Here is a 72,089-nt window from a genome sequence, read left to right as displayed (position 1 = left end):
TAAGAATGTGATACCAGTATTGCTTTAGTCAGCACATTTCATACCAAGGCCACCTTTGTTTGGATTGTCAGGGTACTAGCATACAGATGTACTCAGTCCTTATCAGGTTAGCTGTCTCAGCACAAAATCCTAAAATTAGAAAAGTGAAGAATGGTAGAGTAGTACACTACATGACCAAGGAACAGGAAGTACATTACATGACCAAGGAACAGGAAGTACACTACATGACCAAGGAACAGGAAGTACACTACATGACCAATGAACAGGAAGTACACTGCATGACCAATGAACAGGAAGTACACTACATGACCAAGGAACAGGAAGTACACTACATGACCAATGAACAGGAAGTACACTGCATGACCAATGAACAGGAAGTACACTACATGACCAAGGAACAGGAAGTACACTACATGACCAATTAACAGGAAGTACAATACATGGTGCCTAGTCACCATACCCCTATACTTACACTACAAAAGTATGTGGACAGCTGCTTGTCGAACATCTCATTCCAAAATCATGGGGAATAATACGGAGTTGGTCCCCTCTTTGCTGCTGTAACAGCCTCCACTCTTCTGGGAAGTCATTAATATGGAGTTGGTCCCCTCTTTGCTGCTGTAACAGCCTCCACTCTTCTGGGAAGGCTTTCCACTAGAGGAGGACGAGAGAGAGAGAGCTGTGGTGACTGAACATTGCTGCGGTGACTTGCTTCCATTCGCTGCAAGAGCATTAGTGAGGTCAGACACTGATGTTTGGCGATTAGGCCTGGCTCGCAGTCAGCATTCCAATTCAAACCAAAGGTGTTCATGCTGAAACAGGAAAGCGCCTTCCCCAAACTGTTGCCACAAAGTTGGAAGCACAGAATCGTCTAGAATGTCATTGTATGCTGTAGCATTAAGATTTACCTTCACTGGAACTAAGGGGCCAAACCATGAAAAACAGCTCCAGACCATTATTCCTCCTCCACCAAACTTTACAGTCGGCACTATGCATTCGAGCAGGTAGCGTTCTCCTGGCATCCGCCAACCCATATTCGTCCATCAGACTGCCAATGATGGCAAGCTTTATACCAATCCAGCCAACATTTAGTATTGCAAATTGTGATCTTAGGCTTGTGTGCGGCTGTTCGGCCATGGAAAGAGCTCCCGACGAACAGTTCTTGTGCTGACGTTGCTTCCAGAGGCAGTTTGGAACTCGGCAGTGCTGCAACCGAGGACAGACTATTTTTTTACACACTACACACGCTTCATCACTCAGCAGTCCCGTTCTGTGAGCTGGTGTGGCCTACCACTTCGCGGCTGAGCCGTTGTTACTCCTAGATGTTTACACTTCACAATAACAGCACTTACAGTTGACCGGGGCAGCTCTAACAGGGCAGACATTTGGCGAACTGACTTGTTGGAAAGGTGGTATCCTATGACGGTGCCACGTTAAAAGTCACTGAGCTCTTCAGTATGGGCCATTCTACTGCCAATGTTTGTCTGTGGAGATTGCATGGCTGTGTGTTCAATCTTATACACCTGTCAGCAATGGGTGTGGCTGAAATAGCAGAATCCACTAATTTGAAGAGGAATCCACTCTTTTGAAGGGGAATCCACTAATACTTTTGGCCACGTAGTGGTATGTATTCTAATCTAAATATGTACTTTAGGAGGAAAATGTCCATCATACGCTGAGCAAGGAAGTTAAACAACAACTGCTCCCAGACGTGGATGTCGATTAAGGCAGCCCCCTTGCACCTCTCTGATTCCGAGGGGTTGGGTTAAATGCGGAAGACACATTTCAGTTGAATGCATTCAGTTGTGCAACTGACTAGGTATCCCTTTCCCTGTATACAAGTGCATTCAGTTGTGCTAGGTAACCCCCCTTCCTAGGGCTGTTACGGTGACCGTATTACGGCCACACCGGCAGTCACAAGTCATGAAGGCAGTCAAATTCCACGTGTCCGTTTAGTCACCGTAATTAAACTTCTCCAAGCTCTGATGCTGATGCTGGTCATTAGTAGCCTACCAAACTTGCTAACTGCCTGGTACTCAGCACTCTATTGTCCCTCTAATCACTCTAACATGAATGAAAACGTTATCGATAATCGAATCAAACACTTCATGAGAGCCCATGAGCTCATTTCTAAAGGCTATGCAATTGAGCGATAAAATAGAGTGATGGCCTCTAATAAAAAGAGGAGAATTCCATCCGCTTTCTATAGGCTAGGCCTACTATATATATTTCTGAACTTTCCTAATCTTAAGCACATTTCTTATCTTTACAACAGGAGTATAGCCTACCTGGCTGGCATGAAAATGAACCAGGGGAAAGCGTCATCCGTTTGGGGCGGCAGGGTAGCCTAGTGGTTAGAGTGTTGGACTAGTAATCACAAGATTGCATGATCAAATCCCTGAGCTGACAAGGTAAAAAATCTATCGTTCTGCCCCTGAACAAGTTAACCCACTATTCCTAGGCCGTCATTGGAAATAAGAATTTGTTATTAACTGACTTGCCTAGTTAAATGAAGGAAAAATAAATAAATTAGCTATTTAAGTGCAAAGATGACATGTGTTTTTCCCCGCTGCTCCTGTTTCAAGACAGGTGCATGATAATGGTCCATTCTAAATGAAAACACATTTCACACACATATTATTTAGTATATGTAAAGACAAGATTAAATCAAGAATAGTCTGATGGGTGACAATATTAGCCTATCACTTGTGATTGATGTATTATCACTTATGCCCTGCGGTAAGGCAAGAAACGATGCCTTTTTTTTGCGACTTTTTCTAATCGTAGTCGCACACCTCATATAGCCTAGCCCATAGTCCTATATGTTTTGATAAGGTTAGTATCACACCTCATGTAGCCTAGCCCATAGTCCTATATGTTTTAATAAGGTTTGTATCACAACTAAAGAGGCCAAATAACGTCTTAAAATGAAGCACAATAATCTGCTTTACAAGGAGTGTAGAGCCTAACTGGCAGACATAAGCAGCACGTGAGTTTCACGTTTGGGGAGAGATAATTTTCACCATAAAAATGCACCTTTATAATAAAAGCATTACATGCATAATTTGCGGTCACTTTTGAGAACTGGTGTTTTCCTGCTAATGGAACATTTGCGCTTAATGACATGCCACTGGCTTTGAGTAAAACCAGAGTGTCTATGTATACGGATGACTCAACACTATACACATCAGCTACTACAGCGACTGAAATGACTGCAACACTTAACAAAGAGCTGCAGTTAGTTTCAGAATGGTTGGCAAGGAATAAGTTAGTCCTAAATATGTCCAAAACTAAAAGCATTGTATTTGGGACAAATCATTCACTAAACCCTAAATCTCAACTAAATCTTGTAATAAATAATGTGGAAATTGAACAAGTTGAGGTGACTAAACTGCTTGGAGTAACCCTGGATTGTAAACTGTCCTGGTCAAAACATATTGATACAACAGTAGCTAAGATGGAGAGAAGTCTGTCCATAATAAAGCGCTGCTCTGCCTTCTTAACAACACTATCAACAAGGCAGGTCCTACAGGCCCTAGTTTCTACCTTCTCAACAACACTATCAACAAGGCAGGTCCTACAGGCCCTAGTTTCTACCTTCTTAACAACACTATCAACAAGGCAGGTCCTACAGGCCCTAGTTTCTACCTTCTTAACAACACTATCAACAAGGCAGGTCCTACAGGCCCTAGTTTCTACCTTCTTAACAACACTATCAACGAGGCAGGTCCTACAGGCCCTAGTTTCTACCTTCTTAACAACACTATCAACAAGGTAGGTCCTACAGGCCCTAGTTTCTACCTTCTTAACAACACTATCAACAAGGCAGGTCCTACAGGCCCTAGTTTCTACCTTCTTAACAACACTATCAACAAGGCAGGTCCTACAGGCCCTAGTTTTGTCACACCTTGACTACTGTTCAGTCATGTGGTCAGGTGCCACAAAAAGGGACTTAGGAAAATTGCAATTGGCTCAGAACAGGGCAGCACGGCTGGCCCTTAAATATACACAGAGAGCTAATATTAATAATATGCATGTAAATCTCTCCTGGCTCAAAGTGGAGGAGAGATTGACTTAATCACTATTTAAAAAAAAAAAATAAAAAAAAAAATTGAGTATTCGAAACATACAATATACTTGCAGTGAAGCCGCTCAACAACTACATCATACCAGTCATCCAACAGATTCCCATTCAGAGAGACACACAGAAGCATCCAGGGTCAATGCCCTGCTCAAGGGCATGTTGACCGATCTACAACCAGGCCAAAAAACGTGAACCCAAACCCTCCAAGATCCCCAATAGCTGTCCCTCAACCATTCAAGACTCCTCCCACAGTCTAAAAAACCCTGGAAGAAAACTAAAATATACAATTAATTCCATTCCCCAAGAACCCCCCAATGCACCAACAACCAAGAGAATGAACTAAAGAGAAAAAAGGAAAAGACAGAAGAAACCAGCAAAAAATGTAAAATAAAACTAAATAATAAATTTAAAACAAAGGACATCAAGGACAACTAAAATAATAACAGCAATGCCAACTGTATATGTTTGTGTGCATGTCTGGCACTATTACATGTCTATGTGTGTGTGTGTGTTCTTGTATGTGTTCATTTGAATGAGAGTGTGTGTGCATGTGTACAAACACCTGCACGGCATCAGCCTCAGGCAAACCGGCATTAGTTGTAAAAACACTGCCACTTAGTGTCATTCAAATGTACTTTTTATTATGTTTTATTTTGACTTTCTTTTTTTAAACTTTTATCTTTGACCATCATTCTATCTCTCTCAGAAGCAACTCTACTCCCACTTGTCTCCAATTCCACATACCAACCCTCAGCTTCCCTCAGCCCATCCCAACTATCTCTGCTGGCCACCCACTTCGGGTTTCAACTCAACACATATCTTTCAACTGTGCTGTGATGTTTAACGTACAATTTCAATCTATCTAATCGAATAGAATCCACAGATTGCGAGTTGAAGGTAAATACTTTTACTAAGAGTATTAGTATATTAGTAATTGACTGACCCGGTCTCTCCAGATCTCCTAACAGTACTATTTCTAGGGTCAATTTTAGATCAATGCTATGCATTTTCAGCCATTCCTGAACCTGAGACCAGAAACAGGCTACCTGAGGGCAATACCAAAATAAATGGTCTATTGATTCTGTATCCTCACAACAACATCTGCAGAGCTTCGATGATTTTATGCCCCAAATATTCAAAATTTTGTTGGTGGCAAGAATTCTATATAATAATTTTATCTGAAAAGCACGAAGTCTTGAATCTTGTGTTGTTTTATATACCAACTCATACACCCTGTACCATGGAATTGGTACATCAAAAATCTCTTTCCAACTATTTTGCAATCTGTATGGCACAGTTGTCAACATCCTGGTCCTCAAATGAAATTGGTATACTTTCCTATTTATGCTATTTTTATTCCTCCGCCAGTTTTGATCCTTTATATTGGGCAGACAGACCAGTTCCCTACCTCCTCCCGCCTCCTCCATTTTTGGGGCAATGCTGTAATCAATTGGTTGTACTCTTGGATTGAGCAGACCTTCCCGTACAATTCTGATAACTCCTTGAAGGACATAACTCTACCATTCAAATTAACAATATAATTTAAGAACAAAATACCCTTTTCAAACATTTTCCATAAATACAGGTATTTTATCAACCAGCACATTTGAGTTCCGCCATAATATTTGTTGTAATATTTGTTATATCTTTTCAGGGGGATGAAATTGAAATTGTAGCCAGCTCTGCAATGCTTGTTTGAAGAAGACAGATACTTTGAAAAAAGTATCATTTTCAATTCATCGAAAATGAGACATGGCAATCTGCACAAAGGCAAAAAGGCAATTTTTAAACAATGGATGAGCTGTTCTTATTAATCTACTTGAGAACCATTTAGGGTTCAAATAAAACTTTTGAATGAGTGAAGCTTTTAGAGAGAGGCTTAGTGCTTTTATATTTAATAATCTCAACCCACCAAATTCATATTCATTATGTAGATTTTGTCTGGTTTAGCGTCCCAGATAAAGCTAAATATTTTTTGCTCATATGATTTGAAAAACTAATCATCAGGAGTAGGCAGCGCCATAAGTAAGTGAGTAAACTGAGATATGACTAAGGAGTCAATCAGGGCAATTTTTCCATAAATAGACAGGTATTTACCTCTCTATGGTTGCAGGATCTTGTCTATATTTTACAAGTTTTCTATTGAAATTCATTGTGGAGAGCTCATTTATATATTTTGTGATATGAATACCGAGTATGTCTACTTCAACATCAGCCCATTTTATAGGTAAACTGCAGGGTAATGTAAAAGTTGTATTTTTTAAGGATCCAATACATAATATTGTACACTTATCATAATTAGGCTTTAGTCCAGAGAGTACATAAAAGTTATCTAGATCTTCAATGAGACATTGCAGGATCTAGCTTGCGGACTTAATATAAAACTTGAGTCATTGGCATACATGGACACCTTTGTTTTTAAGCCTTGGATTTCTAATCCTCTAATGTTGTTATTGGATCTGATTTTAATAGCTAGCATTTCGATGGCCATAACGAATATATATGGTGACAGCGGACACCCTTGTTTAACTCCTCTTGACAATTCAAAACTCTCTGAGAAGTAGCCGTTATTTACTATTTTACACCTGGGGTTGCTATACATTATTTTTACCCATTTTATAAGAGAATTACCAAAATTGAAAAAATCCAGGCATTTATAAATAAAATCCAGTCTTACTTTATCAAATGGCTTTTCAAAATCCGCTATAAATGCCATTCCAGGCTTCTTATATGTTTCATGATGTTCTAGTTGTCGTATATTATTTCCAATGTATCGTTCATTTAAAAAACCTGTCTGATCAGGATGAACAATACCTGGTAAAACCCTTTTAATTCTGAGTGCTATGCATTTTGCTAGTATTTTTGCATCACAACATTGAAGTGTAAGGGGCCTCCAGTTTTTTAGATAGACTGGGTCTTTATATTTGCCATCTGGGTCTTGTTTTAATAATAGAGAAATCAGACCTTCCTGCTGAGTACCTGACAGACTACCATTTCTATAGGAGTAGTTAAAACAATCTAACAATGGAGCTTTTAGTATATCAAAAATACTTCATATACCTCTACCGGTATGCCATCAAGCCCTGGGATTTTTCCAGACTAAAAGGATTTAATAGCCTCAAAAAGTTCTTCCTTTGTAAATTGGCCTTCGCACTGATCTTTCTGTACATTTGTTAATTTACAATTTTTTATATTATTTGAAAAGAATTCCTTACCGTAATCTTCATTCAGTGGGAAAGGATGAGATGGAAAAGAGAACATCTGCCTAAAATAATTAGCTTCCTCTTTTAAAATATCATTCGGAGAATCATAGATAACTCCGTCTTCAGTAACGAGTTTCTGCAAATTCTTTTTGTTAGCGTTCCTGTATTGGAGATTCAGGAAAAATGTTGTGCATTTTTCTCCATATTCCATCCAGTTTGCTTTATTTTTGTTATAGATTACATTAGATCGTTCTTTTTGTTTTTCCTCTAACTTGTTTTGTATCTCTGTAGTATCGTTTTTATTGCTATCTACCTGTACTATTAGTTCATGGATTTCCCTTGTTAGTCTTGTCTCTTTAGCCAGAAACTGCTTTTTAATTATTGATGAATATTGAATTGAATGAACCCTGAAGGTACATTTAAAGGTATCCAAAACAATAAGGGGGTTTGCTGAACCTATTATTATACTGGAGAAATTCGGTTATAATTTTGTTTGTCTTAGTTAAAAACAAGTTGTCCTCCAGTAAACTTTGATTAAATGTCCAATATCCCCGTCCACGTGGAAAATCTATAAGAGTTATGTGAATGCCAATTAGATGATGATCCGATCGCATTCTGTCTCCTATTAAAACTTTTTTAATCTTTGATGCAAGAGAGAAAGAGACAAGAAAGTAGTCAAGACGACTAGCTTGATTAAGTCTCCTCCATGTATATCTCACTAGGTCAGGGTTTTTTAGTCTCCAAATATCCACTATTTCTAATGTGTCCATAATATTTGTGATTTCCTTAACAGTGATGATAGTTTGTAAAGTGGTTACCTTTACGGTCCATTGAGGTATTTAACACTGTGTTATAGTCTCCTACCATAATGATTACATCATTTGTTGCCTGTAAGTTCAATAAATTGGTATAAATGTTTTCGAAGAAGTGTGGATCATCTTGATTTGGATCATATAGATTAATGAGCCAAATCTCTTTTTCGTCCACTTTCATATTCAAAAGGATCCACCTTCCTTGCGAATCATTCCTGAGTATTTGCACATTCAGATCAAAATTGTTTTTAATTAATAATCATCACACTTCATCACTACTTGTTTTTGTAAGAAGTGTTGACAAGCTGAATGTACTACTAGCAAACACACAGCTCAGACATCCACCCCACAAGACATGCCACCAGAGGTCACAATCCCCCATGTCCAGAACAGACTATGGGAGGCGCACAGTACTACATAGACCCATGACTACATGGAACTCTATTCCACATCAGGTAACTGATGCAATCAGTACAATTTAAATTAAAAAACAGATAAAAATACACCTTACGGAACAGCGGGGACTGTGAAGAGACACACACAGGTACAGGAATACACACACAATCACTAGCACTCACACTCTACCCACTCTACACACGCATACATTGTAATATTGTTGTATTGTGGTATTACACATTTTGTATTGTAGATAGTTAGTGGTGTAATAATGTTATATGATGTACTGTTCTTTCTTTTGTTTTATATGTAATGTAAGTGCCTTAATGTGTTTGGACCCCAGGAAGAGTAGCTGCTGAGGCTCACAAATAAATACAAATACTGTCATGTGAGAATTGGTGTTTTCCTGCTAATTGATAGCATTTTGGAACATTCGCGCTGATAGCCTACTGCAGTGTGCACATTGCTGCACTTAGAATGTGAAGAAATAGCCTAATAGTTTATCAACATTTTAAGCTAAACATTCTGCAAATATTTTTATTTTTTTATTCTAATAGTTGTACTAATTTGGGATCTATCGCATTCACAGGAGGTTGGTGGCACCTTAATTGGGGAGGACGGGCTGGTAGTAAGTGGAATGGTACATTAAACACATGGTTTCCATGTTTGATGCCATTCCATTTGCTCCGTTCCAGCCGTTATTAGCCGTTCTCCCCCCAGCAGCCTCCACTGATTGCATCCCACAACTGTCCCAGACTAAGTTTGGAATATTTATTTATCGCACAGAATAGAATAGGTCAACTTTTGTACTATGGGGGATAGTAGATTGACATATGCTACTGCTTTTTCTGTTTGTTAGGCCTACTCATCTTGTTGGCTGATGAAAAGTAAATGTGGACAGTTCTTCCAATATCTTCAATGTGCTCCTCGGAATTGGATAAGGACGTACGCAGCGTCCCCGATGTGTCTGTCTTCACTTGTAGCCTGTGAGAAAGACCCGATCATGTGAACCATGGGAGTGAGAGGTGCTTCGGAGCAGGCAGCTCTCAGTGTGAACGACCCAACGCAGCACTCGGGGAGAAGGGCCCATCGGCCACTGGCCGCAAAAGCCATGGATTTTTTTTTAGGGTGCATTATGGCCACACAAAGGTGATGCCGCCGGGAAATTCGAGGCATTAGCAAGTGCTTGTCAAATTGTGAATGAGAGACTGATGAAGTGTGTACAGCCTGGGCAAAAAACAACAAAGCCGAGTTCACACCTTTCAAGCGACTTTTTTACAATCATCATCAGAGTCCCATCATGCAGCTTTACAATGTATTAAATCAACACATATAGCCTAACGGCTGTAGAACTACATTCACATTAACAGCTCTAAATTAAGCATACAGGAATACCTGTTTCTTTGTTAACCGCTCAACACAGAATATCCGCACTCCCTCAAATCGTTTGGAGAAAATACCCTTTCTATTTTATTCAGCTTTGTTCAATTGTATTCTTCATACTATAAAATAATGCCACGGAATTCTAAGCAAATCCTGCCTGCTAAATGAACTAGTGTAGTCCACAGCCATATGGCATAGTAGCCAGATCAGGACCTGCTAAATGAACTAGTGTAGTCCACAGCCATATGGCACAGCCAGATCAGGACCTGCTAAATGAACTAGTGTAGCCCACAGCCATATGGCACAGCCACATCAGGACCTGCTAAATGAACTAGTGTAGTCCACAGCGATATGGCACAGCCAGATCAAGACCTGCTAAATGAACTAGTGTAGTCCACAGCCATATGGCACAGCCAGATCAGGACCTGCTAAATGAACTAGTGTAGTCCACAGCCATATGGCACAGCCAGATCAAGACCTGCTAAATGAACTAGTGTAGTCCACAGCCATATGGCACAGCCACATCAGGACCTGCTAAATGAACTAGTGTAGTCCACAGCCATATGGCACAGCCAGATCAGGACCTGCTAAATGAACTAGTGTAGTCCACAGCCATATGGCACAGCCAGATCAGGACCTGCTAAATGAACTAGTGTAGCCCACAGCCATATGGCACAGCCAGATCAGGACCTGCTAAATGAACTAGTGTAGCCCACAGCCATATGGCACAGCCAGATCAGGACCTAACGTCAGGACAACTCAGTATGCTATTCTGTTCTTCTGAAATAGACCACATTTTCTTTATATCATATTTCTTTAGACCTGTCTAAAATAAATAATGGATTTATTGTGAAAGTCTAGGATATATTAAATGGATTTATTAGACTTTTTAAAATGTAGATGTTCCAAAGGTCTGCATCAGTGGCTTGTAGGAAAGCCAGGAGATGCTAAATGTGTTTATGTTAATTAATGGTCAATTACCGTGAGACCGACAGTTATTTGCTTGACAGTCACCGGCTGCCAAAATGTCGTGACCCCCCCAAAGCCCTACCCCTTCCCTAACCCTAGTGTTGTGACAAATATAACTTTTTTTTTTTTTTTACATTCTGTTAATGAATGCCAGTTCGTTGTTCATCTGCAGTGGTATTTCTCTAACCTGAAAAGCTCAAACCCTTTTACACCGTACATACAATCCAACAGTATCACCGTTGTGTTTCATTTTGTAGTAAAGCAAAAGTTCTTCACAGCAGCAAATTTAAAACTGTTGAAGAAATGGTATTTCTGTTGGAAGTTCAAATCAAAAGCATATCAAACTTTATTTGTCACATGCGCCGAATACAACAAGTGTAGACCTTACCGTGAAATGCTTACTTACAAGCACCAATATGGTTCCGTAGGTCCTCTACTGTTGAAAAAAATGGTATTTCTGTTGGAAGCAGGCACCATGGTCCAGTAGGTCATCTACTGTTGAATAAATGGTATTTCTGTTGGAAGCAGGCACCATGGTCCAGTAGGTCCTCTACTGTTGAATAAATGGTATTTCTGTTGGAAGCAGGCACCATGGTCCAGTAGGTCCTCTACTGTTGAAAAAAATGGTATTTCTGTTGGAAGCAGGCACCATGGTCCAGTAGGTCATCTACTGTTGAATAAATGGTATTTCTGTTGGAAGCAGGCACCATGGTCCAGTAGGTCCTCTACTGTTGAATAAATGGTATTTCTGTTGGAAGCAGGCACCATGGTCCAGTAGGTCCTCTACTGTTGAATAAATTGTATTTCTGTTGGAAGCAGGCACCATGGTCCAGTAGGTCCTCTACTGTTGAAGAAATGGTATTTCTGTTGGAAGCAGGCACCATGGTCCCGTAGGTCATCTATGAGGCCTTATTCAGTAGTGATGATAAATCAAACACCAGGGTCTAAGCTTGTTAGAAATAGACTACCGTAGGGTTAAATATAGGTCAACTAAGTACTCAGTAGGTAAGGATTGTAGCAAGTGGAGGGGATATCTTTCAGTATAAGCAAGCATCCAAATGTATGATTCTGGAAGTTTGTTAGCCGTAGAAATGATTGAAGACAGGGGCGTTTTAAGACGATATGAAAACTATATATGGTTAGACCTTTGGATGCCTGCAGTATCATGTTAAAGAAAATAGTTAAAACTGTTGAACCACTTCCTTTATTAAATCAACAGGAAATCTGTATGTTTATTTAGAATGGTTGTATTGATTAAATTGTTAAGGCAACCCAAAAACATGTTTCAAATTTCTTCGGGATCGGTGTCCCTTCCACGGGACGGTTGAGCTAACGTAGGCTAATGCGATTAGCATGAGGTTGTAAGTAACAAGAATATTTCCCAAGATATAGACATATCTGATATGGGCAGAAAGCTTAAATTCTTGTTAATCTAACTGCACTGTCCAATTTACAGTAGCTGTTACAGTGAATGAATACCATGCTATTGTTTGAGGAGAGTGAACAATTTTGAACATAAAAAGTTATTAATAAACAAATTATGCATATTTGGGCTGTCTCGATACAAAATTTTTAACAGAAATGCAATGGCTCATTCGATCAGTCTAAAACTTTGCACATACATTGCTGTCATCTAGTGGCCAAAATGTATATTGCACCTGGGCTGGAATAATACATTATGGCCTTTCTCTTGCATTTCAAAGTTGATGGTACAAAAACAATACAAAAGAACGGTTGGGTTTTCAGAACCCCAAAAGTAGTATAATGTTGAGATCAGTCCCAACCCACGTGACACGAGTGAATTTAGAATGTAGGGTCACTTTCAACATCCAGTCTAAAACACACTATGGAACATCTTTAGTGACTCAGAAACCTGGACGTTTTTGCTTTGTGAAAATATATTTTTTCTCAAACATTTGCTTATGATTATAAATATCTATAACGTACCATAATTGTTTTTTGAAAAACAACAATTCCTTTCCATTTATTTAGAATAAGAGGATATACAATACATCTATTCAGTTTCTTTAAATATTTGAGCCTGAATACAAATAGGAATGCATAGAATCCTAGTCACCAGCCAGAGAACGCCCCTAAAGTTCAAGCCCCGTCTGTTTATGGTATAAGGGCTTCTAAAGTTCAATTCCCGTCTGTTTATGGTATAAGGGCTTCTAAAGTTCAATTCCCGTCTGTTTATGGTATAAGGGCTTCTAAAGTTCAATCCCCATCTGTTTATGGTATAAGGGCTTCTAAAGTTCAATCCCCGTCTGTTTATGGTATAAGGGCTTCTAAAGTTCAATCCCCGTCTGTTTATGGTATAAGGGCTTCTATAGTTCAATCCCCGTCTGTTTATGGTATAAGGGCTTGTGACTGTGAGAGGAGGAGGACTAGAGAGAGCTGTGGTGACTGTGAGGAGGAGCAGGAGGACTAGAGAGAGCTGTGGTGACTGTGAGTGCTGGAGGAGAACTAGAGAGAGCTGTGGTGACTGTGAGAGCTAAGGAGGACTAAAGAGAGCTGTGGTGACTGTGAGAGCAGGAGGAGGACTAGAGAGAGCTGTGGTGACTGAGAGGAGGAGCAGGAGGACTAGAGAGAGCTGTGGTGACTGTGAGTGCTGGAGGAGGACTAGAGAGAGCTGTGGTGACTGTGAGAGCAGGAGGAGGACTAGAGAGAGCTGTGGTGACTGTGAGAGCTGGCGGAGGACTAGAGAGAGCTGTGGTGACTGTGAGAGCAGGAGGAGGACTAGAGAGAGCTGTGGTGACTGAGAGCTGGAGGAGGACTAGAGAGAGCTGTGGTGACTGTGAGAGCAGGAGGAGGACCAGAGAGAGCTGTGGTGACTGTGAGAGGAGGAGTACTAGAGAGAGCTGTGGTGACTGTGAGAGCAGGAGGAGGACTAGAGAGAGCTGTGGTGACTGTGAGAGCTGGAGGAGGAGGACTAGAGAGAGCTGTGGTGACTGAGAGGAGGAGTACTAGAGAGAGCTGTGGTGACTGAGAGGAGGAGCAGGAGGACTAGAGAGAGCTGTGGTGACTGTGAGAGCAGGAGGAGGACCAGAGAGAGCTGTGGTGACTGAGAGAGGAGGAGGAGGACTAGAGAGAGCTGTGGTGACTGTGAGAGCAGGAGGAGGACTAGAGAGAGCTGTGGTGACTGTGAGAGCAGGAGGAGGAGGACTAGAGAGAGCTGTGGTGACTGTGAGAGGAGGAGGAGGAGGACTAGAGAGAGCTGTGGTGACTGTGAGAGCAGGAGGAGGACCAGAGAGAGCTGTGGTGACTGAGAGAGGAGGAGGAGGACTAGAGAGAGCTGTGGTGACTGTGAGAGCAGGAGGAGGACTAGAGAGAGCTGTGGTGACTGAGAGGAGGAGGAGGACTAGAGAGAGCTGTGGTGACTGTGAGAGCAGGAGGAGGAGGACTAGAGAGAGCTGTGGTGACTGTGAGAGCAGGAGGAGGACTAGAGAGAGCTGTGGTGACTGAGAGGAGGAGCAGGAGGAGGACCAGAGAGAGCTGTGGTGACTGTGAGAGCAGGAGGAGGACTAGAGAGAGCTGTGGTGACTGTGAGAGCAGGAGGAGGACTAGAGAGAGCTGTGGTGACTGAGAGGAGGAGCAGAAGGAGGACCAGAGAGAGCTGTGGTGACTGTGAGAGCAGGAGGAGGACTAGAGAGAGCTGTGGTGACTGTGAGAGCAGGAGGAGGACCAGAGAGAGCTGTGGTGACTGAGAGAGGAGGAGGAGGACTAGAGAGAGCTGTGGTGACTGTGAGAGCAGGAGGAGGACTAGAGAGAGCTGTGGTGACTGTGAGAGCAGGAGGAGGAGGACTAGAGAGAGCTGTGGTGACTGTGAGAGCTGGAGGAGGACTAGAGAGAGCTGTGGTGACTGAGAGAGGAGGAGGAGGACTAGAGAGAGCTGTGGTGACTGTGAGAGCAGGAGGAGGACTAGAGAGAGCTGTGGTGACTGTGAGAGCTGGAGGAGGACTAGAGAGAGCTGTGGTGACTGAGAGAGGAGGAGGAGGACTAGAGAAAGCTGTGGTGACTGTGAGAGCAGGAGCAGGAGGACTAGAGAGAGCTGTGGTGACTGTGAGAACAGGAGGAGGACTAGAGAGAGCTGTGGTGACTGTGAGAGCTGGAGGAGGACTAGAGAGAGCTGTGGTGACTGTGAGAGCAGGAGGAGGACTAGAGAGAGCTGTTGTGACTGTGAGAACAGGAGGACAACTAGAGAGAGCTGTGGTGACTGTGAGAGCACCAGACGGAGGAAGAGGAGGAAGATGAGGAAAAGGTCTCTCCTCTGCTCCACTCAAGTGATACACACAGAGAGAACATATAGGCTGCATCCCAATTCTCTACACTTGCACTTTCACACTTCCTGTCGTTGATCTCAAAGTATTTAATTGGTGTAATCATTGCCTAGAGGGTTTCCACCGTGGTTAAATCTATGATGGGACTTTGGGAAAAGGGTGAAAATACAATTGGGATGTAGAAATAGAGAACATAGAGTCGGCAAGACGGGTCACATGGCCTCCTGGCATGGTTCCGTTATCCTTACATCAACTCAGCCTTCTTGGTCGATGGAGATTTGGGACATGGCTCCCTCCCATTCATGTATATTCGCCTTCTCATCAAGATGCTCAAGTTCGTCGTTTGTTCTTTTATAAATTTCCTCCATATATTATATATTAAACATTCCACTATAATTGCTTTCCGTCCAAGACAATCCTATTCTTTCTCAACAAACTTTCTGCGTTGCGTTTCTGTAAATTCTGAGTCCATCAAACAGGAAGTGCAACAGGAAGTGACGTCATCGTCATTCGGGTGATTTGACCTGCTTTTTCTGTCCGTTGACAATGATCTCTAGAACGTTGGTGAGGTCCATCATCTTTCCCAACATCTCCATGATGTCTTGGTGGTCCCTGGCTCCTTCGATAAACTCCTCCAGAGTCAACTCACCTGGAGGTGTGAAGAATTAAAAATACATAGAACAAGATATACATTGGCTTCCTAGACGATAGCAATTAAAACATTAAAAAGCTAACTTAAATTCCAACCCCTGGGAATACCTATCTGTTTTATGTGTAAGCTCACCCATTTCAATAAATGTACTTCTCTAAATGTTGATCATTCTTACCTTCGTTATTTATGTCAACCTTCTCATAAATGAGGGTCACAATCTCCTCCGTAGGAGGGTCATAACATCTGGTGATGTCCTGGATGGCCTGAAGTAATCAAAACAGAACAAACAGCTGAAGTCACAGAGAATATCATTAGAAATAAGTGTTTTTATACTTTCATGTCATCCTCTGGGGTTCTATCATCCTCTGGGGTTCTGTCATCCTCTGGGGTTCTGTCATCCTCTGGGGTTCTGTCATCCTCTGGGGTTCTGTCTTCCTCTGGGGTTCTGTCATCCTCTGGGGTTCTGTCATCCTCTGGGGTTCTATCATCCTCTGGGGTTCTGTCATCCTCTGGGACTCTATCATCCTCTGGGACTCTGTCATCCTCTGGGACTCTGTCATCCTCTGGGACTCTGTCATCCTCTGGGACTCTGTCATCCTCTGGGGTTCTGTCATCCTCTGGGGTTCTGTCATCCTCTGGGGTTCTGTCATCCTCTGGGGTTCTGTCATCCTCTGGGACTCTGTCATCCTCTGGGGTTCTGTCATCCTCTGGGACTCTGTCATCCTCTGGGGTTCTGTCATCCTCTGGGGTTCTGTCATCCTCTGGGGTTCTGTCATCCTCTGGGACTCTGTCATCCTCTGGGACTCTGGGGTTCTGTCATCCTCTGGGGTTCTGTCATCCTCTGGGGTTCTGTCATCCTCTGGGACTCTGTCATCCTCTGGGGTTCTGTCATCCTCTGGGGTTCTGTCATCCTCTGGGGTTCTGTCATCCTCTGGGGTTCTGTCATCCTCTGGGACTCTGTCATCCTCTGGGACTCTGTCATCCTCTGGGACTCTGTCATCCTCTGGGGCTCTGTCATCCTCTGGGGTTCTATCATCCTCTGGGGTTCTGTCATCCTCTGGGGTTCTGTCATCCTCTGGGGTTCTGTCATCCTCTGGGACTCTGTCATCCTCTGGGGTTCTGTCATCCTCTGGGACTCTGTCATCCTCTGGGGTTCTGTCATCCTCTGGGTTTTCTTGGTACTTTTCAATTGTTTTTAACTGTTTATACAAATTGTTTTACCCAAATATCAATCAATCAGGTCTACTGTGTCTGAGGTATACAACAGCATTTAAACATGATCGTGTCTATAGTGAGGCCCCACATCACTTTGGGACCTATATTCTCCTGCAGTGTGCACTCATTCATTACTTTCCACCATATTTTTTTTTTTTTACCAGTCATTTCCTTTCAAATCAGTGAAAGGAAGTGAACAAGTGCACACTTTAGGAGGAAGGCGGGATAATTGAGGACTCTGTTACCATATAAGGGCTTGAGTAGTCAGTAGCACGACGGTTCTGTCCGATTGGTCTACTCTGAGATGTAAAGCGTAAACACTAGGCCCCAGAATATATCCTCAGATAGAGTCCATTGACCGTTTGGACTGTTTGAAGCTATCAAGCCAATCCACAACAGTCAGTTACTGTTAAGTATTTGTTTATAACACTCTACTTTCTTAGTTCACCGATTAGCCTTAAAACAAAAAAAATACTCTTATAGGAAATGTTTCCTCTAAACAGGATAAGACATATTTTTTTTAATGACTGCGTCTTTGTGGTGACTTAAATAGGACATCTCTAACAGGATGAATAAGAAACTGAATCCAACTCTGAATTCTACGGTATCTTTTACTGCTATATAATTTCCAGCGTAGCTAGCTAGCAATGCAGCAAATTGATCGACAACATACAGTAGTGAGGAATATATTTAGGTTAGGATTAGATTAGCAACCCTTTGTTGATGTGTACCGTCTTGTTGTCGGCTATTTAAACCTTTCTGATCCCTTCACAGTTAATCTCTCTGGAGTCTATTTTCAGTGGAGATATAGAGAGTCTATAATGTTCCTCAAGGCTCTGAGACTGATAAAGATCCCTGTATAAAATCACAGCAACTAAATTACATAAATAATAAATAAATATAGAAGCCCACCTTGAATATTGTCCCCATTTCATCTTGGTCAATTTTGCCGTTTCCGTCCTGATCGAAAAGTTTGAAGTACCATTTCAGTTTTTGGTTGATTTCTCCTTTCAGCATCAGACTGACTGCTGCTATGTATTCAACGAAGTCTATATATCCATCCTGGAAGAGAGAGAGAGAGAGAGGGAGAGATAAATATGATTGTTAGACAACAACAAAAAAAGAGAAGAGATACTTACTATAACTTTCTGGTTAACACCAACACCTAATGTAATTATAATAGCCCAATAAAGTTGCCTCTCAAGGATGCCTCTCAAAGTTGCCTCTCAAGGATGCCTCTCAAAGTTGCCTCTCAAGGATGCCTCTCAAAGTTGCCTCTCAAGGATGCCTCTCAAAGTTGCCTCTCAAGGATGCCTCTCAAAGTTGCCTCTCGTGGATGGTCTATGTCAGATATACCCAGAGTGCTGAGGGTACGCCAAATTTCCAATGAGGTTATACAATTTGGTGATGTTTTTTTCCTCGCCTGAGTAGCCTCGTTTCACTGCCAGAAAATAAAATGAAACCATCTAGTGTTCAGCGAAATAACAACACAATGTCAAATACAGGTAGCCTAGTCAAATAATTAACATCCAATCACATTAGCCGTTACTCTCTCGTGGGAATTCCACTAATGGTCCGTATGGAGTCAAAAGTAGCTGCTGTTCGTGTTGGTCCACTGCAGCATCCACCGAGAGGCTCTTGCTGCCAAGGTATTGCCTGACAACTTGAAAGATGTTTTGGACACTACAGTGAAAATGGTTAACTTTGTTAAAGCAAAAGGCCCCTGAACTCGTGTATTTTCTGCACTTTGCAATGATATGAGCAGCGACCATGTAACGCTTTTACAACATACAGAAGTGCGCTGGTTATCAAGGGGCAAAATATTAACATGTTTTTCTAAACTGAGAGACGAGCTTAAAGTTTTCTTTACTGACCATAATTTTCAATTGCATGATGAGTTTCTCACACGACTGACCTATCTGGGTGATGTTTTTTCTCACCTGAATGATCTGAATCTAGGTTTACAGGGACTCTCCGCAACTATATTCAATGTGCGGGACAAAATTGAGGCTAAGATTAAGAAGTTGGAGCTCTTCTCTGTCTGCATTAACAAGGACAACACACAGGTCTTTCCATCATTGTATGATTTTTTTGTCTGCAAATGAACTCAAGCTTACGGACAATGTCAAATGTGATATAGCGAAGCACCTGAGTGAGTTGGGTGCGCAATTACCCAGATACTTTCCCGAAACGGACGACACAAACAACTGGATTCGTTATCACTTTCATGCCCTGCCTCCAGTCCACTTACCGATGTCTGAACAAGAGAGCTTCATCCAAACTGCAACAAGCGGTTCTGTGAAAATCTAATTTAATCAGAAGCCACTGCCAGATTTCTGGATTGGGCTGCGCTCGGAGTATCCTGCCTTGGCAAATCGCTCTGTTAAATACACTGATGCCCTTTGCAGCCGCAGTTGAAGTCAGAAGTTTACATACACCTTACGCCAAATACATTTAAACAACGCTTTTCCACAATTCTTGACATATAATCCTACCAAAAATTCCCTGTTTTAGGTCAGTTAGGATCACCACTTTATTTTAAGAATGTGAAATGTCAGAATAATAGTAGAGAGAATGATTTATTTCAGCTTTTATTTCTTTCATCACATTCCCAGTGGGTCACAAGTTTACATACACTCAATTAGTATTTGGTAGCATTGCATTTAAATTGTTTAACTTGGGTCAATCATTTCGGGTAGCCTTCCACAAGCTTCCCACAATAAGTTGGGTGAATTTTGGCCCATTCTTCCTGACAGAGCTGGTGTAACTGAGTCAGGTTTGTAGGCCTCCTTGCTCACATACACCTTTTCAGTTCTGCCCACAAATGTTCTATAGGATTGAGGTCAGGGCTTTGTGAAGGCCACCCCAATACCTTGACTTTGTTGTCCATAAGCCATTTTGCTACAACTTTGGAAGTATGCTTGGGGTCATTGTCTATTTGGAAGACCCATTTGCGACCAAGCTTTAACTTCCTGACTGATGTCTTGAGATGTTGCCTCAATATATCCATATAATTTTCCTTCCTCATGAAGCCATCTATTTTGTGAAGTGCACCAGTCCCTCCTGCAGCAAAGCACCCCCACAACATGATGCTGCCACCCCCGTGCTTCACGGTTGGGATGGTGTTCTTCGGCTTGTAAGCCTCCCCCTTTTTCCTCCAAACATAACAATTGTCATTATGGCGAAAAAGTTATATTTTTGTTTCATCAGACCAGAGGACATTTCTCCAAAAAGTACGATCTTTGTCTACCATGTGCAGTTGCAAACCGTAGTCTGGCTTTTTTATGGCGGTTTTGGAGCAGTGGCTTCTTCCTTGCTGAGCGGCCTTTCAGGTTATGTCGATATAGGACTCGTTTTACTGTGGATATAGATACTTTTGTACCTGTTTCCTCCAGCATCTTCACAAGGTCCTTTGCTGTTGTTCTGGGATTGATTTGCACTTTTCGCACCAAAGTACATTCATCTCTAGGAGACAGAACGCGTCTCCCTCCTGAGCGGTATGACGGCTGCGTGGTCCCATGGTATTTATAATTCCGTACAATTTTTTGTACAGATGAACATGGTACCTTCAGGCGAAATTGCTCCCAACGATGAACCAGACTTGTGGAGGTCTACAATTTTTTTTCTGTGGTCTTGGCTGATTTCTTTTGATTTCCTCATGATGTCAAGCAAAGAGGCACTGAGTTTGATGGTAGGCCTTGAAATACATCCACAGGTACACCTCCAATTGACTCAAATGAAGCTTTTAAAGCCATGACATCATTTTCTGGAATTTTCCAAGCTGTTTAAAGGCACTGTCAACTTAATGTATGTAAACTTCTGACCCACTGGAATTGTGATACAGTGAATTATAAGTGAAATAATCTGTCTGTAAACAATTGTTGGAAAAATGACTTGTGTCATGCAAAAAGTAGATGTCCTAACCAACTTGCCAAAACTATAGTTTGTTAGCAAGAAATTTGTGGAGTGGTTGAAAAATGAGTTTTAATGACTCTTAACCTAAGTGTATGTAGACTTCTGACTTCCACTGTATATGAGAGTGGATTCTCGGCCATCACTAACATGAAAACTAAATACAGGCACAGACTGTGTGTGGAAAATGATTTAAGACTGAGACTCTCTCCAATACAACCCAACATTGCAGAGTTATGTGCATCCTTTCAAGCACACCCTTCTCATTAACCTGTGGTGAGTTATTCACAATTTTCAATGAACAAATAAGGTTTTATATGTAAGATGGTTAAATAAAGAGCAACATTATTGATTATTATTATATTATTATTTGTGCCCTGGTCCTTTAAGAGCTCTTGGTCACTTCCCCTCGAGCCGGGTTGTGACAAAAACTCACACTCATTATTATCTTTAATAAATGTATTGTATAGTGTGTGTGTGTGGCAGGCTTACAATGATGGTAAAAAAAAAAACATTTGAGAGTGCGCTGACCCTGGTGCTAGAGGGGGTACAGCTGGAGGTTGAATGTTTGAAGGGGTACGCTGACCCTGGTGCTAGAGGGGGTACAGCTGGAGGTTGAATGTTTGAAGGGGTACGGGACTATGAAAAATGTTGGAACCACTGCTCTATGTCAACAATAAGACATGAAGGTCTAGGTCAACAATAAGACAGCATTCAAAGGGTTCATAACTGAGTTATATGAAGATTATAACAGTTTCTTACAGGTAAGTCATCAGTCATATGTTATATTAGTGAAGTCTTTCAACCTGAGCTACAGGCTTAGAAAGTTCAAGGGGGCATGGTGGATGATGGCATCCTGTGGTGAGCTGATGTGTGGTTAGCTGATGAGCTGATGTGTGGTTAGCTGATGTGTGATGAGCTGATGTGTGGTGAGCTGATGTGTGGTTAGCTGATGTGTGGTGAGCTGATTAGCTGATGTGTGGTTAGCTGATGTGTGGTTAGATGATTAGCTGATGTGTGGTTAGCTGATGTGTGGTTCGCTGATTAGCTGATGTGTGGTGAGCTGATTAGCTGATGTGTGGTGAGCTGATTAGCTGATGTGTGGTTAGCTGATTAGCTGATGTGTGGTTAGCTGATGTGTGGTTCGCTGATGTGTGGTTCGCTGATTAGCTGATGTGTGGTTCGCTGATGTGTGGTTAGCTGATGTGTGGTTAGCTGATGTGTGGTGAGCTGATGTGTGGTTAGCTGATTAGCTGATGTGTGGTGAGCTGATGTGTGGTTAGCTGATGTGTGGTTAGCTGATGTGTGGTTAGCTGATTAGCTGATGTGTGGTTAGCTGATGTGTGGTTAGCTGATTAGCTGATGTGTGGTGAGCTGATTAGCTGATGTGTGGTTAGCTGATGTGTGGTTAGTGATGTGTGGTGAGCTGATTAGCTGATGTGTGATTAGCTGATGTGTGGTTAGCTGATGTGTGGTGAGCTGATGTGTGGTTAGCTGATGTGTGCTTAGCTGATGTGTGGTTAGCTGATGTGTGGTTAGCTGGTTAGCTGATGTGTGGTGAGCTGATGTGTGGTGAGCTGATGTGTGGTGAGCTGATGTGTGGTTAGCTGATGTGTGGTTAGCTGGTTAGCTGATGTGTGGTCAGCTGATGTGTGGTTAGCTGGTTAGCTGATGTGTGGTTAGCTGATGTGTGGTGAGCTGGTTAGCTGATGTGTGGTTAGCTGATGTGTGGTTAGCTGATGTCTGGTTAGCTGGTTAGCTGATGTGTGGTTAGCTGATTAGCTGATGTGTGGTTAGCTGATGTGTGGTTAGCTGATGTGTGGTGAGCTGATGTGTGTTTAGCTGATGTGTGGTGAGCTGATGTGTGGTTAGCTGATGTGTGGTTAGCTGATGTGTGGTGAGCTGATGTGTGGTTAGCTGATGTGTGGTGAGCTGATGTGTGGTTAGCTGATGTGTGGTTAGCTGATGTGTGGTTAGCTGATGTGCAGTGAGTTGATGTGTGGTTAGCTGATGTCTGGTTAGCTGCTTAGCTGATGTGTGGTTAGCATTAATTAAGGCACACATTGGTGGTGAATGAGGTGAGTTTCTCTCCTTACCATGTAAGCGCTGTGAGCATCTTGAACAGGGCTATATTTCAGCATTAAGACCAGAGGAGGTGTGGTATTTGGCCAATATACCACGGCTAAGGGCTGTTCTTAAACACGACGCAACACGGAGTGCCTGGATACAGCCCTTAGCCGTGGTATATCGGCCATATACCACAAACCCCCGAGGTGCCTTATCGCTATTATAAACTGGTTACCAACGTAATTAGAGCAGTAATAATAAATGTTTTGTCATACCCGTGGTTTTGTCACACCCTGATATACCACGGCTTTCAGCCAATCAGCATTCAGGGCTGGACCCCACCCAGTTAATAATAATATATGAATCAAATCAATTCATACTTTCATTTTTATTTTTTATTTTTTTTAAATGGTGGATCAGCTTAGTATTGCGGAAAGAATATTGCTTCCATCAATGTAATTGTCTGCATCATTTCCGATCCCCCATATATTTTTAGGGTAAACATATATATCCACATACATACACGTATGCATCCATATACACATATATACATACACATACCTATATAGACATACATACTTTTTAAAGAATATACCTTTATTATTCCCCACAAACCCTACAACCCTTCCCCCAATTGGAGTCAACCAATAAACACTTAGGCTTCTACCTTCAGGTTATATATCTTATACACATTTTACAGACACAATCTATTTTACAATAGTTACATTTTGTTTGTTTTTAGTCCTTCCTCTATTTCTGATGCCCATCCAGTTTCTATTTGTAACTGTGCTATTTCAAAAAAAGTTCTGAACCTATATACATTTTACAGACCCCTGTATGTTTTACATTGTTTATCTTGTTATTAGTCCCACCCTTTAGCTCCATTCAACCCCTCCCATCTATCTCTCAACACCATCCATTTTGGATTTCTATTTAAAAATATATATTTTTCAACTTAATTTTTTCAATTTATACTTAATTAATGAATCATCCATCAGTTGCCAATGCTCATCTTTCTATTCCTGGTGGAACCATGTCTTTGAACAGACAGAGAGACAGAGAGACAGAGAGAGAGACAGAGAGAGAGACAGAGAGAGAGACAGAGAGAGAGAGGAGACAGAGAGAGAGAGAAAGTGAGAGAGACAGAGAGACAGAGAGAGAGACAGAGAGAGAGAGAGAGAGAGAGAGAGAGAGAGAGAGAGAGAGAGAGAGAGAACGAACAAGGGTTTTCTTACCCCATCCATGTCGAAGGTAAAGAAGACCTGGTCGACGTAGCTGCTAGCTTCTTCTGTCATCCCTTGCATCTCCAGCATAGTCTTCAACTCAAACAACGTGATGAGTCCCGAAGGAGACTCTTTCATGAACTTGTTGTACCAGTGGTGCATGTCCTCTGCCAGGATATCGTCCAGGTTAGACTCGTAGGCCCCCATTCTTTCTTATTCCTACAGACACGTCCTGCTTCTGCCTAGGAGAGAGAGGTGGGCCTGGGGTCTGGGGCCTGCCTGCAGAGAGAGCTAGCTAGAAAGGTTGGCGGAGGGAGCAGAGCCGGAGGCGAGGTGAGGTGTAGTGGAGAACAACGCTTCAAGTGGCTGACTCTTGCTGCATTGACTCTCTCATAATCTGCTTGAGTTAAGCCGCCCTCACCAGCTACTAAGAAAAGAGGTAACCCTATAATGAGATAACTGGACAGCTCTTCCAAGAACCTGGGGACATCTAGGCTTCAACAGGCGTAAAGTGTGGGGGGGGGGGGGGGCCCATGATTGGCTCGTTGGACAGAGACGTCCCACCAAGGAGAACAGTGATGGGGTAGAACGTGCAGGTGTAGTCCGCAACTCCCTGACACTATAACTCTAGTTTGAATCAACGTTGTTTCCACATATTTGACAGTTTTTCCCAATTGTTAAAACGCGTTTGCTGAAACCACATCGCAGGTATTCAAAACACAAAACAGACAATTTTCCCCAACTATGCATACAAACTATGCATACAAATGAGACACACACACACACACACACACACACACACACACACACACACACACACATCAAATGAATCTAACTTAGTGACAATCGAGATCAAACTAATGTGACATATTCAAAACACTACTATCAGAACCTATTTCAGTGTAAAGACTTAGATGTTGTTGTTATGCTGTATATTGTTTGTGTTTACTCAAACAAGAAAGGAACACAAATGCAAAAAAAAATTGTTTTAAATTTGAACATGACTCAATACATGTGAAACAGCATACTGTAAGCACATATATAGTAAAAATGCAAACATAAAGTAAATATATTTTGCATATGCAAAGGAAGAAAAATGTTCCTGTTTGTACTACTGTACGTTACGGAAATCAAAATCATAACTGTAAAGTGAAGAAACATTGCGAAAACAATGGATCATGTCTGTTGTTTTGGTCCGGACACAGATTTTTCATCAACATCACAGGCTCCTTGGCCAGTCAGCGGGGGAAATAACTTCAGTCATGACGCTTCCTCCCCTGACAGGAAGACACCACAGGGCTCCTTTACCAAGGTTCCGTTCTAGGACCACTATTGTTTTCACTATATATTTTACCTCTTGGGGATGTCATTCGAAAAACATAATGTTAACTTTCACTGCTATGCGGATGACACACAGCTGTACATTTCAATGAAACATGGTGAAGCCCCAAAATTGCCCTCGCTAGAAACCTGTGTCTCAGACATAAGGAAGTGGATGGCTGCAAACTTTCTACTCTTAAACTCGGACAAAACAGAGATGCTTGTTCTAGGTCCCAAGAAACAAAGAGATCTTCTGTTGAATCTGACAATTAATCTGGATGGTTGTACAGTCGTCTCAAATAAAACTGTGAAGGACCTCGGCGTTACTCTGGACCCTGATCTCTCTTTTGAAGAACATATCAAGACTGTTTCAAGGACAGCTTTTTTCCATCTACGTAATATTGCAAAAATCAGAAACTTTCTGTCCAAAAATGACGCAGAAAAATTAATCCATGCCTTTGTTACTTCTAGGTTGGACTACTGCAATGCTCTACTTTCCGGCTACCCGGATAAAGAACTAAATAAACTTCAGTTAGTGCTAAATACGGCTGCTAGAATCCTGACTAGAACCAAAAAATGTGATCATATTACTCCAGTGCTAGCCTCCCTACACTGGCTTCCTGTTAAGGCAAGGGCTGATTTCAAGGTTTTACTGCTAACCTACAAAGCATTACATGGGCTTGCTCCTACCTATCTTTCCGATTTGGTCCTGCCGTAAATACCTACACGTACGCTACGGTCACAAGACGCGGCCTCCTAATTGTTCCTAGAATTTCTAAGCAAACAGCTGGAGGCAGAGGTTTCTCCTGTAGAGCTCCATTTTTATGGAATAGTCTGCCTACCCATGTGAGAGACGCAGACTCAGTCTCAACCTTTAAGTCTTTACTGAAGACATATCTCTTCAGTAGGTCCTATGATTAAGTGTAGTCTGGCCCAGGGGTGTGAAGGTGAACGGAAAGGCTGGAGCAACGAACCGCCCTTGCTGTCTCTGCCTGGCCGGTTTCCCCTCTTTCCATTGGGATTCTCTGCCTCTACCCCTATTACGGGGGCTGAGTCACTGGCTTACTGGTGTTCTTCCATGCCGTCTCTGGGAGGGGTGCGTCACTTGAGTGGGTTGAGTCACTGACGTGGTCTTCCTGTCTGGGTTGGCGCCCCCCCTTGGGCTGTGCCGTGGCGGAGATCTTTGTGGGCTATACTCGGCCTTGTCCCGGGATGGTATGTTGGTGGTTGGAGATATCCCTCCAGTGGTGTGGAGGCTGTGCTTTGGCAAAGGGGGTGGGGTTATATCCTACCTGTTTGGCCCTGTCCGGGGGTTTCATCGGATGGGGCCACAGTGTCTCCTGACCCCTCCTGTCTCAGCCTCCAGTATTTATGCTGAAGTAGTTTATGTGTCGGGGGGCTAGGGTCAGTCTGTCACATCTGGAGTATTTCTCTTGTCTTTTCCGGTGTCCTGTGTGAATTTAAATATGCTCTCTCTAATTCTCTTTCTTTCTCTCTCTCGGACGACCTGAGCCCTAGGACCTAGGACCATGCCTCAGGACTACCTGGCCTGATGACTCCTTGCTGTCCCCAGTTCACCTGGCCGTGCTGCTGCTCCAGTTCCAACTGTTCTGCCTGCAGCTATGGAACCCTGACCTGTTCACCGGACGTGCTACCTGTCCCAGACCTGCTGTTTTCAACTCTCTAGAGACAGCAGGAGCGGTAGAGATACTCTCAAAGATCGGCTATGAAAAAGCCAACTGACACTTACTCTTGTGATACTGACTTGTTGAACCCTCGACAACTACTATGATTATTATTATTTGACAATGCTGGTCATTTATGAACATTTTAACATCTAGGCCATGTGCTGTTATAATCTCCACCCGGCACAGCCAGAAGAGGACTGGCCACCCCTCATAACCTGGTTCCTCTCTAGGTTTCTTCCTAGGTTTTGGCCTTTCTAGGGAGTTTTTCCTAGCCACCGTGCTTCTACACCTGCATTGCTTGATGTTTGGGGTTTTAGTCTGGGTTTCTGTACAGCACTTTGAGATATCAGCTGATGTAAGAAGGGCTTTATAAATACATTTGATTTGATATGTTCATGGGGATTTGCGATCATACACCGTTCACCGCCATGCTGAAAACAACCCCTCTATAGTGTTTGAGACATTGGGAATATGGTGAGAGATAGAGAATTGTAAACCTGGGATGGTCATGGAACCAGATGTGGATCTGAGCAGTCTGATTTAAACATACATTTGCTACTCAGGATCACCTGGCCCTCTCTGCTCTGGCTGAAAACGATTGTCATGTAAAAGTATTCAGGAAACTAAGGATGTGGACAGTGTTGTATGGTCCATGGGTGGCATGGTGATGGAAGACCACATTGTGGCTCACCGCTGCGCATATGGTGACATTTCCCCCTGCGCTGGCCAGGTACCCCCCTGCTCTGGCCAGGTACCCCCTGCTCTGGCCAGGTACCTCATGATATTTCCCCCTGCCCTGGCCAGGTACCCCCTGCGCTGGCCAGGTACACCCCTGCGCTGGCCAGGTACCCCCTGCTCTGGCCAGGTACCTCATGACATTTCCCCCTGCTCTGGCCAGGTACCCCCTGCTCTGGCCAGGTACCTCATGACATTTCCCCCTGCTCTGGCCAGGTACCTCATGACCTTTCCCCCTGCGCTGGCCAGGTACCTCATGACTGGCCAGGTATCTCATGACATTTCCCCCTGCGCTGGCCAGGTACCTCATGACTGGCCAGGTACCTCATGACCTTTCCCCCTGCGCTGGCCAGGTACCTCATGACTGGCCAGGTATCTCATGACATTTCCCCCTGCGCTGGCCAGGTACCTCATGACTGGCCAGGTACCTCATGACATTTCCCCCTGCGCTGGCCAGGTACCTCATTGATGGCGAGTTGACCAATGATGTTCCTTCCTCTCCTCCTCGTCTTCGCCTAAATTTAATCCAGCCTCATCTATGAATATGAGTTCCTGGGGCGATGGCACGGACATCCAACTCCAAGGATTCTCTGAAATGACAGTAAATACTGTAATTTCTGTATAGTAAAGTTCACTGGCAACATCAATGAGTCTCTAATGTTTTATGAGTGTAATACTACTACATTAATTACTTGGACATATTCCGTACCGTTTATCCTTCACTCTTTGGGAATTCCTTTCAAACGGGTCTCTGTAGATTTGCTTCATCCGGAGTTGGTGTTTCTTAAGGATGGGGGCTATGGTTGATAAACTCACTCTGATGTTATGGAAGATGGCAGGGGTTTTTCAATCATCTGTTGTTGGACTTCCCCTGTAGTCTTACGCCATTATTTTCAACTACCGTTTGCACAATGGCAGCTTCCTGTTAGTTCTGTAAACAGACGCGCTCTACCACCATGTGGTCTTCGTCTTTCAGTTCTACCAAAAACAAAAATAGCATACGGTACAGTAAACACTACAGTAATACAGTATACAAGATAAACATGTTACAAAGTAGTATAGCTCCCAATTTCATACATACAGTAATACATGAACCATTGACTTTGTTTCCCCTTACAGGATGTATTGGAATCTACAGTCTTTACTGTGCTTTATGTTGTACTATTGTCAAGTAGTAAAAGTACTAGAGAGGTCCAATGTCTGCAGTACAAACCTCTTCTCATTGTGGAACGTCTGGATGATTGATGCTACGGTGAAGTGGCTCATATTGGGCAGCACTCCCTGCCCAGCCTCTCTCAAGGTCAAACCATGGTGGACCACATGGTCTGCCCAGCCTCTCTCAAGGTCAAACCATGGTGGACCACATGGTCTGCCCAGCCTCTCTCAAGGTCAAACCATGGTGGACCACATGGTCTGCCCAGCCTCTCTCAAGGTCAAACCATGGTGGACCACATGGTCTGCCCAGCCTCTCTCAAGGTCAAACCATGGTGGACCACATGGTCTGCCCAGCCTCTCTCAAGGTCAAACCATGGTTGACCACATGGTCTGCCCAGCCTCTCTCAAGGTCAAACCATGGTGGACCACATGGTCTGCCCAGCCTCTCTCAAGGTCAAACCATGGTTGATCACATGGTCTGCCCAGCCTCTCTCAAGGTCAAACCATGGTGGACCACATGGTCTGCCCAGCCTCTCTCAAGGTCAAACCATGGTGGACCACATGGTCCACCGCAGTCACCCGAATTTCATCAGGGATTTATTCTCCTTGTTCTTTTTCCAACCTACCAACCTACATCTACCTCTCTGCCAAGTTTGCTTCCATTGTTCTCCATCCACAGGAGTACTCACCTGCAACCTTTTTATCCATACCAAAGGTCTGATTGCAAAGTGTAATCTGGTTCAGGTTATTAATCAACCTACCAGGGTGTTTACAAACACTACAGGAACAAGATCATCCACATGTATCGATCACATTTTTACTAATACTGTAGAACCTTGTTCTAAAGCTGTATCTGTACCCATTGGATGCAGTGATCACAATATATAGTGGAAAGCCAAAGTTCCAACAGACCTAATAATAGTGTATTTTTGTTGTGACTCTTATGTGGATGATGTTAAAAATATTTGTTGGTCTGATGTGATTAATGAGGAGCATCCAGACGCTGCACTTGATGAATTTATCAAATTGCTTCTTTCAATTATTGCTAAACATTCACCTGTTAAGAAACTGACTATTAGAACTGTTAAGGCTCCATGGATTGATGAGGAAATGAAAAACTGTATGGTTGAAAGAGACGGGGCAAAAGGAGTGGCTAATAAGTCTGGCTACACATCTGATTGGTTTACTTACTGCAAAATGAGAAATGATGTGACTAAACTCAACAAAAAGAAGAAGAAACTGTATCGTGAAGACAAGATCAGTGATATAAAGTACTTTAAATGAAATGATGGGCAGAAAGACAAATTCAACTCCATCTTTCATCCAATCAGATGGCTTATTCATCACAAAACCATTTGAGGTTGCCGATTATTTTAATGATTAACTTCATTGGCAAAGTGGACAAATTTAGGCAGGAAGTGCCAACAACGAACAGTGAGCCATCATACTCTTGCATAAAAAAAAATAATAATAATGAAAGAAAAGCATTGCAAGCTTGAATTTTGTAAAGTTAGTGAGGGAGAGGTGAAAAAACATTGTTATCGATCAATATTGACAAACATCCTGGCGTTGACAACTTAGATGGAAAGCTACTGAGGATGGGAGCTGACTCTATAGCCACTCCTATCTGTCATATCTTTAATCTGAGCCTAGAGGAAAGTCTTTGTCCTCAGGCCTGGAGGGAAACCAAAGTAATTCCACTACCCAGGAGTGGTAAAGCTGCCTTTACTGGTTCTAACAGCAGACCTATCAGCTTGCTGCCAGCTCTTAGCAAACTGTTGGAAAAAAATAGTGTTTGACCAAATACAATGCTATTTCTCTGTAAACAAATGAACAACAGACTTTCAGCATGCTTATAGAGAAGGGCACTCAACATGTTCTGCACTGACACAAATGACTGATGATTGGTTGAAATAAATTGAAAATAAGAAGATTGTGGGAGCTGTACTGTTAGATTTCAGTGCAGCCTTTGATATTATTGACCATAACCTGTTCGTGCCGTGGCAGAGATCTTTGTGGGCTATACTCGGCCTTGTCTCAAGATGGTACGTTGGTGGTTGAAGATATCCCTCTAGTGGTGTGGGGGCTGTGCTTTGGCAAAGTGGGTGGGGTTATATCCTTCCTGTTTGGCCCTGTCCGGGGGTTTCATTGGATGGGGCCACAGTGTCTCCTGACCCCTCCTGTCTCAGCCTCCAGTATTTATGCTACAGTAGTTTATGTGTCGGGGGGCTAGGGTCAGTCTGTTATATCTGGAGTATTTCTCCTGTCTTATCCGGTGTCCTGTGTGAATTTCAGTATGCTCTCTCTAATTCTCTCTTTCTCTCTTTCTTTCTTTCTTTCTCTCTCTCGGAGGACCTGAGCCCTAGGACCATGCCTCAGGTCTACCTGACATGATGACTCCTTGCTGTCCCCAGTCCACCTGGTCATGTTGTTGCTCCAGTTTCAACTGTTCTGCCTGCGGCTATGGAACCCTGACCTGTTCACCGGACGTGCTACCTTGTCCAAGACCTGCTGTTTTAAAATCTCTAGAGACAGCAGGAGCGGTAGAGATACTCTCAATGATCGGCCATGAAAAGCCAACTGACATTTACCCCTGAGGTGCTGACCTGTTGCACCCTCGACAACCACTGTGATTATTATTATCTGACCTTGCTGGTCATCTATGAACATTTGAACATCTTGGCCATGTCCTGTTATAGTAAATCAGGCATCCATCTCTCCTGTTATAGTAAATCAGGCATCCATCTCTCCTGTTATAGTAAATCAGGCATCTATCTCTCATGTTATAGTGAATCAGGCATCTATCTCTCATGTTATAGTAAATCAGGCATCTATCTCTCCTGTTATAGTAAATCAGGCATCTATCTCTCCTGTTATAGTAAATCAGGCATCAATCCTGTTATAGTAAATCAGGCATCCAGCGCTCCTGTTATAGTAAATCAGGCATCCAACGCTCCTGTTATAGTGAATCAGGCATCCACCTCTCCTGTTATAGTGAATCAGGCATCCAGCCCTCCTGTTATAGTAAATCAGGCATCCAGCACTCCTGTTATAGTAAATCAGGCATCCAGCCTTCCTGTTATAGTAAATCAGGCATCTATCTCTCTTGTTATAGTAAATCAGGCATCTATCTCTCCTGTTATAGTGAATCAGGCATCCATCGCTCCTGTTATAGTAAATCAGGCATCCAGCCCTACTGTTACAGTGAATCAGGCATCCAGCGCTCCTGTTATAGTAAATCAGGCATCCAGCCCTACTGTTATAGTAAATCAGGCATCCAGCCCTACTGTTATAGTGAATCAGGCATCCAGCGCTCCTGTTATAGTAAATCAGGCATTCAGCGCTCCTGTTATAGTGAATCAGGCATCCAGCTCTCCTGTTATAGTAAATCAGGCATCTATCTTTCTTGTTATAGTAAATCAGGCATCCATCTCTCCTGTTATAGTGAATCAGGCATCTATATCTCCTGTTATAGTGAATCAGGCATCTATCTCTCCTGTTATAGTAAATCAGGCATCTATCTCTCCTGTTATAGTAAATCAGGCATCCATCTCTCCTGTTATAGTGAATCAGGCATCTATCTCTCCTGTTATAGTAAATCAGGCATCCATCTCTCCTGTTATAGTGAATCAGGCATCCATCTCTCCTGTTATAGTAAATCAGGCATCCATCTCTCCTGTTATAGTGAATCAGGCATCTATCTCTCCTGTTATAGTGAATCAGGCATCCATCGCTCCTGTTATAGTAAATCAGGCATCCAGCCCTCCTGTTATAGTGAATCAGGCATCTATCTCTCCTGTTATAGTGAATCAGGCATCCATCGCTCCTGTTATAGTAAATCAGGCATCCAGCCCTCCTGTTATAGTGAATCAGGCATCTATCTCTCCTGTTATAGTGAATCAGGCATCCATCGCTCCTGTTATAGTAAATCAGGCATCCAGCCCTCCTGTTATAGTAAATCAGGCATCTAGCGCTCCTGTTATAGTAAATCTGCCTTTAGAAGATCAGTCCTGTTGAAAACAGGATTAAAGAGGAAGGCAGGCAGGAAGGCACACCAGGCCAGCCAACATGCCAGGCCAGCTGACACAGACAAACGGCTCTGACAGCCAATGTCTATGAGCTCTTGGCATGGAGTATTACTAGGCAGTAGGCTTACTACCAGGGGATCCTTCGCTCTCACAGCATGAGATAATTAAAAAATATATATTTGTGTTTAACTAGGCTAGTCAGTTAAGAACAAATTCGTATTTACAATGACGGCCCAACTGGGGAACAGTGGGTTAACCGCCTTGTTCAGGGGCCGAATGACAGATTTTTACCTTGTCAGCTAGGGGAATTCGATCCAGCAAACCTTTCGGTTACTGGTCCAACGCTCTAACCACTAGGCTACCTGCCTATGAATTAATTCTATAATATCTTAGAATATCTTGGTCTTTCTTCCTCTTTGACCTGAAACCAGTTTCTACAGTATTCCATCTGTATGATCAGTATTCTCAATCTCCTCCTCCAAAGCAGGAGCATTCAGCATTAGCTTTACATGGAAACATCCGGCTGTAGGCTCAAATATAATATAAAGGACCAGTGGATGGAAGAACTGTGAATGTCCTGTGTTTTAAATATAGATTTCCACACTACGAGGTTGAAATAATACTGTGAAACTGTGAAAATTATGATAATGCCGTTTTAGTGTAAGAGCTGTTTGAAAAACGCCGCCAGAAATTTCAGCCCGTTTTGGTGGGATGAAGTTTTGGCCTGCCTAGTGACATCACCAGGCGGTAAATTAGTTAATAGACCAATAAGAAAGAGAGTTCTAAAACCTCTCAGCCAATAACAGCTAGTTTCCAGTTTTCCCCCCTCCCCTTTCAGACCACTCCCAGATAGTCCTAGCAAAATTCCTTCTTGAGAAATTGCTCTTTGCTAAGAAGCAATTTTTTGTTTATTTTCAACCATTTTAATTGAAAACAATCACAGTAAGGTACTTGTTAACTACAAATTATTTGATATTGACATAAAAAAAAAAAAAAAATTAAACCTGCACTGGACCTTTAATAAAGTCTTCTAGAAGAATCTACACCCATGTATAGCCTGCTGAGACATATAAACCTATTATACTCATCTCATCCCAGGATCCAGTCCTCTGGCGGCAGACTTAGCGCGTGGGAACACAGCCAGGCGAGCTCCAAATAGCACTTTATTTTAAGGTACTGTTTCCAGTATTTACCTGGTATTTATAAATTGTAGTAAAAAGGGGTACTTTCTGGAAATTTAGGCTACTTAAAATAATTTAAAACAATAGAACAAGCAATACACAAGTTACTATTGTGTAATAACCATTGACCTTTCTAAGGAGACACCTGATCATTTCTGAACCCGGTGTTTAATACCTTTTACAGATAAAAAACATGTGAAAATCTGAATTTTTTCATAAGTTTACTATTCCGTTAGTCAACACTTTTCCAACTCTTTTGCTTGTGCGTCAAACTCGGATTTTACTACACAATTTCAGCAACTGTAAATGTTTTTTTTTTTAAAGTCGTACCAAGAAATCATTTCCTTTTCCATTGTCTGCCGTCCATCCTTAGCTGTTGTTGTTGGATCCACATTAACCTTTAAACTCTGGTGACATGTTATTGTCCGTAACTGTGGCAACAAATGTCAATCAATTACAAAGTCAGATGTCAACTGACTCAGGCTTAAACAGACGATCTGGACATTTCCTGGATTCCTCGAGCTACGAACTCACCGCTGCTTAATGACCAGGAGGAAGAGGAGGAGGAGGAAATTAACCCCTAGCCTCTTCAGGGCATATACAAGCACACTGATGACATCATTGATATTGCAAGTACTATATCCCCCCCAAAAAAACACAGTTATACTGGAGTTAAGTAGCGCAGTACTTTTGAGTATTAGTGCAGTTTTTGGAAAGTACTGCGTCTGAAATTACAGTACACCCTGTTGGTTCAGAGAGCAGTGTAGAGACAGTAGAGACAGTAGAGGTACAAAGACACATGGAACATCAGGAGACAGTAGAGACAGTAGGGACAGTAGAGACAGTAGAGACAGTAGGGACAGTAGCGACAGTAGAGGTACAGAGACACATGGAACATCAGGAGACAGTAGAAACAGTAGGGACAGTAGAGACAGTAGAGGTACAGAGACACATGGAACATCAGGAGACAGTAGAGACAGTAGGGACAGTAGGGACAGTAGAGACAGTAGGGACAGTAGAGGTACAGAGACACATGGAACATCAGGAGACAGTAGAGACAGTAGGGACAGTAGAGACAGTAGAGTTAGTAGTGGTACAGAGACACATGGAACATCAGGAGACAGTAGGGACAGTAGAGACAGTAGAGACAGTAGGGACAGTAGGGACAGTAGGGACATTAGTGGTACAGAGACACATGGAACATCAGGAGACAGAAGAGACAGTAGAGACAGTAGAGACAATAGAGACACGGAACATCAAGAGACAGTAGGGACAGTAGAGACAGTAGGGACAGTAGGGACAGTAGAGACAGTAGTGGTACAGAGACACATGGAACATCAGGAGACAGTAGGGACAGTAGGGACAGTAGGGACAGTAGAGACAGTAGTGGTACAGAGACACATGGAACATCAGGAGACAGAAGAGACAGTAGAGACAATAGAGACACGGAACATCAAGAGACAGTAGGGACAGTAGAGACAGTAGGGACAGTAGGGACAGTAGAGACACGGAACATCAAGAGACAGTAGGGACAGTAGAGACAGTAGAGACAGTAGGGACAGTAGAGACAGTAGAGACACGGAACATCAAGAGACAGTAGGGACAGTAGAGACAGTAGAGACAGTAGGGACAGTAGAGACAGTAGGGACAGTAGAGACAGTAGGGACATTAGAGGTACAGAAATACATGGAACATCAGGAGACAGTAGAGACAGTAGGGACAGGATATAGTATATAGTAATCCTTCTAACCCCCCCCCCCTAAAAGATTTAGATGCACTATTGTAAAGTGGTTGTTCCACTGGATATCATAAGGTGAATGCACCAATTTGTAAGTCGCTCTGGATAAGAGCGTCTGCTAAATGACTTAAATGTAAAATGTAAATGAACAGTAGAGACAGTAGAGGGACAGAGATACATTATCAGCACCTAGTGATCAGTCATGTGGATCACGGACAACTTCTGTACAGGAAAACAGGTAAACAGGAAACAGGAAAACAAGAAAACAGGAAACAGGAAACAGGAAAACAACAAAAGTGCAACTTTCTGCAGGTTGAATATCGTGGTCACTCAAGTCATTGCTTCTGCATAGCTGAGAATGAAACGACAATTGGATTTGAGTGACACAGCACCCAGTTAGCGGTATGAGGCAGAGGGATTGTTTTGGCTAACGAAGACAATTCCTTCCAGAATACAATAATAAAATAAAAAATAACATTTATTTCACAAAATTACAAAATGCAGTTTCCAATCAATTCGTGTAAAATGTAAAAGAATATAAAGATTGACGCAATGCCTCATATTGGAATAGTCCTCCCCTCAGACATAATATATATACTACAGAGTAGGTATCAGGAAGTCACATCACAACAGATAAAAACATCTGGCTTGGCCACAGACATTGTTAATCCACTTTGACACTTTATAACACGCTAAAATAATACACTGTCAAACACCGCGTATAAACACTTAATGTCAACACCTCATTCCAAAAGTACACTTAGGCCTTTCCATTCTCTTGGCTACTTGAGATAAATGGAATGATTGGAATATGTAGAAAAGTCTCATCAATGTCTATTTGTCATACAGTCTGTCAGGTTGTACATGCCACTGATACAGTAGTAGTGGTCCAGTTTCACAGGATTCCACTGTGTGTGTCTGTCTGGGTTGGTCCATGGGTTCTATGTATCTGTCGGGATATTCTACTCGATCAGGTGGGTCTCTTGATCTGCTCATCCTCGTGCTGGGGAAACTCTAAAATAAAGAAACACATTTTTGTTTAAAAACACTAGAAAGCAAACATATCTCCCCTCTTTCTGGCTGTGGCCTCATCCTCATGTCACTTCCTCATCCTCATGTCACTTCCTCATCCTCATGTCACTTCCTCATCCTCATGTCACTTCCTCATCCACAAGTCACTTCCTCATCCTCATGTCACTTCCTCATCCTCATGCCACTTCCTCATCCTCATGTCACTTCCTCATGTCACTTCCTCATCCTCATGTCACTTCCTCATCCTCATGTCACTTCCTCATGTCACTTCCTCATCCTCATGCCACTTCCTCATCCTCATGCCACTTCCTCATCCTCATGCCACTTCCTCATCCTCATGCCACTTCCTCATCCTCATGTCACTTCCTCATCCTCACGTCACTTCCTCATCCTCAAGTCACTTCCTCATCCTCATGTCACTTCCTCATGTCACTTCCTCATCCTCATGTCACTTCCTCATCCTCATGCCACTTCCTCATCCTCATGTCACTTCCTCATCCTCATGTCACTTCCTCATGTCACTTCCTCATCCTCATGTCACTTCCTCATCCTCATGTCACTTCCTCATGTCACTTCCTCATCCTCATGCCACTTCCTCATCCTCATGTCACTTCCTCATCCTCATGTCACTTCCTCATCCTCAAGTCACTTCCTCATCCACAAGTCACTTCCTCAAGTCACTTCCTCATGTCACTTCCTCATCCTCAAGTCACTTCCTCATCCTCAAGTCACTTCCTCATCCTCAAGTCACTTCCTCATCCTCATGTCACTTCCTCTGAGATATGGCAACATCATCAAGACAGCAAAAACATGACAACCCTACAGACAGTCAGACTGTTTCACGACAATGTCTTACCCCCCAGATTATTGCATAATATTCACCAATACAGCACGCCACTTCTGCTCTCACCAGTCACTGCAAAGGACAAAGAATAAAGAGACACGCCGTTAAGAATAACATCACAGGAACATTTCAGAATTTTTTATTAATTTGTTTATATTTACAGATAATATTGTTATATTGTGAGCGCATGTGTGCCACTCTCACCCTGCATGCCCAGTGTGTGTGTCTCACCCTGCATGTCCAATGTGTGTGTGTGTCTCACCCTCCATGTCCACTGTGTCTCACCCTGCATGTCCAATGTGTATCTCACCCTGTATGTCCAGTGTGTGTGTATGTGTCTCACCCTGCAAGTCCAGTGTGTCTGTCTCACCCTGCAAGTCCAATGTGTATCTCACCCTGTATGTCCAGTGTGTGTGTCTCACCCTCCATGTCCACTGTGTCTCACCCTGCATGTCCAATGTGTATCTCACCCTGTATGTCCAGTGTGTGTGTGTGTGTCTCACCCTGCATGTCCAGTGTGTCTCACCCTGCATGTCCAATGTGTGTCTCACCCTGTATGTCCAGTGTGTGTGTGTGTGTGTGTGTGTCTCACCCTGCAAGTCCAGTGTGTCTGTCTCACCCTGCATGTCCACTGTGTCTCACTCTGCATGCCCAATGTGTATCTCACTCTGTATGTCCAGTGTGTGTGTGTGTGTGTCTCACCCTGCAAGTCCAGTGTGTCTGTCTCACCCTGCATGCCCAGTGTGTCTCACCCTGCATGTCCAATGTGTGTCTCACCCTGCATGTCCAATGTGTATCTCACTCTGTATGTCCAGTGTGCGTGTGTGTGTGTCTCACCCTGCAAGTCCAGTGTGTCTGTCTCACCCTGCATGTCCAATGTGTATCTCACCCTGTATGTCCAGTGTGTGTGTGTGTGTGTGTGTGTGTGTCTCACCCTGCATGTCCAGTGAAGCCGGGTGTATATACAGTGGGTGGTTGAGCTCAGGGTCTTGGTCATAGAGAGACTGTCTGAAGACATTATACACCATCTCTCTGCTCAGAGTGAACTGCTCCAACTCAGCATTATTCAGGGGCATCAGGAACCCCAGCCGGTAGTCAGCTACCACAGAGCCGTTTCTGAGAGGAAGATCAGACCAGACAGTCAATCATACAGTCGTCTCAAATAAAACTGTGAAGGACCTCGGCGTTACTCTGGACCCTGATCTCTCTTTTGAAGAACATATCAAGACTGTTTCAAGTACAGCTTTTTTTCCATCTACGTAACATTGCAAAAATCAGACATTTTCAGTCCAAAAATGATGCAGAAAAATTAATCCATGCTTTTGTCACTTCTAGGTTAGACTACTGCAATGCTCTACTTTCCGGCTACCCGGATAAAGCACTAAACAAACTTCAGTTAGTGCTAAATACGGCTGCTAGAATCCTGACTAGAACCAAAAAATTTGATCATATTACTCCAGTGCTAGCCTCCCTACACTGGCTTCCTGTTAAGGCAAGGGCTGATTTCAAGGTTTTACTGCTAACCTACAAAGCATTACATGGGCTTGCTCCTACCTATCTTTCCGATTTGGTCCTGCGTACATAACTACACGTACGCTACGGTCACAAGACGCAGGCCTCCTTATTGTCCCTAGAATTTCTAAGCAAACAGCTGGAGGCAGGGCTTTCTCCTATAGAGCTCCATTTTTATGGAATGGTCTGCCTACCCATGTGAGAGACGCAGACTCAGTCTCAACCTTTAAGTCTTAATTGAAGACTCATCTCTTCAGTAGGTCATATGATTGAGTGTAGTCTGGCCCAGGGGTGTGAAGGTGAACGGAAAGGCACTGGAGCAACGAACCGCCCTTGCTGTCTCTGCCTAGCTGGTTCCCCTCTTTCCACTGGGATTCTCTGCCTCTAACCCTATTACAGGGGCTGAGTCACTGGCTTACTGGTGTTCTTCCATGCCGTCCATGGGAGGGGTGCGTCACTTGAGTGGGTTGAGTCACTGACGTGGTCTTCCTGTCTGGGTTGGCGTACCCCCCTTGGGTTGTGCCGTGGGGGAGATCTTTGTGGGCTATACTCGGCCTTGTCTCAGGATGGTACGTTGGTGGTTGAAGATATCTCTCTAGTGGTGTGGGGGCTGTGCTTTGGCAAAGTGGGTGGGGTTATATCCTTCCTGTTTGGCCCTGTCCGGGGGTTTCATCGGATGGGACCACAGTGTCTCCTGACCCCTCCTGTCTCAGCCTCCAGTATTTATGCTGAAGTAGTTTATGTGTCGGGGGCTAGGGTCAGTCTGTTATATCTGGAGTATTTCTCCTGTCTTATCCGGTGTCCTGTGTGAATTTAAGTATGCTCTCTCTAATTCTTTCTTTCTCTCTCTCAGAGGACCTGAGCCCTAGGACCATGCCCCAGGACTACCTGGTCTGATGACTCCTTGCTGTCCCCAGTCCACTGGGCAGTGCTGCTGCTCCAGTTTCAACTGTTCTGCCTGCGGCTATGGAACCCTGACCTGTTCACCGGACGTGCTACCTTGTCCTGGACCTGCTGTTTTGGACTCTCTATCTACCGCAGCTGCTGTATCTAACTCTGAATGATCGGCTATGAAAAGCCAACTAACATTTACTCCTGAGGTGCCGATCTGTTGCACCCTCTATGATTATTATTATCTGACCCTGCTGGTCATCTATGAACATTTGAACATCTTGGCCATGTTCTGTTATAATCTCCACCCGGCACAGCCAGAAGAGGACTGGCCACCCCTCATAGCCTGGTTCCTCTCTAGGTTTCTTCCTAGGTTCTGGCCTTTCTAGTTTGTCCTATCCACTGTGTTTCTACATCTGCATTGCTTGCTGTTTGGGGTTTTAGGCTGGGTTTCTGTACAGCACTTTGAGATATCAGCTGATGTAAGAAGGGCTTTATAAATACATTTGATTTGAATCATCATGTCCTTGCTACGACCAAGAGTTTTCCCAGAAGACTTGACCAAGAAAAACAGGCTTTACTGTAATTATATATGATTGCGGAAAGTACTGCATCGTACTGGAAATAGACAGCCTTTCAATAAAGACAGTAGAATATGTATTACTTTGTTTTACAATGTGTTACCTGAAGTCAGAGATTTCAACACTGGAGAAGTAGCGACTCAGGGCCGGAGATGAACTGTAGAGCTCAGACAACTGAGTGGAGAGAGAGAGGTGGAGTGGAGAGAGGTGGAGTGGAGAGAGGTGGAGGGGAGAGAGGTGGAGGGGAGAGAGGTGGAGGGGAGAGAGGTGGAGTGGAGAGAGGTGGAGGGGAGAGAGGGAGAAGTGGAGTTGAGAGAGAGAGAAAAAGGGAAAGAGAGAGAGAGAGGAGGGGAGAGAGAGAAAAAGAGAGAGAGGGGGAGGGAGGGAGAGAGGAGAAAGTGAAAGTGAAGGAAAGAGCACGAGAGAGAAAATGAGAGTAAGAATGAGTGTGTGAATGTATTTCCTTGGAACTCAACTACCTCTCACTGTCATGGAATTTCCCTTGTTCCAGTTAACCCCTCCCCTTTCAGATTCCTTCCACTTTCTAACTTACACTGATAACACCAGAATACGCTAAACTCCTGTCCAGGGACAAGTTTGACAGAACAATAAATTAACAGGTGGTGGTATTTCAATTATTATGTTTTTTTTGCATGATAATACTGTTTAAAATTTTGAGAATAAATATTTTGAGAATAAAGTCGCAGTTATATTTCAAGATTAATGTAGGAGACTTGGTTAAGGTCATGACTCCCTGGCAACACCGTAGAAACGCCTGAGTTAAATGATCTGTTGAAACTATACATCCTTGCTCTTTTATAAAATAATAATTTATGATATTATAAGTATTAGGACCTGGTTAAGGTTGCGCCGCGGATTCCTTTCAGGAGGAACCGCGGTTACATACATAGGTAGAGATGCTCGGGGTGTGTGTGTATGCATGGGCGGGGTGTGTGTGTGTGTGGGCGGGGTGTGTGCGTATGCATGGGCGGGGTGTGTGTGTATGCACGTGTGTGTGTGTGTGTGTGTGTGTGTGTGTGTGTGTGTGTGTGTGTGTGTGTGTGTGTGTACCTGGTGTAGTGTGTGTGTGTACCTGGTGTAGTGTGTGTGTGTGTGTGTGTGTGTGTGTACCTGGTGTAGTGTGTGTGTGTGTGTACCTGGTGCAGTGTGTGTGTGTGTACCTGGTGTAGTGTGTGTAGTGTGTGTGTGTGTGTGTGTGTGGTAAAAAGTAGGGGCAAAAAACAAATGGCCATAAATCTAGTGATCTAATAACCTTGTTCACTCAATCTAGAGATGTCATTTATTTATACATTTGTTTACTTAACCTTTATTTAACTAGTCAGTTAAGAACAAATTCTTATTTACAATGACAGCCTACAGGGGAACAGTGGGTTAACTGCCTTGTTCAGGGGCAGAACGACAGATTTTTTGCCTTGTCAGCTCAGGGATTTGATCCACCAACCTTTCGGTTACTAGCCCAACGCTCTAACCACTAGGCTACCTGCTTCTCTAACCACTAGGCTACCTTCCTCTAACCACTAGGCTACCTGCCTCCTCTAACCACTAGGCTACCTTCCTCTAACCACTAGGCTACCTGCCGCTCTAACCACTAGGCTACCTGCCTCTCTAACCACTAGGCTACCTGTCGCTCTAACCACTAGGCTACATGCCTCTCTAACCACTAGGCTAAGCTACCTGCCTCTCTAACCGCTAGGCTAGGCTACCTGCCTCTCTAAGCACTAGGCTAGGCTACCTGTCGCTCTAACCCCTTGTCTAGGCTACCTGCCGCTCTAAGCACTAGGCTAGGCTACCTGTTGCTCTAACCACTAGGCTACCTGTTGCTCTAACCACTAGGCTACCTGTCGCTCTAACCACTAGGCTACCTGCCTCTCTAACCACTAGGCTAGGCTACCTGCCTCTCTAACCACTAGGCTACCTGCCGCTCTAACCACTAGGCTAGGCTAACTGCCTCTCTAACTACTAGGCTACCTGCCTCCTCTAACCACTAGGCTAGGCTACCTGTCTCTCTAACCACTAGGCTACCTGCCTCTCTAACCACTAGGCTACCTGCCGCTCTAACCACTAGGCTAGGCTACCTGCCTCTCTAACTACTAGGCTACCTGCCTCCTCTAACCACTAGGCTAGGCTACCTGTCTCTATAACCACTAGGCTACCTGCCTCTCTAACCACTAGGCTAGGCTACCTGCCTCTCTAACCACTAGGCTACCTGTCTCTCTAACCACTAGGCTAGGCTACCTGCCTCTCTAACCACTAGGCTACCTGCATCTCTAACCACTAGGCTACCTGTCTCTCTAACCACTAGACTACCTGCCTCCTCTAACCACTAGGCTACCTGCCTCCTCTAACCACTAGGCTACCTGCCTCCTCTAACCACTAGGCTACCTGCCTCCTCTAACCACTAGGCTACCTGCCTCCTCTAACCACTAGGCTACCTGCCTCTCTAACCACTAGGCTACCTGTCTCTCGAACCACTAGGCTAGGCTACCTGCCTCTCTAACCACTAGGCTACCTGCCTCCTCTAACCACTAGGCTACCTGCCTCCTCTAACCACTAGGCTACCTGCCTCTCTAACCACTAGGCTACCTGTCTCTCGAACCACTAGGCTAGGCTACCTGCCTCTCTAACCACTAGGCTACCTGCCTCTCTAACCACTAGGCTACCTGCCTCCTCTAACCACTAGGCTACCTGCCTCCTCTAACCACTAGGCTACCTGCCTCTTCTAACCACTAGGCTACCTGCCTCCTCTAACCGCTAGGCTACCTGCCTCCTCTAACCACTAGGCTTCCTGCCTCTTCTAACCACTAGGCTACCTGCTCCTCTAACCACTAGGCTACCTGCCTCTCTAACCACTAGGCTACCTGCCTCCTCTAACCACTAGGCTACCTGCCTCCTCTAACCACTAGGCTACCTGCTCTAACCACTAGGCTAGGCTACCTGCCTCTCTAACCACTAGGCTACCTGTCTCTCTAACCACTAGGCTACCTGCCTCTCTAACCACTAGGCTAGGCTACCTGCCTCTCTAACCGCTAGGCTACCTGTCGCTCTAACCACTAGGCTACCTGCCTCCTCTAACCGCTAGGCTACCTGCCTCCTCTAACCACTAGGCTAGGCTACCTGCCTCTCTAACCACTAGGCTAGGCTACCTGCCTCTCTAACCACTAGGCTACCTGCCTCCTCGAACCACTAGGCTACCTGCCTCCTCTAAACACTAGGCTACCTGCCTCCTTTAACCACTAGGCTACCTGCCTCCTCTAACCACTAGGCTAGGCTACCTGCCTCCTCTAACCACTAGGCTAGGCTACCTGCCTCCTCTAACCACTAGGCTAGGCTACCTGCCTCCTCTAACCACTAGGCTAGGCTACCTGCCTCTCTAACCACTAGGTTAGGCTACCTGCTTCTCTAACCACTAGGCTACCTGCCTCCTCTAACCACTAGGCTACCTGCCTCCTCTAACCACTAGGCTACCTGCCTCCTCTAACCACTAGGCTAGGCTACCTGCCGCCCCAAATCTAATAACCTCCACGCACACACCACATTTCCCCATGGCAATTGCAGACTATAGGCACGAACTCTTCTAACCGGCCATGGTGCATTATGAGCACAAACAAAAAACGTTCTTGGCTTTGTCACTGACTGAAGAGAACTGGGACTGAGTCCTTGTCTGGTCTGACATCCGAATTCGCTACAACATTCTGCTGCGTAGCCTAGGTGAACACTTTGCAAAGAATATGTGCATAATGGAAGCTATTAACGACCTTATCCGGGGTGCTTTACTAACAGTAGTATTTCTCCCTATTGACAACTATCCTAATGGCTACAGGCTAGTAGGCTATGTGAAACAAGCGAAATGTTAATATATCAACAAAGTGGAGACACAATTCAACGGCTCAGACACGAGACATATGTGGCAGGGTCTACAGACAATCACGGACTACAAAAAGAAAACCAGCCACGTCAGGGACACCGACTTCTTGCTTCCAGACAAATTAAACACCTTCTTTGAGGATAATACAGTGCCACCGACGCGGCCCGCTACCAAGGACGAGACAGGCAAGCAGTGTTATTCAGCCAATCATGAATCAGCTGGCATAATTTTTATGGATAAACTGGAAAAAGGTTTAAAAAAAAAAACGAAACGAAGATCAGTTAGTTTGCAGTGTTTCCAGCTTCAGTTTGAAGTGGATGTATCCAAATAAATGTCACTAGAAAACATCTTAAACAAATGCTAATGCTGCTACTTTGTTGTTATTATATCTGCACGGTTTGACGTGACTGTAAATTAGCCGTAGTTGGCTAGCTAGCAAGCAAGGGATAAGAACGTTGCCAGCCAATATGGAACATTCTAGAACGTTGCCAGCCAATATGGAACATTCTAGAACGTTGCCAGACAATATGGAACATTCTAGAACGTTGCCAGACAATATGGAACATTTAAAACCAACGACTGGGTCGCTTCTCGGGAATTATCACTTAAATATACAGTTTTCTAGCTCTGAATCTCTACTTTTATCCAATGAAAAAAATAACAATTTCAATAACAATTATAGTCCTGTCCAACGGCTGTGGGAGGAATTAACAATGAAGATGGAGCTTTACACAAGTCTCCATGGGAGGAAGCGGCAACTCAACTCAACTCAACTCAAGTCAAGTCAACTCGTGCATTTCCAACACCAGCTAATCTGTTTGAATATATTCATGGATGGATTCTTGAAATAATTAGTCATCTAAATATCTCTCTGTTTCTCTCTCTGTTTCTCTCTCGCTCTCTGTTTCTCTCTCTCTCTCTGTTTCTCTCTCTTGCTCGCTCGCTCTCTCTCTTGCTCGCTCGCTCTCTCTCTTGCTCGCTCGCTCTCTCTCTTGCTCGCTCGCTCTCTCTCTTGCTCGCTCTCTCTCTTGCTCGCTCTCTCTCTTGCTCGCTCTCTCTCTGTTTCTCTCTCTCTCTGTTTCTCTCTCTCTCTGTTTCTCTCTCTCTCTGTTTCTCTTTCTCTCGCTCTCTGTTTCTCTTGCTCTCGCTCTCTGTTTCTCTCTGTTTCTCGCGCTCGCTCGCTCGCTCTCTGAATGAATTTTCTATAAATGATGATAGACTATATAGGCAGTCTATAACATTTATTGGTTGTTAGCATCATATCTCCATCATATCTATCGGTCAAGGATGGGAGGAGTGTCACGTCCTGACCATAGAAAGATGTTATTTTCTATGGTAGAGCAGGCCAGGGCGTGACAGGTTTTTTTCTTTCTAGTTTAGTTTTTCTATGTTGTGATGTTCTAGTTTTTGTATTTCTACGTTGGGCTTTGTGTGGGATGATCTCCAATTAGAGGCAGCTGGTCATCGTTGTCTCTAATTGGAGATCATACTTAAGTAGGTGTTTTTCCCCTCCTGGGTTTGTGGGAGATTGATCTCGAGTAAGTGTATGTTAACTCTTCGTCACGGTTTGTTGTTTTTTGTTCATTCAGTTTATTTTGTATGTATCGCATAGTTTCACAGTTCAATAAAATGTGTGGAACGATAATCACGCTGCACTTTGGACCGTGACAGTGAAGGATGCATCGGTTATCCCAAAACAGGGGCATTGTCTCCATTCTAGGCTATTTATCTCAGGTATACCTACCTACCTGAGACTATCACTGGTTCACCTTATAGAGTCTAGTGGCCTGTTGGCTGTTAGTCATTTTAATCTCTCTCTCTCTCTCTCTCTGTCTCTCTCTCTCTGTCTCTCTCTCTCTCTCTCTGTCTCTCTCTCTCTCTCTGTCTCTCTCTCTGTCTCTGTCTCTCTCTGTCTCTCTCTCTCTGTCTCTCTCTCTCTCTCTCTCTCTCTCTCTCTCTCTCTCTCTCTCTCTCTCTCTCTCTCTCTCTCTCTAAAATAACCAAGGTTCAAAATAACCATACATTCAACAATAATCATACAGTAGAGTACATGTGCAGGTTCATTGGTCTGTCAGACACTGTCCCTCATCTTATGGCAGGCAGCAATGTAGTGCGCTGCCAACACACAGCTCTCTGCGTCCTCCCCCAACAGGATGGGTAGCCTATCCTCATCAGAGAGGTCTTTGAAACCTTGAATAAGGGTTTCAAATTTGGGGAAATGACACTCTCTAATTGTTTTATGTTTTTGAACTGTCGTCAGGAAATGCAGCTCTGTCTCAGGTTCTGCTGTGGTGCAGTGGTTGCACAGCCTTTCCTCTACAGGGAGCCATGTTTTCCTGTGTCTACCCTTCTCAATCGCAAGGCTGTGCTCACGGAGCCTGTACTTTGTCAAGGTTTTTCTAAGGTTTTGATCAGTAACCATGGTCAAGTAGTTAGCCACGGTGTACAGTCGATTTAGGGCCAGATAGCACTGCATTTTGCTTTGTGCTTGTGTTTCCCAATAAGCAATGTAGTTTTGTTTTGACTGTGTTGTAATTTGGTTTATTCTGATTGATTGGATGTTCTGGTCTTGAGGCTTCAGTGTGTTAGTAGAACAGGTTTGTAAACTCAGCCCCAGGACCAGCTGGATGAGGGGACTCTTTTCTTTGCTCAGCTCTTGGCATTGCAGGGCTTGGTGATGATATGAGAGGGGGTCACTGTATTTTAGATGTTTCCAAAACTTAATTGCTCTTTTGAGTTTATATTATTAGTGGATATTGGCCTAATTCTGCCCTGCATGCATTGTTTCTAGTTTTCCTCTGGACATGTAGGAGAATCTTACAGAACTCTGCACGCAGGGTTTCAATGGGGTGTTTGTCCCATTTGATGAAATCTTGTTTCGCAAGTGGACCTCACACCTCGCTGCCATAAAGTGCAATTGGTTCAATGACATGTTCAATTCGTTTTAGCCAAATTTTAACAGGTATTTCAATTTGAATTAGCTTTTTAATGGCATAGAATGCCCTGTGTGCTTTCTCTCTCAGTTCATTCACTGCCTCATTAAGGTGTCCAGTTGAGCTTATTTTTAAACCTAAGTAATTGTAGTGTGTGCAGTACTCTATATATTTAAACCTCAGTAATTGAAGTGTGTGCAGTACTCTATATATTTTGTACCAATTGAGAACTTTGGTCTAATTCCCTAAGATCTGGATCTTCTCTGGAAAATCATTATTTTAGTCTTTTTGGGGTTTACTGCCAGGGCCCAGGTCTGGCAATACTGCTCTAGCAGGTCTAGGCTCTGCTGTAGGCCATGTGCTGTGGGTGACAGCAGGCATAGGTCATCTGCGAAGAGTAGGCATTTAACTTCTGAATTGTGGAGACTAACACCAGGGGCTGAGGATTTTTCTAGAATAGTGGCCAATTCGTTGATGTAAATACTGAAGAGTGCAGGGCTCAGATTGCAACCCTGACGAAGGCCCCGTCCCTGGTTAAAGAATTCTGTTATTTTCTTGCCAATGTTAAAGCTGCACATATTGCCAGTATACATTGACTTAATTATGTAATATGTTTTACCCCCTACACTACTTTCAATAACTTTGTAGAACAGTCCTGTATGCCAAATAGAATCAAATACTTTTTGGTAGTCGATAAAGCAAGCGTATATTTTGGTGGACATGTTTCTCTATCAGGGTGTGTAGGGTGTAAATATGATCAGTTGATCAAATTAAACAGTTTTAATATAGCCAATTGAAATTTGGCACTAGTGAGTTTGAGCATCTCATTTAGGATGCCATCAGGTCTCATTTAGGATGCCATCAGGTCCGCTCTAGTCCTCTCCCTCTTTCTCTAGTCCTCTCCCTCTCTCTCTAGTCCTCTCTCTCTAGTTCTCTCTCTAGTTCTCTCTCTCTAGCGCTCTCTCTAGTTCTCTCTCTCTAGCGCTCTCTCTAGCGCTCTCTCTCTCTAGCGCTCTCTCTCTCTCTAGCTCTCTCTCTCTCTCTCTCTATCTATCTCTAGCTCTCTCTAGTTCTCTCTCTCTCTCTAGTTCTCTCTCTCTCTAGTTCTCTCTCTCTAGTTCTCTCTCTCTCTCTCTCTCTAGTTCTCTCTCTCTCTCTCTCTCTAGTTCTCTCTCTCTCTCTCTCTCTCTAGTTCTCTCTCTCTCTAGTTCTCTAGTTCTCTAGTTCTCTAGTTCTCTCTCTCTCTAGTTCTCTCTCTCTAGTTCTCTCTAGTTCTCGCTCTCTCTAGTTCTCGCTCTCTCTCTAGTTCTCGCTCTCTCTCTAGTTCTCGCTCTCTCTAGTTCTCGCTCTCTCTCTCTAGTTCTCGCTCTCTCTCTCTAGTTCTCGCTCCCCTCAATCCGTGACCTACATTCACAAGATAATAAGCAAAGACCTATGAGTCTACTTCATTGGAGGTGTAGCATACACTACCGGTCAAAAGTTTTAGAACCTACTCATTCAAGGGTTTGTCTTTATTTTTACTATTTTCTACATTGTAGATTAATCGTGAAGACATCAAAACTATGAAATAACTGTCACGAAGTCTACTGAAGGTGGCTCCTCTCCCTGTTCGGGCGGCGCTCGGCGCTCGTCGCCGGCCTACTAGCTGCTCTTTTCCTTTTCGGTTGGTTTTGTCTGGTTTTGTGTTACACCTGTTTTGAGTTAGGTAATTAGTGGGGTATTTAGTCTTGCTGTCCGGGTTTAGGTTTTTGTGCAGGATTGTTCGTTTGTTGCTTTTCGTGGGGTGTTTTAGTTTCTACAGTGTTTTTGTCGAGGACGTGATTTCTGTTATTGGACTGCGCTCCAGCCGCTTTAGGTGGACATTGTTATTGCTGTCTGGTACGGGTTTTCCTTGTTTATTTTTTCACATTTGGGTTTTTGTATTAGGAAAATAAACACCCTACTCCGTATATGTGGTCTCCTGCGCCTGCGCCTGACTTCAACCCCATCACTCTAGTGAGCTGTGACAATAACACATGTAGTAACCAAAAAAGTGTACTAAACCAAAATAGCCATCCTTTGCATTGATGACAGCTTTGCACACTCTTGGCATTCTCTCAACCAGCTTCACCTGGAATGCTTTGGAATGCAGTCTTGAAGGAGTTCCCACATATGCTGAGCACTTGTTGGCTGCTTTTCGTTCACTCTGTGGTCCGACTCATCCCAAACCATCTCAATTGGGTTGAGGTCGGGGGATTGTGGAGGCCAGGTCATCTGATGCAGCACTCCATCACTCTCCTTCTTGATCAAATAGCCCTTACACAGCCTGGAGGTGTGTTGGGTCATTGTCCTGTTGAAAAACAAATGATAGTCCCACTAAGTCCATACCAGAAGGGATGGCGTATCGCTGCATAATGCTGTGGTAGCCATGCTGGTTAAGTGTGCATTGAATTCCAAATAAATCACAGACAGTGTCACCAGCAAAGCACCCCCACACAATCACACCTCCTCCTCCATGCTTCACGGTGGGAACCACACATGCAGAGATCATCCGTTCAACCACACGGTTGGAAAAAAAAATCTCAAATTTGGACTCCAAACCGAAGGACAAATTTCCACCGGTCTACTCGTGTTCCTTGGCCCAAGCAAGTCTCTTCTTCTTATTGATGTCCTTTAGTAGTGGTTTCTTTGCAGCAATTCGACCATGAAGGCCTGATTCACGCAGTCTCCTCTGAACAGTTGATGTTGAGATGTGTCTGTTACTTGAACTCTGAGAAGCATTTATTTGGGCTGCAATTTCTGAAGCTGGTTACTCTAATGAACTTATCCTCTGCAGCAGAGGTAACTCTGGGTCTTCATTTCCTGTGACGGTCCTCATGAGAGACAGTTTCATCATAGTGCTTGATGGTTTTTGCGACTGCACTTGAAGAAACTTTCAAAGTTCTTGAAATCTTCCAGATTGACCTTTCATGTCTTAAAGTAATGATGGACTGTCATTTGTCTTTGCTTATTTCAGCTGTTCTTGCCGTAATATGGACTTGGTCTTTTACCAAATAGGGTTATTTTCTGTATAAACCCCCCCCCCCCACACACACACACACCTTGTCACAACACAACTGATTGGCTCAAACACATTAAGGAGGAAAGAAATTCTACAAATTAACTTTTAACAACGCACACCTGTTAATTGAAATGCATTCCAGGTGACTACCTCATGACGCTGGTTGAGAGAATGCCAAGTGTGCAAAGCTGTCATCAAGGCAAAGGGTAGCTATCTCAAATATAAAATATATTTAGATTTGTTTAACCATTTTTTTGGTTACAACATATGTGTTATTTCATAGTTTTGATGTCTTCATTATTTTCATACAATGTAGAAAATAGTACAAAAATAAAGAAACTTTTGAATGAGTAGGTGTTCTAAAACTTTTGACGGGGTAGTGTCCATAAAACACCATGCCATTATGCACACATTTGTAAGTTAACCTTTGGTTTCGACATATAGGCTGCTGGCCTAGCTGTTTCGCTCTCTCGGTGTTGACACACGCAGGGGATAGAGGATAACGTTGTAGCGAATTCGAAAGGCACCATGACAGGGACTGATGCACACAACTCGCAGTTTGACTACACACCATGGCCGTTAGAATAGAATGATATCGCTTCGGGGTTATCAAATAACGTCGCTCAAACAGAAGGGGGAACTAAAGAAAAAGAGTCACTGACAACAACGGAAACCATTTAGGAGGGGTTCTGAAAGACTCTCATGGGGATGTCCTCTGAAAGTTGACTAGCATCATCAACTGGGACCTAAAAAGACACCCACCATGAGAATCCACTACATCTGCCCAAGAAGAGGTAAACAAAAGAAAAAACCCACACCAAACTTAGACAGGAAGCAAACCAAAAAAGTGCAGGACAACATTGATGATCAGATAAAGGATAGTTTTTCTACAAATCAAATAGAGGAGAGCCAACTTAAGGTGTTAACCTTCCACATCTCTCAAGACAACTAGAGCACTAGACAAAGCCACTCTTAAATAGCACCTGGGTAATCAGAGGTTTAGACCCCTTCCCACTAACGAGGTGACAACCAGCACAGGAGTTACATATAGTGACTAACGAGGTGACACCAATCGGTGTGCCCTACATGCTGAAGTCCAAACTCAATACATAAATGGAAGAATGTGTGTGACGCCTGTTTGAACGAGTTTATTAGACCCCCAACACACCAGTGGAGGCTCCTCAGAGGAGTAAGGGGAGGACCATCCTCCTCAGTTAATTTCATTTTTAGATAAGCCTATACTAAATATATTCACGTCACCAAATAATTTATTAAAACACACTGTTTTTGCAAAGGTCTACAGTAGCCTCAACAGTACTCTGTAGGGTAGCGACATGGTGAAGCCGGTTGACAGCTAGATTCCGTTCTCCTCTGGGTACATGGGCTTCAATACAAAACATAGGAGGATCATGGTTCTCACTCCCTTCCATAGACTTACACAGTAATTCCGACATCTTCCAGAGGACATTGTCCAACCCTATCAGGGCTCTCCAACCCTATCAGGGACATGTTGTCCACCCAATCAAATGATCAGAGAATGAATATAGTACTGAAAGCATAAGCTACAGCTAGCTAGCGCTGCAGTACATAAAATATGGTGAGTGGTTAACTCAAAGAGAGAGAAAGACAATAGTTGAACAGTTTTGAACAAATTAATTTCTTCCAAAATTAAGGAGAAGCAAGAGAGAGTTAGCTATATTTCGTTGTACTTTTTTTCACTTACATAGTTAGCATCAAATGTAGCTAGCTAGTTTAGCCTACTCAAACAATCGGCTCAAACAGAGACAGAGAAGTACGCTATGTTAGCTAGCTGGCTATGGCTATCCAACACTGGAACTCTTCCAAGTCAATGTCTGGCTCTCCTGGTTTTATTTTTTTAATTTAACCTTTATTTAACTAGGCAAGTCAGTTAAGAACAAATTCTTATTTATAATGATGGCCTACCCCGGGCCAAACCCTAACCCGTACGACGCTGGGCCAATTGTGCGCTGCTTTATGGGACTCCCAATCACGGCCGGTTGTGATACAGCCTGGAATCGAACCAGGGTCTGTAGTGACACCTCTAGCACTGAGATGTAGTGCCTTAGACCGCTGCACCACTCGGGAGCCTTATACATTTTTTACCACCGGGGACCGCCGGTGTAACTGCTTAACTGCTTGCTGCTGACTGTACACTGTACTGCATGATTGTAGTGGGATTACTAACGCGTTAATTCTAGTAGCTATGTTGACCATGACGTGACAACAATGTAGGCTGTGTGTAGCGGTTAGCGGTTATGATATGAAGGTTTTGCTTAGAACGTTTTTTTTTTGTTGCCTGGTCACAGACAGCTAATGTGTTGTGCACTGAATTCCACAAGTGAAGGGAAAAGGTGAGAGGAGGAGGAGAGAGAGCGAAGTGACAGATGCGAGAAGGAATGATATATACAACGAGCTGTTTTGTATATGTGGCTGCTATGAAAATGAACTGCGTTTGCATTTGATCAGGGGTGATTGCGCCGATTCTATGGGGGGGAAAAACTATTCTATAAAACGGAAGCAAACGAGCTGTTTTGTATATGTGGCTGCTATGAAAGTGAACAGCGTTTGCATTTGATCAGGGGTGATTGCGCCGATTCTATGGGGGGGGGAAATATTCTATAAAACGAAAGCAAACGGGGATACTTAGTTGAATGTATTCAGCTGAAATGTGTCTTTCACATACCTTATTCGAGACTTGTGTGGTTCCTCATTCTGAAAAAGAATCTGTGGTGTATCCTCTTTCAGGTCCTACTTTAAGTAATATGGTTATTATGTGCTAAGAGAGCCTTGCTACTAAATCCAATTCTAAAGAATAGCTTCACCAGGTCATCAAACTCAGTCGTTTCAACAGCAACAGGGAACCAGGGAGATACGGCGAAATAGGCTATAAATGTGACTTTTTTAAAAACATTTTGACACTTTATTCTCAATATATATATATATTTAAATCCAAGTACCACCACGTTATCCTTTTTTTTCTCTTCACTTGTCCCTAATCCTCTTCCGTAGAATTCACAGCCAGATGATATGTTGTAGTAACTCACTTGTTATTAAACAAGCGTGCTTAAAACATGCATTCCTGATGAGTTGAAGGTCATAAATAGATTTACAGTGAGATTTCGAAACATTCCTGAAAGTCATAAATGCGAGGTACCTTCTCTTGTAGTTGGCTGGACAGGGCCTTACTCTGATTGGACGCTGGGGATAGCAGCTCTGGTATGAATATCTGATTGGTCAGTTTGAAGCTTCCGTTGAAACATCGCGGTAGCACAAACAAGGTTGGATTGTACTTCTCATCAGCGTCATCATGGATCACTGTTCAAACAGAGAGAAGGAGAGACAGACAGTGTCATGAATTACTGTTCAACCAGAGAGAAGGAGAGACAGACAGTGTCATGGATTACTGTTCAACCAGAGAGAAGGAGAGACAGACAGTGTCATGAATTACTGTTCAACCAGAGAGAAGGAGAGACAGACAGTGTCATGGATCACTGTTAAACCAGAGAGAAGGAGAGACAGACAGTGTCATTGATCACTGTTAAACCAGAGAGGAGAGCCAGACGGTGTCAGAACCAGACAGATAACACATGATCTACAACTCTAATGTTATTTTTAGTCACATGCATTATATATGAAGCAAGTCTAAGGCACATGTCCATACTGTGATCTAATCTATGTTATTCTCTCCTATTCTATTTTTGTCTATTCCATTCTGCTCTATTCCATTCTATTGTTGTCGCAACTTCCACCGAAGCCGTTTCCTCATTCGGCGTCACCGGTCTTCTAGCTATCGTCGATCCACTTTTAATTTTCCATTTGTTTTGTCTTGTTTTCCTACACACCTGGTTCTCATTTCCCTCATTAAGTGTTGTGTATTTAACCCTCTGTTCCCCCCCATGTTTTTGTGTGGAATTGTTTGTTTGTAAGTGCTTGTGCACATGTTTACTGGTGCGCGTCGGGTTTCGTACCCATGTAGGTTCATTTTGTATTGCCGTGGGTTTTGTAATTAAACTGCTCCGGCTATTTACCTAGTTCTGCTATCCTGCGTCTGACTTCACTGCCACCAGTTCCGCAACCCCTTTACAATTGTGGTAAAGACACGGATGAACTATGGACACCGGAGCATTAACAATAGAAGTGGAAACAGAAACGCTGTACCTAAACACAGAGCGAAGGAGACTCCAATCACCAGCAGGATGAGGAAGATGAGGAAGATGAGGATCATCCACCGTCTTCTGTGCGTGATGCAGGTCTACAAACAACACAATACACTTTACACTACACACAGCACACAATTTTACATTTTGGTCATTTAGCAGACCTTCTTATCCAGAACAATTTACAGTCTACAAACAGAACAACAAATCAATTTACAGACAAACAGATAGCAACACACAATAGTCTACAAACAGAACAACACGACTCAATTTACAGACAAACAGATAGCAACACACAACTGTCTACAAACAGCACAACACAATTATGTCCATAGGAATGCAATTCAATTCAACTGATTGCAATTGAGAGTACAGGATTTACAGGCCTACTGTAAATTGATTTGAATGAACGAGTGGTTTGTTTGTCGTAACCCCATGATGAATTTGCATGTAAAGTCTGAAGTCAAATACCAAAACTGCTATCACAGAGCCAGACCCTTCTCACAGCGCCAGACCCTTCTCACAGAGCCAGACCCTTCTCACAGAGCCAGACCCTTCTGCAGGCGTTGTGAGATCTGGTAACGGTGCTACCAGATCACCTGATACCCAACTATTACCTGATACCTAACTCACCTGATACCCAACTATTACCTGATACCTAACTCACCTGTTACCCAACTATTACCTGATACCTAACTCACCTGTTACCTAACTGTAACCTAACTGTTACCTGTTACCTGCAACCTAACTGTTACCTAACTATTACCTGTTACCTGTTACCTAACTATTACCTGATAACTAACTCACCTGTTACCCAACTATTACCTGATACCTAACTCCCCTGTTACCCAACTATTACCTGATACCTAACTCACCTGTTACCTAACTGTTACCTAACTGTTACATGTTACCTAACTGTTACCTAACTGTTACCTGCTACCTAACTGTTACCTGCTACCTAACTATTACCTGCTACCTAAATGTTACCTAACTGTTACCTTCTACCTAACTATTACCTGCTACCTCACTGCTATCTAACTGTTACCTGTTACCTAGTTGTTACCTGTTACCTAACTGTTACATGTTACCTAACTGTTACCTGCAACCTAACCGTTACCTGTTACCTAACTGCTACCTGCTACCTACAGTGCGGGAAAAAAGTATTTGATCCCCTGCTGATTTTGTACGTTTGCCTACTGACAAAGAAATTATCAGTCTATAATTTTAATGGTAGGAGTATTTGAACAGTGAGAGACAGAATAACAACAAAAAAATCCAGAAAAACGTATGTCAAAAATGTTATAAATTGATTTGCATTTTAATGAGGGAAATAAGTATTTGACCCCCTCTCAATCAGAAAGATTTCTGGCTCCCAGGTGTCTTTTATACAGGCAACGAGCTGAGATTAGGAGCACACTCTTAAAGGGAGTGCTCCTAATCTCAGTTTGTTACCTGTATAAAAGACACCTGTCCACAGAAGCAATCAATCAATCAGATTCCAAACTCTCCACCATGGCCAAGACCAAAGAGCTCTCCAAGGATGTCAGGGACAAGATTGTAGACCTACACAAGGCTGGAATGGGCTACAAGACCATCACCAAGCAGCTTGGTGAGAAGGTGACAACACAAAAGAACTGTCAATCTCCCTCGGCCTGGGGTTCCATGCAAGATCTCACCTCGTGGAGTTGCAATGATCATGAGAACGGTGAGGAATCAGCCCAGAACTACACGGGGGGATCTTGTCAATGATCTCAAGGCAGCTGGGACCATAGTCACCAAGAAAACAATTGGTAACACACTACGCCGTGAAGGACTGAAATCCTGCAGCGCCCGCAAGGTCCCCCTGCTCAAGAAAAGCACATATACATGCCAGTCTGAAGTTTGCCAATGAGCATTTGAATAATTCAGAGGACAACTGGGTGAAAGTGTTGGGGTCAGATGAGAACATTTTATTGAAGGTGCTCCAAAGCTTTTTACTATAATTCTTTATATAATTTATCTTTGTTTCTTAGTGTAGTTTCTTCTTCTTTTTGTTAAGTTTAGTCACATGATTTCTCTATTTTCAGTGCGTTTGCCAATCGGTTGTTCAGCCAGACCTATTTGCCATTCCCTTTGCCTCATCCCTCTCAAACATACAATGTTTCCATTCCTCATCAATCCACAGGGATTTAACAATTTTTAACAGTCATTTTCTTAATGGGTGGATGCTTATTAGTCACTGGAATAAGCAATTTCATAAATGTCTCAAGTGCAGCGTCTGGTTGCTCCTCATTACTCACCACAGATCAACAAATATTCTTTACATCATCAACATATGAATCACTACAAAACTTATTGTATGACCTGTTATACACTATATTAGGCCCAGCCTTTGGAACTTTGGTTTTCATAGATATGGCTACTATATTGTGATCACTACATCCGATGGATCTGGATACTGTTTTAGAGCACATTTCTGCAGCGTTAGTAAAGATGTGATCAATACATGTTGATGATTTCATTCCTGTGCTGTTTGTAACTACCCTGGTAGGTTGACTGATAATCTGAACCAGGTTGCAGGCACTGGTTACAGTTTAAAGCTTTTTCTGTAGTGGACGGCTTGATGAAAGCCAGTCAGTAATTAAATCACCCAGAAAATATACCTCTCTGTTGATATCACATACATTATCAAGCATTTCACCTATTATCCAGATACTGACTGTTAGTACTTGGTGGTCTATAGCAGCTTCCCACCAGAATGGGCTTCAGGTGAGGCAGATGAACCTGTAGCCATATTACTGCAACAGTATTTAACATGAGATCCTCTCTAATCTGTACAGGAATGTGGTTCTGAATATAAAACAGCAACAAATCCCCCATTGGCATTTCTCTTTTCTGTAAATGTTATAACCTTGTATTGCTACCACTGTATCATCAATGGTATTATCTAAGTGAGTTTCAGAGATAGTCAGAATATGAATGTCATCTGTTTCAAGTAAATTATTGATTTCATGAACCTGGGGAATAGTTACAGGGGAGAGGAGGGGGATGAATGAGCCAATTGTAAACTGGGGATTATTAGGAGACAGTATGAGTGCCAGATTGGGAATTTATCCAGGACACCAGGGTTAACACCCCTACTCTTACGATAAGTACCATGGGATCTTTAATGACCACAGAGAGTCAGGACACCTGTTTAACGTCCCATCCGAAAGACGGCACCCTACACAGGGCAGTGTAAACAGGGTAGGGGCATTTGGGATATTTTTTTAGACCAGAGAAAAGAGTGCCTCCTACTGGCCCTCCAACACCACTTCCAGCAGCGTATGGTCTTCCATCCAGGGACTGACCAGGACCAACCCTGCTTAGCTTCAGAAGCAAGCCAGCAGTGGGATGCAGGGTGGTATGCTGCTGGCAAGCTACATAACCTAAGCTACATAACCTAAGCTACATATGTTAACGTGGGCTATTTTGAGCACTTTTCTTCTGGAATGCTTACTTTCTTTTATTGCTTTACTGGGAATCTTAACAGCAGTAATTGTGCTCATGTTCTTTATGTTAGTGCAGGGTGAGCTGCTCACAGTGGACTTCCTCCTAGGGCACACCGGCTTAGTGCTAACAGCATAAATCTGGTTCATAGACACATGATTACTATGTACACTACCGTTCAAAGGTTTGGGGTGCTGGCCTTCTAGGTAGAGTTGCAAAGAAAAAGCCATATCTCAGACTGGCCAATAAAAAGAAAAGATTAAGATGGGCAAAAGAACACAGACACTGGACAGAGGAACTCTGCCTAGAAGGCCAGCATCCTGGAGTCGCCTCTTCACTGTTGACGTTGAGACTGGTGTTTTGCGGGTACTATTTAATGAAGCTGCCTGTTGAGGACTTGTGAGGAGTCTGTTTCTCAAACTAGACACTCTAATGTACTTGTCCTCTTGCTCAGTTGTGCACCGGGGCCTCCCACTCCTCTTTCTATTCTGGTTAGAGCCAGTTTGCACTGTTCTGTGAAGGGAGTAGTACACAGCTTTGTACAAGATTTTCAGTGTCTTGGCAATTTCTCACATGGAATAGCCTTAATTTCTCAGAACAAGGATAGACTGACGAATATCAGAAGAAAGGTCTTTGTTTCTGGCCATTTTGAGCCTGTAATCGAACCCACAAATGCTGATGCTCCAGATACCCAACAAGTCTAAAGAAGGCCAGTTTTATTGCTTCTTTAATCAGAACAACAGTTTTCAGCTGTGCTAACATAATTGGAAAAAGGGATTTCTAATGATCAATTTAAAATGATAAACTTGGATTAGCTAACACAACGTACCATTGGAACACAGGAGTGGTGGTTGCTGATAATGGGCGTCTGTACACCAATGTAGATATTCCATTAAAAATCAGCCGTTTCCAGTTACAATAGTCATTTACAACATTAAAAATGTCTACACTGTATTTCTGATCAATTTGATGTTATTTTAATGGGCAAAATATTTGCTTTTCTTTGAAAAACAAGGACATTTCTAAGTGAGCCCAAACTTTTGAACGGTAGTGTACAATAGCTGTAGGATCAGCAGAGGCAGTTAATAGGGACATAAATTAGGTTACTTATATTGTGTCTACCAAAGTCCCTGGGATAATGTACATTTGCTGAAGCATTATGACAACTCAGCGACACAATGGTAGGGATTAACTGAGCTGTGCTTGGGTCATTGATAAGTCATTGTCTCAACGCAGCCTTATAATGCTGTGAAAGGATCCAGGAACCCACAGGATTTGGGTGGATTCCATCCTCCTTATAAAACCTGTTTTGTTTACAAAAGGTGTCGAAATTGTAAAGAAACGTTACACCCATTGAGCTGCAATAATCACGTAGCCAGTTGTGAAGAGAAAGAATCCTGCTAAAGCGTTCAATACCTCGATTCAGAGATGGCACAGGGCCAGATATGATAGGGCTTTTGTTATTGTCTAGCAGAGAGTCAATCAGCTACCTAACTGTTACCTGATAGCTACCTGTTAGGTAACTGTTGCTTAACTGTTACCTGGTATCTAAATGTTACCTGGTACCTAACTGTTACCTGGTATCTAAATGTTACCTGTTACCTAAATGTTACCTGGTACCTAACTGTTACCTAACTGTTACCTGGTACCTAAATGTTACCTGTTTTCTAACTGTTACCTGGTACCTAACTGTTACCTAACTGTTACCTGGTACCTAACTGTTACCTGGTACCTAACTGTTACCTGGTACCTAACTGTTACCTGGTACCTAACTGTTACCTGGTATCTAGCTGTTACCTGGTACCTAACTGTTACCTGGTACCTAACTGTTACATGGTACCTAACTGTTACCTGGTACCTAACTGTTACCTGGTACCTAACTGTTACCTAACTGTTACCTGGTACCTAACTGTTACCTGGTACCTAACTGTTACCTAACTGTTACCTGATAGCTACCTGTTAGGTAACTGTTGCTTAACTGTTACCTGGTACCTAAATGTTACCTGGTATCTAACTGTTACCTGGTACCTAACTGTTACCTGGATCCTAACTGTTACCTGGTATCTAACTGTTACCTGGTACCTAACTGTTACCTGGTACCTAACTGTTACCTGGTACCTAACTGTTACCTGGTACCTAACTGTTACCTGCTACCTAACTGTTACCTGCTACCTAACTGTTACCTGGTACCTAAATGTTACCTGGTATCTAACTGTTACCTGGTACCTAACTGTTACCTGGTATCTAACTGTTACCTGGTACCTAACTGTTAACTGGTACCTAACTGTTACCTAACTGTTACCTGGTACCTAACTGTTACCTGGTACCTAACTGTTACCTGTTACCTAACTGTTACCTGGTACCTAACTGTTACCTGGTACCTAACTGTTACCTGGTATCTAACTGTTACCTGGTACCTAACTGTTACCTGGTACCTAACTGTTAACTGGTACCTAACTGTTACCTAACTGTTAACTGGTACCTAACTGTTACCTAACTGTTAACTGGTACCTAACTGTTACCTAACTGTTAACTGGTACCTAACTGTTACCTAACTGTTACCTGGTACCTAACTGTTACCTGGTACCTAACTGTTACCTGGTACCTAACTGTTACCTGGTACCTAACTGTTACATGGTACCTAACTGTTACCTGGTACCTAACTGTTACCTGGTACCTAAATGTTACCTGGTATCTAACTGTTACCTGGTACCTAACTGTTACCTGGTACCTAACTGTTACCTAACTGTTACCTGGTACCTAACTGTTACCTGGTACCTAACTGTTACCTGGTACCTAACTGTTACCTGGTACCTAACTGTTACCTGCTACCTAACTGTTACCTGCTACCTAACTGTTACCTGGTACCTAAATGTTACCTGGTATCTAACTGTTACCTGGTACCTAACTTTTACCTGGTATCTAACTGTTACCTGGTACCTAACTGTTAACTGGTACCTAACTGTTACCTAACTGTTACCTGGTACCTAACTGTTACCTGTTACCTAACTGTTACCTGGTACCTAACTGTTACCTGGTACCTAACTGTTACCTGGTATCTAACTGTTACCTAACTGTTAACTGGTACCTAACTGTTACCTGGTACCTAACTGTTACCTGGTACCTAACTGTTAACTGGTACCTAACTGTTACCTGGTATCTAACTGTTACCTGTTACCTAACTGTTACCTGTTACCTAACTGTTACCTGGTACCTAACTGTTACCTGGTACCTAACTGTTACCTAACTGTTACCTGGTACCTAACTGTTACCTAACTGTTACCTGGTACCTTACTGTTACCTGTTACCTGGTACCTAACTGTTACCTGGTACCTAACTGTTACCTAACTGTTACCTGGTACCTAACTGTTACCTGGTACCTAACTGTTACCTAACTGTTACCTGGTACCTAACTGTTACCTGGATCCTAACTGTTACCTGGTATCTAACTGTTACCTGGTACCTAACTGTTACCTGGTATCTAACTGTTACCTGGTACCTAACTGTTACCTGGTACCTAACTGTTAACTGGTACCTAACTGTTACCTAACTGTTACCTGGTACCTAACTGTTACCTAACTGTTACCTGGTACCTAACTGTTACCTGTTACCTAACTGTTACCTGCTACCTAACTGTTGCCTGTTACCTAACTGTTACCTGGTACCTAATTGTTACCTGGTACCTAACTGTTACCTGACTTTTACCTGTTACATAACTGTAACCTGCTACCTAACTGTTACATGTTAACTAACTGTTACATCTTACATTTTACCTAACTGTTACCTGTTACCTGTTAGCTAACTGTTACCTGCTACCTAACTGTTACCTAACTGTTACCTAACTGTTACCTAACTGTTACCTGTTACCTAACTGTTACCTGTTACCTGTTACCTAACTGTTACCTGTTACCTAACTGTTACCTGTTACCTGTTACCTAACTGTTACCTGTTACCTAACTGTTACCGGCTACCTAACTACTATCTCACTGTTACCTGTTACCTAACTGTTACCTTCTACCTAACTGTTTTAAAGACAGGATGGAAGCCAACCACAGTCTGGTGAAGAACAGATACGACAATGCATGCTGAGGATTCTGCGACTAGAATTCATTAGACAGACAGACGTGCACATGTATTTCACCACTTCCTTAGCGCTGCAAAGAAGTGGCTTGGTGATGTGAACATTTCTCAGAGTTACAACGTCTGCATGGTCACCCACCAACATCATCCATCAGATGTTAAAACATTTTGGATTTGAATTAAATCACAATCTTACAATCAAAGACCCTGGATTCAATCATGACCAAGGGGTTTGTGAGAGAGACATGAAAAGCTGTGACACTTTGTAATAAATACAAGTACCATTTCTTTGTTGGCGATGCTGTTCTGTACATTGAGAGAGATCGACTCTTGACTGACCTCTTCTCCATCAACCCGATGCTGCCCGCCGTTATTGACAGGAACCTGAGAACACACACCACACATGGCAGTTTCCTACCAACACTAAACAACGCTGTGGAGACAGGGTTATTGTCTTCCCCTGAATGATATATCATGATATTAAGATGTCGTAGCAAGCCAAGCCAGCCTAACGTTGAATGGGAAACCTGACCTACAAAATCCCTCACCTTCATCGGAGTGGTGGAACCAGTTGAGCCTGTTGTCTTGTCTTGTCTGTCTTGTCTGTCTGTCTGTCTGTCTGTCTGTCTGTCTGTCTGTCTGTCTGTCTGTCTGTCGGTCTGTCGGTCTGGTCTGTCTGGTCTGTCTGTCGGTCTTGCCTGTCTGTACTGTCCCTGTACTGTCACTGCTACAATGACACTTATGACAGTGAGGATGCGGCTGTGGTTACAATTAGACAGTAGTCCTTCCAACAGTAGGCTAGACATATTTTCGCCTGTGCTGTATATAAAAAGGCCACTGTGTTGTTGAGGGAGAAAGTAATTCAGCCACCAAATGGCAGTGATGACCCACCTGTTCAGGAGAAAGCAAGGGGTTTCCCTCCTCTGCTGCATCATTGGTGGTCAGCCTGGGTCTATTACCTGAAGTCATCTGCAATATGGATTGTGGAATTATACAAACATTCTAATGGACATTCTAATGGACATTCTAATGGACGTTCTAATGAACATTCTAATGAACATTCTAATGGACATTCTAATGGGCATTCTAATGGACATTCTAATGGACATTCTAATGAACATTCTAATGAACATTCTAATGAACATTCTAATGGACGTTCTAATGGACGTTCTAATGGACGTTCTAATGGACATTCTAATGGACATTCTAATGAACATTCTAATGGACATTCTAATGGACATTCTAATGGACATTCTAATGGACATTCTAATGGACATTCTAATGAACATTCTAATGGTCATTCTAATGGACATTCTAATGGACATTCTAATGGACATTCTAATGGACATTCTAATGAACATTCTAATGGACATTCTAATGAACATTCTAATGGACATTCTAATGGACATTCTAATGAATATTCTAATGGACATTCTAATGGACATTCTAATGGTCATTCTAATGGACATTCTAATGGACATTCTAATGAACATTCTAATGGACATTCTAATGGACATTCTAATGAACATTCTAATGAACATTCTAATGGAATACTAATTCTATTAGCTGTTCTGCCTAAATAAAAAGGTACTTATGAGCTGCATGTCTTTGAAAAGGATATGAGAGAGGATGTTTACAGTAGCCAAGTTTTATTACACTCTCCTGAATGATATGCAGAAGCCAAATCAAATGTTTGTCCACCTGTCTGCATGTTCCAACTGAAACACATGTACGTTTCTGCAAGAATGTTCTCTGGTCACGGACAAACGTATGAGTTAGGAAAGTCTGAATTGCAAGACAAGTGAATGTTGCCAAAACAATGTCTAGCACTTCTGTGGCAACAACCAATGACATTATGAAACTATGGAGCAATCAATGTGAGCAGAAAGAAGCAACTTTCGGTTGTTACTGGGCAAAATACAGTTATGATATAGTGGGAGTTCAGATGCCTTTTCCTGTCCTGACATGACATCCTCTCTCTTCATGCTGCGAAGCAGACAAGTCCTTGTTCAATGGTACAGAGCCCTCAAGTTACAAGTTATTATACAATCCAACTATAGATACGTGGAAGTTAACAGGATTTTCAGGAAACAAGTAAAAAATGTTCACCCAATATTTCCCAACCTTGGCATTGTAGCCCACCATGTCTTATTTAGGGCCCGTCTTTGGAGAAGGGTGTAATTGCAGTTTTATGAAATCGCCGTTTCTTGATGTTAAGTTACACGCGTTGATGCATGCTATTGGTCCGTGGCCGTTTCTTTCGCGTCGTGGAGAACAGTTGTTGCATTATCGCTTAGCCTAACCCTTCTCCCTTTTCCTGACCTTAACCTCTTTTCTCCTAACCTGCTATGCTAATTCACCTAACCTTCCACGTTAGTTCTCCTAACCTGCTATGCTAATTCACCTAACCTTCCACGTTAGTTCTCCTAACATGCTATGTAATCAAATCATCTGTGTCGAGAAACTATTAGTCTCATAACGCTGATGTGGTGGTACTGATGGCTTGTTTACGTAGCATGTTAAGTTAACTAATGTGGCAGGTTAGGTTAACTAATGTGGCAGGTTAGGTTAACTAATGTGGCAGGTTAGGTTAACTAATGTGGCAGGTTAGGTTAACTAATGTGGCAGGTTGGGTTAACTAATGTGGCAGGTTAGGTTAACTAATGTGGCAGGTTGGGTTAACTAATGTGGCAGGTTAGGTTAACTAATGTGGCAGGTTGGGTTAACTAATGTGGCAGGTTGGGTTAACTAATGTGGCAGGTTAGGTTAACTAATGTGGCAGGTTAGGATAACTAATGTGGCAGGTTAGGTTAACTAATGTGGCAGGTTAGGTTAACTAATGTGGCAGGTTGGGTTAACTAATGTGGCAGGTTAGGTTAACTAATGTGGCAGGTTAGGTTAACTAATGTGGCAGGTTAGGTTAACTAATGTGGCAGGTTAGGTTAACTAATGTGGCAGGTTAGGTTAACTAATGTGGCAGGTTGGGTTAACTAATGTGGCAGGTTGGGTTAACTAATGTGGCAGGTTAGGTTAACTAATGTGGCAGGTTAGGTTAACTAACGTGGCAGGTTAGGATAACTAATGTGGCAGGTTAGGATAACTAATGTGGCAGGTTACTAGAACTAATGTGGCAGGTTGGGTTAACTAATGTGGCAGGTTAGGTTAACTAATGTGGCAGGTTACTAGAACTAATGTGGCAGGTTAGGTTAACTAATGTGGCAGGTTAGGATAACTAATGTGGCAGGTTAGGTTAACTAATGTGGCAGGTTACTAGAACTAATGTGGCAGGTTACTAGAACTAATGTGGCAGGTTAGGTTAACTAATGTGGCAGGTTACTAGAACTAATGTGGCAGGTTACTAGAACTAATGTGGCAGGTTAGGTTAACTAATGTGGCAGGTTACTAGAACTAATGTGGCAGGTTACTAGAACTAATGTGGCAGGTTAGGTTAACTAATGTGGCAGGTTACTAGAACTAATGTGGCAGGTTACTAGAACTAATGTGGCAGGTTACTAGAACTAATGTGGCAGGTTAGGTTAACTAATGTGGCAGGTTAGGTTAACTAATGTGGCAGGTTAGGAGACTGAGGTTAAGGTTAAGAAAGGGGTTAGGCTTAGCAACAATGCTACTGTTGTCAACAACAGTTATCACAGATGCTAGATAGAGCTGTAATTGTAGCCACAATGGTACAAACCATCAGTAACATAAAACCTGAACTGACCAACCAACGGCAAGTATCAATGAACTGAACAATGGTATGCACTAATGGGCGTTTCCTGACATCAAGGAACGCCCAAATCAAGAAACGCTCCGAATGTCGGTCTGCAATACACCATATTGGACTTTTGTGCGTTTGAAAAACTGAGTTGAGTTCTTAAGGTTGACGTATCCTACAACTGAACCGAAACGAATCGACTTCCAATAACAGCCTACCCTTTTCTTTCTATTTACGAATATGGTATTTATCGATTCGATTTAAACTCACCTGTTGCTTAGAGGTATTTTCAGCGTGGTGATTGTTGTTGTCAAGGCTTACAGGGCACCGAACCGGCTGTAACTCGATGCTGTCCATGTTTCCCAAGTTATTACAATACACTGGAATAATTTCCTCAAACCCCGGAACTATGAAACTCTTTTACCCTTTAATCAGTCTCAAGACAGTAGACTATATTCAATAACGAACATTTAATCAATACTGACGTACATGATAAGTTATGAAAATCTGTTTTGTAGTCTAATCAGCGATGTTATACAACCGCCATTAGACTACTCCTTTCTCCCCTGCCCAGCAGGTTGGCCCAGGTAACTTGTTCTTGTCAAGTTTCGATGGAGACGGAAGAAGGCGTTGTCTTTACTCAGAGCGAGAAAGAATACAAGAAAAGAGAGTTCCCAAATGTGTCAAATAGACCAGCGACAGCAGGTTTCCCTGTCAATAATGTCTGTTCCCATATAACATTTACATTTCATTCCATAGGCATTTTCCAGGACTTTTGACGCTTGTTGAGTTGGCTAGACTGTGTTACTTCAGTCCTGTAGGAATGTCCCCTAATATTGACATGTAGTAAATATTGATAAACCATGGAATAGAATGGAATAGAGAAGAATTTATTAGAATATAATTTATTAGAATGGAATAGAATGTATTAGAATATAATTTATTAGAATGAATAGAATGTATTAGAATAGAATGGAATATAATTTATTAGAATGAATAGAATGTATTACAATAGAATGGAATATAATTTATTAGAATATAATTTATTAGAATGAATAGAATGTATTACAATAGAATGGAATATAATTTATTAGAATATAATTTATTAGAATGAATAGAATGTATTGGAATAGAGTAGAATGGAATAGAATTTATTAGAATATAATTTATTAGAATGAATAGAATGTATTACAATAGAATGGAATATAGTAGAATGGAATAGGCAGGCATAGAAGGGAAGGTTTTGCTGTTAAAAAAAAAATTCAATAAAGTTAAATAAAGGTTCAATTAAAATAAATAGCTGGGAGTATTTCGCTCCCATGTGTAAGAAGTGAGTACTGCAGGAAAGTACTGAGTACTGACCTCTGTACTGTCAATATTGACAGTACAATAAACATTTTTTCTTCTATTTTCCTTTTTTTCAAATCCAAAAAGTGTAAGCACACACAGCCACAATAGAATAAAACAATGGCAGTAGTCATACGACTACTGTCTATACAGGCAAGAAGGCATCACGTCTTGAAATACTGTAGTCCTACCAGTGGAGGCTCCTCAGAGGAGGAAGGGGAGGACCATGCTACTCAGTGCTTATTATTATTATTTTTTTAATATAGTGAAACACTAAAAATGTAATCCTTTTTAGATAAATCCCGAATAAATATATTCACTTTACCAAATAACTGATTAAAACACACTGTTTTGCAATGAAGGTCTACAGTAGCCTTAACAGCACCCTCTAGGGTAGCACCAAGGTTTAGCCGGAGGACAGCTACTTTCCGTCCTCCTCTGAGTACATTGACTTCAATACAAAACCTAGGAGGATCATGGTTCTCACCCCCTTTCATGAACCCACACAGTAATTATGACAACTTCCGGAGGATGTCCTCCAACCTATCGGAGCTCTTGCAGCATGAACTGACATGTTGTCCACCCAATTAAAGGATCAGAGAATGAATCTAGTACTGAAAGCATAAGCTACAGCTAGCTAGCACTGCAGTGTATAAAATATGGTGAGCAGTTAACTCAAAGAGAGAGAAAGACAATAGTTGAACAGTTTGAACAAATTAATCACAAGCAGCAGAGAGAGAGAGAGAGCTAGCTATATTTCATTGTACTTTTTCTTCATCTTAGTTTATCTTTCACATGCTTAGCTAATGCAGCTAGTTTAGTCTCCTCAACAACCTGAGTCAAACTGAGAGGAACGCTATTTATGTTAGCTAGCTAAGACTATCCAACACTGCAACTCTTCCAAGTCAAGGTAAGCTTTCAGTTTTATTAATTTATTGCCAACAAGGCCCGTAGGTGTTACTGCTAAACTGCTTGCTGTGCACTGCACTGCGTGATTGGTGTCACGTGCGCTCCTTCTCCGGCCTCCGGTTACCTGTCACCATCGTTACGGTGCACACCTGTCACCATCGTTACGCGTACCAGCGCGTCGTCAGACTCACCTGGACTCCATCACTTCCCTGATTACCTTCCCTATATATGTCACTCCCTTTGGTTCCTTCCCAAGGCGTCATTGTTTCCATTTCATGTCTGTGCGTTGTTCGTGTTTCTTGTTTTGTATTATGTTGTGTTAATTTATTAAAACACTCACTCCCTGAACTTGCTTCCCGACTCTCAGCGCACATCGTTACAATTGGATTGTGGGTTTACTAACGCGTTACTTCTAGTTTGGTGACTATAACGTTAATATGGTGACAATGTTACAGTTTGTGTAACGGTTAGCGGTTATGATATGAAGGTTTGGCTTGGAGAGGTGCTTGCGTCTGGTCACAGACAGCTGTTGTGTTGTGCACTTGAAGTCCACAAGCGAAGGGAAAAGGTGAGAGGAGGAGGAGGAGGAGAGCGCATAGATGCCAGAATTAATTATACAACGAGCAAAGTGATGACGCTGTATGTGGCTGCCTTGAAAGTGAACTGTGAGTGAGGATGATCAGGGGTGTATTCATTCTGCCAATTCTGTAGCAAAAAAAAATAAAAATAAATTCTTAAATGGAAGCAAGCGGGAACGAAACAGGGAAGGGACCTACCTGAATTCGTCCAACAGAAACTCTTGTTACACAGCAGGTCAGCTAGATGCAGGTAAGAGTGTGCAAGTCGGTATTGAATGTTTCACTGTCTGTCACTTTGATTACTCCAGCTTGTCTCTCGACCTGTGTGCACCTTCGTTGTAATCTTTCATTCATAGGCTAGGTTGTATCAACCTCATGATGAGTATAGGGGAACATTCTAGTATCATGTAGTAGCCTAAACCTAATGATGTTACATTGAACTGGGTGAAATGGAATATGAATGACAGTCATCCAATATGCTGTAATAGAAATAAAGCCATGCTCATAAAAAAATAAAATAAATTGTCCTCCCTTATCTTAAATGGCACCAACCGCCACTGAGTCCCACAGTAGTGGCTTTGAAGCCATCCTCATCACTCTTCCAACTATAATTTACCTGCCACGTTAGTTATCCACTGAGTCCCACAGTAGTGGCTATAAAGCCATCCTCATCACCACCAACTCTGGACGTACAATAATAAACATCAAGCTCCTTCATTCTATTTTTATTTATATGCTGCGGACCAGAGCCATAGATTCAGGCTATACAATATAAGCCATATATCTGTCACTCTCCTGTGTCAAATATACACTAGCATTGTAATTTTTACAGTGAGAAAAGCAAAAAAGTCTAAACTTGAATCTACACAATGATTGATAAACAAAATCAGCAAGTAAATCCCAAAAACACCTGGAGAAATTACAAAAAAGGGGCAAAAAGTTACAAATATAATTCGGTGACTGAGGGGGTGGATGAAAGAACATGTACGTTTGGAAACTGTTAGCGCCTTATACCGTTTGCATTTATAGGCTGCGTTACCAAATTGCACCCTAATTCCCTATATAGTGCACTACTTTTAACCAGAGACCTATATGGGTCCTGGTCTAAAAGTAGTGCGCTTTATAGGGAATAGGGTGCCATTTTGGGACGTAACCATTGTATTTCAGCACCTCCACTATCCTCTGTCCCTCTGGATACTATCACAGCGGTGATGTTATGACCAGGGGAACAGATTGTTTCACAGGATTCTTAACCGTTTCCTGATCTTTCATTTGTTTTTTTTACATTCCATTCATCAGAACAGAAAAGGACTCCAGACATTAAGACTAGCTAAAACCAGACGCCATTTTCCTTTCTTTCAAATCTTTTACATTAAAATGTTTCTTTCAACAAGTGTGTTGCGTATTGCCTTGCGGTTGGTCTGTATGATCATTGTCATGTAAAGACAACAGCTGCTTCTGTGGAAACCAGGGAAGGCTGTCATGTAAAGGTAAAACAAAAAAAAGTATGACATTTTAATATGGCATGAACACAACTATCTGATTGTCAAACAAATCACTTTAAAAACGTAGGCTACCTGCGGGCTGCGCACATGGAAATAGACATCTGTGTATTCATGGATGCCAAATGAAGCCATTGTTCCCCAAAAAAGGTGAACAATTAGAAGAAAAAAAACATGAAAATGTTTCATAATTGTCCTTCGAAAAATGTCCTACTCTTTTTGCTCAGATGGCAGCATCAGATAGATAGGCTACACGTACTGTTTTACTTTCTCCATTGAGATTGATGTGTCTCGCTGTCGGCGAGAGTCTCAGTCAAATTATCAATATTATCAACAATTCACACCCTGCTCCAGTGTCCTAGAGCTTGACAAGCTGCCTGTCCTCCAGTGAGAGAGGTGACCAGGAGAGGTGACCAGGAGAGGTGACCAGGAGATGAGAGGTGACCAGGAGAGGTGACCAGGAGAGGTGACCAGGAGAGGTGACCAGGAGAGGTGACCGTGAGAGGTGACCAGGAGAGGTGACCAGGAGAGGTGACCAGGAGAGGTGACCAGGAGAGGTGACCAGGAGAGGTGAGACGTGACCAGGAGAGGTGACCAGGAGAGGTGACCAGGAGAGGTGACCAGGAGAGGTGACCAGGAGAGGTGAGACGTGACCAGGAGAGGTGACCAGGAGAGGTGACCAGGAGAGGTGACCAGGAGAGGTGAGACGTGACCAGGACAGTTAACCAGGAGAGGTGAGACACCTGGGCCAAATACTATAAAGATAACTATTACTACAAACTGCTGCAGAAACCGACACATTTAAATGTGACAGGTGTGCAAGGAAAGATTGAATTCTGGTAACCAAGATTATGCAGGATGCAGAATGTCCAACGATGTGTTCTTAGAAATCAAAGCAAGTTTCATAATTAATGAGGATGCATCCCAAATGACACCCTATTCCTTATATAGTGCACTACTTTTAACCAGGGCTCTGGTCAAAAGTAGTGCACTTTGAAGGCAATACTATGGGGCCTTGGTCAAAAGTAGTGCACTTTGAAGCAGTAGGGTATCAAGTGGGACTGATTGTATGATTTTTTTTCAACAGTGATTTGTAAACATTGTTCAGAGGTGTTCATCCCTTTCCTGAGGCTGCGTTGGATCCTCCTGTTCTTCTGTTTGGTTGTTGTCTCCTATTGAGCTACAAGACCCTTCCTTCTCATCTATGGCCTCCAGAGAATCTGAAGCCTGGGGCTCACCTAGCGCCTTTCCCCCAGCTTCCTCCTTCCCATCCTGGGTGGTTGGGGCTGCCTCGACTGTCTCCTCCTCCAGAACTTTGTCCTCTTTGGCCTGTTCACTGTCCCTGTCATTGTCTCCAGTCTCTGTCAGAGTGTCTGGGTGAGACGTGAGGCTTCCCTGGGTCTCCCCGCCCTCCCGTGTCTGCTCAAACACCTGGTCCACCTGGTCCTCGGCCCCGTTCACCTGCGGGACGTCTGGGTTACCTTGGAACACACCCCCTCCCTCAGAGACTACGCCCTCCTCGCCACATGACTGCCGGTGCTGCCGTGTGGGC

General features: G+C 42.9%; 3 protein-coding genes across 6 annotated transcripts in view; all 3 read right to left on the bottom strand.

Moving 5' to 3' along the window:
* Positions 1–15,555: 15,555 nt before the first annotated feature.
* guca1c (guanylate cyclase activator 1C) lies at positions 15,556–24,596 on the bottom strand. Its single transcript, XM_029716061.1, has 4 exons — positions 24,209–24,596; positions 17,907–18,056; positions 15,955–16,042; positions 15,556–15,776 (listed from the first exon to the last, which is right to left on the bottom strand). The coding sequence occupies exons 1-4, from the start codon at positions 24,401–24,403 to the stop codon at positions 15,634–15,636; spliced, it is 576 nt and encodes a 191-aa protein (XP_029571921.1). The 5' UTR covers positions 24,404–24,596; the 3' UTR covers positions 15,556–15,633.
* An 11,905-nt stretch (positions 24,597–36,501) lies between these two features.
* Positions 36,502–67,005, bottom strand: c15h3orf52 (chromosome 15 C3orf52 homolog). Of its 3 annotated transcripts, none has more exons than XM_029716059.1 (9): positions 66,472–67,005; positions 63,378–63,455; positions 62,769–62,870; positions 54,940–55,033; positions 53,936–54,096; positions 41,005–41,075; positions 38,852–39,033; positions 37,956–37,989; positions 36,502–37,055 (listed from the first exon to the last, which is right to left on the bottom strand). In XM_029716059.1, coding segments are annotated over exons 1-9 (810 nt in total). In that variant the 5' UTR covers positions 66,559–67,005; the 3' UTR covers positions 36,502–37,054. The 3 variants fall into 3 exon arrangements, with proteins under 3 accessions (XP_029571919.1, XP_029571920.1, XP_029571918.1); XM_029716060.1 differs by having other exon boundaries at positions 37,930–37,989; positions 62,826–62,870; XM_029716058.1 differs by having other exon boundaries at positions 37,930–37,989; positions 66,472–67,004.
* Positions 67,006–71,610: 4,605 nt separating this feature from the next.
* Positions 71,611–72,089, bottom strand: part of zgc:153184 (capZ-interacting protein) — a 75,763-nt gene continuing 75,284 nt past the window's right edge. For both annotated transcript variants that reach the window (XM_029716056.1, XM_029716057.1), the window contains one exon: positions 71,611–72,089. This exon is cut by the window's right edge and continues 32 nt beyond it. In XM_029716056.1, coding sequence (XP_029571916.1) covers positions 71,642–72,089 — 448 coding nt within the window. In that variant the 3' untranslated portion in view covers positions 71,611–71,641.

This window comes from Salmo trutta, chromosome 26 (genome assembly GCF_901001165.1).
Source record: "Salmo trutta chromosome 26, fSalTru1.1, whole genome shotgun sequence".
Lineage (NCBI taxonomy): Eukaryota > Metazoa > Chordata > Actinopteri > Salmoniformes > Salmonidae > Salmo > Salmo trutta.
The sequence above is the reverse complement of the archived record's forward strand: the minus strand, read 5'-3'. Positions and strand labels throughout refer to the sequence as shown.

Bases quoted from the DNA above. Each gene is read 5' to 3' on its own strand.
- guca1c (XM_029716061.1), bottom strand. From the start codon at position 24,403: ATGGGGGCCTACGAGTCTAACCTGGACGATATCCTGGCAGAGGACATG. The intron at 18,057-24,208 runs GTAAGAAAACCC...TCTCTCTTCCAG, and splicing joins TTACCTTCGACATGGATGGG to GATGGATATATAGACTTCGT. The intron at 15,777-15,954 runs GTAAGAATGATC...TCACACCTCCAG, and splicing joins GGTTGACATAAATAACGAAG to GTGAGTTGACTCTGGAGGAG.
- c15h3orf52 (XM_029716058.1), bottom strand. From the start codon at position 66,558: ATGGACAGCATCGAGTTACAGCCGGTTCGGTGCCCTGTAAGCCTTGAC. The intron at 39,034-41,004 runs GTAACACATTGT...TCTTCCTCTCAG, and splicing joins GTTGAAATCTCTGACTTCAG to AAACGGCTCTGTGGTAGCTG. The intron at 37,990-38,851 runs GTGAGACACACA...TGTCCTTTGCAG, and splicing joins GGCTTCACTGGACATGCAGG to TGACTGGTGAGAGCAGAAGT.